Source organism: Pinus tabuliformis, chromosome 7 (assembly GCF_031772625.1).
Source record: "Pinus tabuliformis cultivar Carrire ecotype Pingquan chromosome 7, CPIR1, whole genome shotgun sequence".
Taxonomy (NCBI): domain Eukaryota; kingdom Viridiplantae; phylum Streptophyta; class Pinopsida; order Pinales; family Pinaceae; genus Pinus; species Pinus tabuliformis.
Genome location: NC_142293.1, coordinates 34,723,133 through 34,795,221, shown reverse-complemented (window position 1 = coordinate 34,795,221; position 72,089 = coordinate 34,723,133).

The window sequence follows — 72,089 nt, the reverse complement described above, 5'->3', positions numbered from 1 at the left end:
TGAGACCTCATTGTTTCACCACGGTTTAATTAAGTTGATCGTTCTGCATGAACTCCAGAGAGTAGGTAGGGACTGGACCACATTCATATTCATGTCTAGTTTCAAGAACGAGACCGGTCTTAGTCCTCAAGCTGCAAAAGATCTTCCAACAACAATTGGTCATCAGGCAGAAACAAGACCTAGGAGGTTTGCAAAGTTGAAGGCTAGGAAACAAGTAAGGGAATCCACCAAGCCACTGACTATCCAAGATACACCCCAACAGTCCCTTAAAGAGAAAACTCAGATCAAAGAAGGTGCACATGAATCAAACACAGGTGAAAGAGTCCAAAGAAGAAGGACTAGAAGCCAGGTAGCTAAAGAAAAAGGCAAGTCAGTGATTATTGAAGAAAGCCTTGTTTCAAAGGGAGACTTGAATGATTTAGTGCAAGCCATTGATATTGAAGAATCTCCCCTGGTTCAAGTAGATTTGATAGAGTCAGGAAAAGACAAGGCTAAGAGAGTCGAAGCCTCGAAAAAACTCAAGTTTGATGATCAGGTTGCTCAATTTGTCTTTAAGCCAAGAAGACCCATAACGAGGAATTTTAAACACATACAGGAGGTACTGCCAAGAGCAGATGAAACAGGGGAGGTAACACAGCCTCATGAAGGAAAAGATAAAGGCAAAGCAGTTACCCTTCAAGAAGAAGATAGTGTGGAAGAGTTGAAAAGGAAGTTGGAATTGGCAAACTTTGAAATTGCTAGATTGAAGAAAGCCTCCTGGAAACATGCAATCAAGGAGGCTTACTTTAACCAAATGCAAGCTCGGTGGGAGGAAAAAACATTTCAAATACCTGAGGTGGTTGATTGTAATGTTCAATTCCGTAGCTGGACTGTCCCTGCAATAAAGGAAGCACAATTCATCGGAAAGGTCAATACAAACCTGAGAGCTGGGATCAGAGTCATGAATAAACAAATTGAGGATTTAAAGATGTAGTTAAGCCAGCATAAAGAATCTCCTTAAGGAAGTCACACATCAAGTAAGGTTATGTTGCAAATTTTGATGGTTTTCCTTGTTATAATCTTTCTTGAAGAATCATACATTTCCACTCAGTTTTGAAAAGCTTTGGAGCAATTGAAAAGAATGATTTTTGGTATTAGGTTGTGTTTTGGTGATTACACAGCAGTTTCGTAGCGCGCTACGAAACTGCTGAAGATGATGCCTAACGCACAGCAGTTTCGTAGCGCGCTACGAAACTACTGTAGCTACATAATTAAAACCCAGTCAACCAATTTTGAGGGACCGAGGGGAAATTTTTGAAAAAGGAATCTCTTCAAAGGATCATGTAACAGGTGTCAACATTCAACAAAGGAAGAAACAGGTGGAAGAGACCTATATTCGAACTCTAAACTTTTTGTTATAAAGTGATCAGAGTTACTATAGTTCATGATATATCAGACAGCTTGGAGGAGGTCTTGTCTTCACACATGGAAAAGGTTGACAACACATCAAGGACGTGGCATCCTAATATATTTTTGTATAATCAAAGAAGAATGGCATGGTTCATTGGTTTCGAGTATCTTTGAGGAAAACCAAAAGCAGATAAACAGGGGCAGTTTCCTACTTTTCAGGAGCAATGGAGAAGATGTGACATTAAGGGCCAACAAGCAACTACAAACACCTATCACAGCCAAACTAAAAAATACCACTTGTCAAAGAACGAGAATTGATTGTAATTAAGGCTATTATTAGCATGATATGAAGTTAGACTCCTATTTGACTTAGATCTCTAAAAAGTCTAGTTAGCAGTTTGTTACATTTAATAGGTAGTTAAAATTTGAATAGGTGTCATAAGAAGTAGAATTCGAGTTCCCCTCATGTTGGAGGAGGAATCTCAACCTTGTAAAAGAATTCTATATATAGGAGAAAGAGCAATGTACCAGGAGTTGGAATTTTATAAATAAAAATCCTCTGATATTTTGCTTATGTAAAAGACTCTATTTTTTTTGGTAATATAGTACTGGCTTATGCTTCCCAAGAATCATAAAGAGTTCAATGTGATGAATTTCTTTTGTTGTCTTTTCATGTTATCTACAGTGTTATGAGTATGTGATTACTTAGAAATCACTAACAGTGCTCTAATTTCCTTCATATACTCATAAACTGCCTTCTACGTGTTTGGTGTGCTCTACATATGTTGAAATCTGAATGCCTTGACTTCTATGCAAAACCAACCCTACTGTTAATACTGAATCATATATGACTCCATAAGCCCAATGGATACTTGTTAGTTATGTTTCCACCATTTTCATTTTTATTTGTTTCACAAGGGTTAGCCATCTTGATCATAATCAAAAACCTTTAATCCCTTGAGAGAGCCCTCTCAGGTTGGGGAGGCTAAGCCTCAGCCTAAAGTAGGCTTGAAACAATTACTTGAAATCTTCCTGGTCTACAGCCTTCCAGGGCCTAATTTTGAGATAACAGAATGCAAGAAAGCCAAAAAACATGAAAATCTCTTTCACATTAATGATTTGAATGCAACTCAAAATGCTTCGAAAACTATGAAAATATAAACACTTTCACTTCCACTTTTCGAAACACGAAACTCAAAGCAAACACATCCTTATTCAAATGAGACAATCAATTTGTAATCTATTGTTTGTCAAATGGAGCTTAAGCAACGTTCATAATATCTACTAATGAAAACAAATTAAGACACAAGAATCAAAAGTGATCTGCAAATGGCGTCTAAACACATGAAAACTCTTTAACATAGGTAATTGATCTCTAATCTCTGATGAGAACACCAACGAGTCGACGAAGGTTGATCTAGAAGACCTAGAAACCCTAAAAGGCTAATCAAACTTCAAGCACACTCAAACCAATTTAAAAGGTGATTGTAATCAGACAATAAGAGAGTCAACCAAAATCACATTGGTAAATCACTGGGAGAAGGTTAGCAGAACTGAAAATAAGAAGACAAACCCTAAATTTCTTAAGCTTCAACAATCACCACACCTATTAAGAGGAAAGTAGTGATCATCGCTACTGTAATCAACAAACTTGCAATATCATCATGACTGTTAGGGTCAAAAACACAATGGTTGAGAAAAACAAAAAAGAAACTCAAAATCTTCAAGAACAACTCAAATCAACAACCTTCAAGAAACTACCAACAATGACACTGATTACAGACAAGCAATGAAGTCTAAAAACAAATGGTTGATCAAACTCGTCAAAAGACAAGGTGAAGAAAGGAAAGGAAAGGGTCATAGGCTCCCCAGTTGAGTTTCCATTTTCTTGACAAGGTTAATCCACTCTACGGATAGAGACAATCCCTGTAGCCCAATGAGTGGGTCTAGCAACTGAAGTGACAATCAACTAGACATCTTCCAAGGTTATAATTGAAAAGTAGAACGAGAGAGATGACCTACCTTGTTATGATGTTATTCAGATTTCCTTTGTTGCAAGCCTCAAACTACTTATGTCACAGACTTGTTCCTTCTTCCCTTAGCGCTTATGTACTTGTACAAGTGATCAAGGGACAACAAAGCATGCCAAAACCAATAGCAAATCCAATAACAACCTACTTAATTGATCAAGGAATGTCAAGCTAAATAAACACATGAACATGTATATTTTGGGAATATTATGATCGAGATGGACATTGGTGGCCACCCGCCTATCCCACTTGGAGCCCCACAACTATCTCTTTCAGTTTTCGGTTTCCTTAATTGTAGCACAATTTACTATTTTTGGCAATTTTTTCGGGTCCTGAACTTCTAGAGCCGTTTTGAGGCCCTAAACAACATTTTTTGGGAAAAATGGGACCAACATGGGTCTTTTCCCATTGTTTCTCACTCAAAAGTTGTATTCCTTGGATATATCTTTCTAATGATTTATTGTGCGCGTTAAATGGAGACCACATGCCAAAGTTACGACCCTGGGAAGTTGATGTAGCAGTTTACCCAAACGGGGCCCATAGTTTGGCGCTTCATCTCCTAGGGTTAGGTATTTGGATGTTTAGGGTTTTCCATTATTTCTCAACAATAAATAGGCCTTTGAGCCTGATTGTAACATTGTTCAGAGGCATGTAACCGCCACATCTCTTCTCAGAGATAAGCTACCATTGCCCGAGCTAGATTATTTCCATTTCTGTTTGAAAGCATATTTTAGTATTTTACATTAATGCAATGACGTATTATTTCTGCTGCATCTTTGTATTTATGTTTATTTATGTACTTTATTGTGTTCCTACATAAATCTGGATCAGTGGTATTAGAGTGGTCTGCTCTTTCTCTATTTTCTTTGCATGTCCCCAATGAGGTCGGGATATAAGGAGTTAGGGCTTGAACTGGTCGAACCTTTGCAAGACCAGCCTCACAAATCCCGACGACCTCCCATAAGAAATATGAGAGGGTAGGAGATCCTATCAAAATCTTGCTCGAAGAAGCCCTCGAGTGACAAAGGAACACGATGATTTACAACTTTGCCCAGATCCTGCAGCAGCTACCCAAGGGCGACACATCTTCTTCCAGCAACTACTCTGGAAGCGCCGCACCCTTTAAGGTACAAGTTAACATTGAAATCCCCATATTCGAGGCTCAGATAGATGCAAATGCTATAGATAAATGGTCAAATCTGCTAGAAGGGTATTTTTTTGTTCATGATTTTTCCAGTCGGGAAAAGATTACTTTCACTCTTCTCAAAGCCGCCCCCACATCAAGTACTCGTGGGAAACCTACTGCGAGAAAAAGGATGAAAGGACGACCTCACTATTTTCAGCTGCACCCACCTAGAATTCATTTCGGGATGCCATCAAGGAGTAGGACTACCTTGTCAGAAACTATGAGGATAAATACATAAAGTGGACCACGATGTGGCAGGGAAGGGACCAAGATGTGTTGGAGTTTACCAATATTTTTCATACCCTTCACACAAAGTTGGGTATCAAGGATTCGAAACAGCATTTGGTACTCAAATACCGTAGCTACCTACACAGGTACATCCAGGATGAGATGGAGTTCCTAGACATCTCCTCGTTTGGCACGGTGTACCAATACACTGTTAAGATCGAGCAAAATTTTAAACAGAAGAAGCAAGAATTTGGATCCGCGAATCTGAAGCAAGGGAAAGGCTTACCCAAACTACAGAACCAAGGACAAATCCAAGATGGTGTGACCCAATACAACTCGTCGAAGCCGCAAGAAAAGAACAACACCAGGAATTCAAAGTAAGACATAGGAAAGTGGTGTGAGTTCCATAAGAGCCCCACTCATAACACAAGTGAGTGTCGGGCCAAGCATTCACTGGCGGCCGAGTTGAAGGCTTCAGATTCAGATGCATGTTCCGACCCTAAGTCAGAACCCGAAAAGAGGAATGACATAGGGAAGCAGATCATTGATGTAGAGCCCAATGCCATTGTTGCCACCTCCAAGATCCAGAAGAATGAGCCCAAAGATCCAGAGGAGGGGGAGCGTCTTTTCCACTCACAAATGTGGGTGAAGGGTTTGCCGCTGCAATTCATTGTCGACAGTGGCAGTCAAAAGAACCTCATTTCAATAGATTTCGTGAAGCATCTGGGTCTACTGACCATAGCAAACCCACAACTGTACAACATCGGGTGGCTTCACTAAGGATGAGATATCTAAGTCCGCAAGCAATGTCGCTTTCCCTATAGTATCAAGCCCTTCACAGATGAGGTATTATGTGATGTTGCACCTCTTGATGTTTGTGATGTATTATTAGGCCAACCATACTTGAGGAAGCAACATGTTGTGTGTGAGTCAAGGCCTCGCCCTGTTATTATTTCTTTGGGTAATTCATTATATGGGATACCAGAGGTAGCCCCACCTACCACCACCTCTTTGATATTTGCTAAGAAATGCAGTAAAATCGCCTCCCATACTAGGAAATTCATTTTCTTTATGGTTCGCTCTCAAAGTAAGTGGAAGATCATAGCCACATCCATGGACCCTAGGAAGGGTTCCTCCACACAGTAGAAGCATGGGATGTGGTGATGAAAGAATACAGGAAAATCTTCTCCTCACCCACATGGGTACCGTTGCACTGTCAGCTCAAGCATTCATTCGATCTGACTCCTGGAGCACCTCTACCTAACAGGTCGATATATCACCGCTCCATTGTGGAAAATTCCAAGTACAAGCAATGACATGATCAACCTTGGGTGCCACACAAGTTTCAAGTGGGCGACAAAGTCTGGTTGCATTTGTGGAAAGAACACCTTATAAGAGCCCATCGGAAGCTCAAACCACTCCAATATGGTCCTTACAACATTACCAAGGTTGTGGGAAATAGTTCTTTGGAGCAAAGCATTCCCCCATTCCTTGGCTTGCACTGAGTGTTCAATGTGGACTGCCCTCAACCATGCTTCCCACCATTACTGGACACATCAGAGATTGCAGAACAGCTCACTAGGGACCAAGTTCAGCAAAAGTTTCCCCATCTCATGGAGACACTCAATGCAATGGGGACCATTGCATCCTAAGGGGGGAGGAATGATCCAAGCGGAAATTGGTAGCCACCCACCTATCTCACTTAGAGCCCCACAACTGTCTCTTTCAGTTTTTCAGTTTCCTTAATTGTAGCACAATTTACTACTTTTGGCTGTTTTTTTGAGTCCTGAACTTCCAGAGCCGTTTTGAGGCCCTAGGCAACGTTTTTTGGGGAAAAATGGAACCAACGTGGGTCTTTACGTGATGTTGGTCACTCAAAAGTTGTATTTCTCGGATAGATATTTCTAACGAGGTATTATGCACGTCAAACAGAGATCGCATGCCAAAGTTACGACCCCGGGAAGTTAACGTACCAATTTACCCAAACGGGGCCCATTGTTTCGTGCTTCATCTCCTAGAGTTAGGTTTCTGGATGTTTAGGGTTTTCCATTGTTTCTCAACAATAAATAGGCCTTCGAGCCTCATTGTAACATAGTTCAAAGGCATGTAGCCTCCACATCTCTTCTCAAAGATAAGCTACCATCACCCGAGCTAGTTTATTTCCATTTTTGTTTGGAAGCATATTTCAGTATTTTACATTAATGAAATGAAGTATTATTTCTATTGCATCTCTGTATTTATTTTTATTTCTGTACTTTATTTATTTCCTGCATAAATCTAGATTAGTGGTATCAGAGCAGTCTTCTCTTTCTCTGTTTTCTTTGCATGTCCCCAACAAGGTCGGGATATAAGGAGTTAGGGCTTGAACTGGTCAAACCTTTTCAAGACCAGCCTCGCAAATCCCAACGGCCTCCCATGGCAGATGAAAAGAAATATGAGAGGGCAGGACATCCTATCAAAATCTTGCTCGAAGAAGCCCTTGAGCGACTAAGAAACATGATGATGGATAACTTTACCCAGATTGTTCAGTGGCTACCCAAGCGTGACACATCTTCTTCCAGCAGCTACTCTGGAAGCACCACACCCTTTAAGGTACAAGTTAACTTTGATATCCCCATATTCGAGGGTTAGATAGATGTAGATGTTAGATAAATGGTTAAATCTACTAGAAGGTTATCTTTCTATTCATGATTTTTTCTAGCCGGGAAAAGATTACTTTCGCTCTTCTCAAAGCCGCCCCCCACGTCAAGGACTGGTGGGAAACGTACTATGAGTAGAAGGATGAAAGTATGGCCTCACTGTTTTCAGCCGCACCCACTTTGATTCCATTCTAGGATGCCATCAAGGAGTAGTACTACCCTGTTAAAAGCTATGAAGATAAATACATAAATTGGACCACGCTGCGGTAGGGAAGGGACCAAGACGTGCTAGAGTTTACCAATATTTTTCATACCCTTCGCACAAAGTTGGGTATCAAGGATTCTAAGCGGAATTTGGTACTCAAATACCGTGGCTGCCTACATAGGTACATCCAGGATGAGATGGAGTTCCTAGACATCTCCTCACTCAGCACGACGTACCGATACACTGTCAAGATAAAGAATAAGTTTAAATAGAAGAAGCGATACTTTTGATCTACGAATCTAAAGCAAGGGAAAGGCTTCCCCAAACTGCAAAACCAATTACAAAGCCAAGACGGTGTGACCCAAGACAACCCATCGAAGGTGCAAATTAAGAACAACACCACGAAATCAAAGAAGGACACATGAAAGTGGTGCAAGTTCCATAAGAGCTTCACTCATAAAACGAGTGTCGGGCCAACCAGCCGCTGGTGGCTGAGTTGAAGGCTTCAGATTCAGATGCATGTTCTGACCCTGATTCAAAACCCAACAAGACGAATGATAGAGGGAAGTAGATCATTAATGCAGAGCCCAATGCCATTGTTGCCACTGTCGAGATCAAAAGAATGAGGTCGAAGATCCAGAGGAGGCGGAGCATATTTTCCACTCACAAATGTGGGTAAAGGGTTCGCTACTGTAATTCATTGTCAACAGTGGCAGCCAAAAGAACCTCATTTCAACAGAGGTCATAAAGCGTCTGGGCCTACTAACCATACCAAACCCACAACCATACAACATCGGGTGGCTTCACCAAGGATGAGATCTCTAAGTCCACCAGTAGTGTAGCCTTCTATAGCATCAACCCCTTCACAGATGAGGTATTGTGTGATGTTGCACCTCTTGATGTTTGTGATGTATTATTAGGCCAACCATACTAGTGGAAGAGACATGATGTGTATGAGTCAAGGCCTCACGTTGTTATTATTTCTTTAGGTAATTCATTATACAGGATACCAGAGGTAGCCCCACCTACTGCCACCTCTTTGATCTCTACTAAAAAATGTAGCAAGATCGTCTCCTAGACTAGGAAATTCATTTTCTTTCTGGTTCACTCTCAAAGTAAGGGGAAGATTGTAGCCACATCCATGGCCCCTTTGAAGGGTTTCTCCATGCATCAGAAGAAGGGGGATGCGGTCATGAAAGAATACAGGAACATCTTCTCCTCACTCACAAGGGTACCATTGCACTGTCAAGTCAAGCATTCATTCGATCTGACTCCCGGAGCACGTCTACCCAACAGGCTGATATATCACCACTCTATTGTGGAAAATGCAAAGTACAAACAGTGACATGATCAACCTCAGGTGCCGCACCAGTTTCAAGTGAGTGACAAAGTCTGGTTGCTTCTACAGAAAGAACACCTTACAAGAGCCCATCGAAAGCTCAAACCACTCCAATATGGCCCTTACAACATTACCAAGTGTTGGGAACGGGTCCCCTGGCGTCAATTTTGGGGTTAAAAGCCCAAGTTTTGGAGCAGAAAGCCCGAATTTTTTATAATGGAATGTAAAGTCTCCACATTTTGAGGTTGCGGAGCGCAAAGATATCAAGTGTCAAAAATGGTTTTCACCCTTAGTTTAGATAGGTTTTGTCGGCTTGATGAGATTCGCCCTTGGTCCGCGAACCATGGGATTGTATAAAAAGAAGTGTTAGAAGAGTTTTAGTAGGGGGAGATAGTCATAGGGGGGAGTCATTGATGAGTCTGTGAAGAGCTAAGAGTGAGAGTCTTAGCGTAGGAAAGAGGCTCTGCAGCTTAGTGCGCAGAGGCCTAGGGTAGAAGTCTGCAGCTAAGTGCACGAACCTTGTAGCTGTGTGTGCAAGGCAGTTAGAGTCTGTACTGGAAATCTGAGTCATCAATAAAGAGAAGTATTCTGAAATCACTGTGTATTTTACTTTTGTCAATTGCATTCGTTTATGTTATGTTAAGCATTGGCTTTATGTTTTATTGCTAATTTGATGCGCGAATCTATATGTTTTCCTCTGTTATATGAATGCAAGTAGAGATACATGTTTACGCAAAGATAATATTAATTGCATGGTAGAGTCAGCAAACACTTAATTTGGGAAACTATACAGCAAAATAGTTACAAGGGCAGGTAAGTCCCTGAATCTCTTGTTAGGGTGACGCGAGGGACGATCGCAGACCTTTGCAGAGGTTCTGAAAGACTAATAAAGAAGTACTTTGATAAGCTCTAAAGGCTTATCAATCTGTGCGAAGGCAGAGTTAAAGTGTAAAACCGACATCACAACCATTTCAAGGTGCGAGAACTTGGTTCCTGCATCCCCCCATACTGCTTCGGGTGAGACTTCAATATGCACTCTTCGGGCTGATGCCGAAAGGGCCAGTAGTGTAGGGATTTTCTTGGATGACTAATGTTGAACTTGGGTCAAGGCCCATCAAGCCAACAAATGGTTCCATTTCTAAGACCAAGATCTGCATAACGAGATGTGTGATGTCGCATCATTGGAATCCAACTAAGAAAGAGATTGAAGACTGGTTGGATAGAAATATCCATGAATTCGCGACACAAAAAAACAGGAATCCGTGATTGATGAAAAAATAGCGGTTGGACAGATATCTATACACAGAGATGCACAAAATCTTCTTCTTTCCTTCCCAATTGAGTTATACGATTTGATCGCGAAGTTTGCAGACGGCCAAGGGAGGTGGAGGCTTGACGGTCCAATTGTTTGGACACCGGATTTAGTGCATAGATTTGAAGCCTCTAAAGATAAGATCATGCACACTGTCGATCATTGGCTCAATCATATCATAGGGAGGATTTCTGATAGAGTTTGCGGTTAATACTTCAGTCAGTTACAGCGAAGAAGAGCGGTGCTTTTTCAAATGGAAGTGAGGTCAGTATTTAAGGTCATTAAATACTTGGATTAAGATGCTATTGTGTGAAAAGTGGGTTATGTAGTTGCCTTGATGTTTGGAGCAACACAAAGTAGAAGAAATTTCAGGAATAGAGGAAGAAGAGGCCCTGAATATAGGCTGTTGATTGAACCCCCTCTGAGTGATGACAAGGAAGCAACACAGGCTTCTCCGCTAAGTGCTATTCAGTTGATAAGACAAGGGTTCCCACAAATACCTACACCACCTCCATCCTAACCTCATCCATCCACACCACCTCCACTGCTTACCCCCTCACCCACACCGCCACCTCCTCCACCACCATTCAACATGGCGAACTCTGTAAGGCTACCTGTGTTCAAGTGAGTAGGAAATGAAGATCTAGACCAATTTTGGTTCGTTGCAAAGGTTGTATGGGAAGCTCAGGGTATTATGGATAATCAAAAGAAGAAAGCAATGTTGGTTAGTGCTTTGCAGGATTGTGTGCGAAATTGGTACATTAAGTACTGCAATGATATTCTAACGTCTGCATTGGCCAATATCCAAACTACGCTGAATAAGGAATTTAGTAGACCTAAGTTTGAGGTGCAATCAATTGTGGGATTCAAGGAGATCATGATGAAGCTTGGAGAGATGCCCTGGGATTTGGATCAAATAACTAAGTGTACAATTCCTGAAGCCAACATGAATCTAACTGATGTGTAGCACCGCGAATGGTTTGTGGCCTCGCTCCTACCTCACCTAAGGGTTGCGCTATCACAACAAAAGATCGAGATCCAGGCGGAAGCTCTGGAAATTGTGATGAGATTTCACGAGACACTAATGCAGGATGCTAATCTAGGAGTTCAACAGATTCACACGCAGTTACATAAACTTTTCCTCGAAATGCAAAGTCTGAAGAAAGATAGAACAACTCGGCGAGAGGTGCACAAAGAAGTGTGGTTCCTAAAGTGCAAAAGCTAGGGGCATGACAAAGATCGATATCCTATTTTCACAAATTATGTTGCATTAGGGGGACCAATGCCTCTGAGGCCGAAAGCTATAGCAGGCCCAAGTACAGGACCCACACTGTGGTGTGCTATCTGTTAGGTAGCTAGGAAACATGCAAAAGACAATTTCCATTTGTTGCAGAAATTCGTACAGACACTGCAACATCTCTTCTGACACTTTTGTCAATATGTGGGTCATGATGAGCGCAATTGCCAAAGTTACAAATTAACGATGGACAGGACACCTACATACAGGGTGCAGGCATAAACTCGGCCTCTGGAACAAGGCATTGGAGGAGCACAAGGTGAGTATCAAAGGCACGAACGAGGCCGAGGTGGAGGAGGACCTGCTAGAGATCGAGGGAAAATTATTTGTTACAATTGTGGAGGACCAGGACACTACGCGAGAGACTTCCCAAATCTGACATGTCTTTCATGTTGCTATTGTACTCAGTTTGACCATGCAATGGAGGATTTCCCTATATTGTTGGCTAAGATTCATGAAAAGGGGGCATAGCCTCTGCAGCCGACTCAAAACCTACAGATGATGAGGGCTGAGCCTCACGAGGAAGATCCTAAGGTAAACATTATGCTGTGAAGTGGAAGGAAGACTAGTGAGGATAAGGGGAAGCAGCCTGCAGAAGGTGAGTGGGTCCGCAAATCACTAGAAAAGGAGACTGGGTTTGATCTGTAACACACAAAAGAAACATTTATGGAAGCGAAGAAAATTTTTGCTTAGGCCTCCACCTCAGGAAGTCAAGAGAAGCTGACAGAGGAAATGGACTTGTCCATGATTACCACAATCTTAGAGACCTGCATGAAACTGTTCCTTGATAGCAAGGCAGTGAAGGGACTGTAGGAACTTATCAATAGGTGCGCTGGCAAGGAAACCACTACTGACGAACCACACGTAGTTAGAAATCTTGGTAAGCATAAGGAAAGGACTTGACATGAGATGAGACTCACCGCGTAGATAGGGGAATACGAAATGGACCAATTTATCTTGGACCTAGGGTCTGACATGAATGTTTTGCCTAAAAAGACATGGGAGAAAATAGGAAGACCTGCGCTGCAGTGGTCTCCGATTCAGTTAAGCAAGGGAAATCAACAAAAGATCATCCCAATGGGGAGATTACAAGGAGTAACAATGGATATTGAAAGCGCAAGCGCATTGGATGATTTTGAAGTGATAGAGATTGTGGGTGACAACAATCCCTACCCCGCGCTTTTAGGGATCGACTGGGCCACTAGCATGAATTGGGTGATCATTATGAAGAAGTGGAAGATGATATTTGAGAAGAAATCACTCTGCGTAGTGGTGCCACTAGACCCGAAGGACCGCGCTATACTGAGTCGGTCCGTGATTATGAAAGTGACGACAATTTAGACCAGATTTACAACATAATGGCACGCGATCAGGATTGGGTGAATCCAACAGTAGATGGAGGTATCGCATGGGATCACGAGAGCTCCTACACATCAGATTTGAATGAAGAACTAGAGCTTGACTGCATGAAGTATTTACATTGCACTGTAATATGATGACCAAGTCGTTGTGCTGTGTATCATCAAAGGTAAGAAATTTGCCTCACTATGATGGGTTAACTGACGTTGATCACTTTTTGGATGCATTCAAAAGGGAAGTGCCCGAGAAGCATCGCTTACAAGGATTGGATTGGGCATTGCATGCTACACCCGCAAGATGGTGGGGTACACATAAGGACAATTTTGATGACTGGTGCGAATATAGAAGGATGATGAGGATACGCTTTGGCCACCCAAAGGTATGACTAACAGAAAAGTATGATGGGAGAAATGATATGCGCGATCATTTGGCCAAATGGACTAAAGTGTATGGAGCGAAGCCTCAGCCAGAGTGGGTCCATTTGTTTTGTCATACCTTGGATGTTATACTAATGAATTGGTACTTGGAGACAAAACTTCGTCATGGCACCGAAGAATGGGATGTTTTGCGCCAAGGATTTCTGATGACGTTCAATTTTGAGGATGGATTTGAATCTATCGATGAAGCGTTGCAGGAGGTTAATATAGCCATCTTTAGGATACTCTAGGATCCTCTAGACCTGATTCAGCCTAATTGGACTACCCAACTGAGCCACACACTGGAGTGTTACAATGTAACAATGGAAGAAGAAGACAAAGACCCGAGAAACATTAATATCTCAGAGACTGAAGGTTTGATCCAGGTGGATGTTGGTGGCCACCCACCTATCCCATTTGGACCCCCACAACTATCTTTTTCAGTTTTTCTGTTTCCTTAATTATAGCACAATTTACTATTTTTAGTAGTTTTTCGGGTCCTAAACTTCCGGAGCCGTTTTGAGACCCTAAAAGACGTTTTTTGGGAAATCCACCGCCAGTGATTTTTCTATCTAAAAATCATCTTTTCTGTCGTAGTCCTCGGAGAGATCTTTCCAACTGGCTATCATGCGCGTCAAACAGAGATAGTACGACCAATTCGCGACCAATTCGCGACCCCGGGAAGTTGATGTACCAACTTACCCAAAAACGGGGCCCACAATTTGGCGTTTCATCTTCTAGGGTTAGGTTTTGGAATGTGAAGGGTTTTCCATTGTTTCTCAACAATAAATAGGCCCTCGAGCCTCATTGTAACAGTTTTTTGGAGAACAGTTCTGAGGCATGTAGCCACCAAATCTCTTCTCAGAGATAAGCTACCATCGCCCTAGCTGGTTTATTTCCATTTCTGGTTGTAAGCATATTTCAGTATTTTCCATTAATGAAATGAAGTATTATTTCCACTGCATCTTTGTGTATATGGTTATCTTTGTAATTTGTTGCGTTCTTGTTTAAATCCAGATCAGTGGTATCAGAGCGGTCTGCTTTTTCTCTATTTTTCTTTGCATGTCCCCAACGAGGTCGGGATCTAAGGAGTTAGGGCTTGAACTGGTCGAACCTTTGCAAGACCAGCCTCACAAATCCCAATGCCCTCCCATGGCGGATGAGAAGAAAGACGAGGGGGCAGGAGATCCTATCAAAATCTTGCTCGAAGAAGTGCTCGAGCGGAAAAGGAACACGATGATGGATAGCTTTGCGCAGATCCTTCAGCGGCTACCCAGAGGCGATGCATCGGCTTCCAACAGCTACTCTGGAAACGCCACACCGTTTAAGGTACAAGTTAATTTTGAAATCCCCATCTTCGAGGGTCAAATAGACGCAGATGTCATAGATAAATGGTTAAATCTGCTAGATGAGTATTTTTATGTTCATGAATTTTCAAATCGGGAAAATATTGTTTTCTCTCTTCTCAAAGCAGCCCCCCATGTCAAGGACTGGTGGGAGACTACTGCGAGCAAAAGGATGAAAGTACAGGCTCACTATTTTCAGCCGCACCCACTTGGAATGACTTCCGGGATGCCATCAAGGAGCAGTACTACCCTATCGGAAGCTATGAGGACAAATACATCAAATGGACCACACTGCAGCAGGGACGAGACCAAGATGTGCCGGAGTTTACAAAAATTTTTCATACCCTTCGCACACAGTTTGGTATCAAAGATTCTGAGCTGCATCTAGTACTCAAATACCACGGCTGCCTACACAGATACATCTAGGAAGAGATGGAGTTCTTGAACATCTCCTTACTCGGCACAGCGTACCGATACGCTGTCAAAATCGAGCAAAAGTTCAAACAGAAGAAGCGAGACTTTGGATCTGCAAATCCAAAGCCCAAAGGACAAAGCCAAGGCGGGGTGACCCAAGACAACCCGTCGAAGCCACCAGAAAAGAACAACACCACGAAGCCGAAGAAGGACACAGGAAAGTGGTGTGAGTTCCACAAGAGTCCCACTCATAACACAAGTGAGTGTCGGACCAAGCAGTCGCTGGTGGCCGAGTTGAAGGCTTCCAAATCAAATGCATGTTCCGACTCTGAGTCAGAATCCGACAAGGGGAATGACAAAGGGAAGCAGATCATTGATGCAGATCCCAGCGCCACTGTTGCTACTGCCAAGATCTAGAAAAATGAGCTCGAAGATCCAGAGGAGGGGGAACTTCTTTTCCACTCATAGATGTGGGTGAAGGGTTCACCGCTGCAATTCATTGTCGACAGTGGCAGCCAAAAGAACCTCATTTCAGCAAAGGTCGTGAAGCGGTTGGGCCTACCAACTACACCACACCCACAGCCGTACAGTATCAGTTGGCTTCACGAAGGACGAGATCTCAAAGTTCGCCAGCAGTGCCGCCTTCCCTACAGCATCAAGCCCTTCAAAGACGAGGTATTGTGTATGTTACACCTCTGGATGTTTGTGATGTACTATTAGGCCAGCCATACTTGTGGAGTCGACATGCTGTGTATGAGTCAAGGCCTCGCGCTGTCATCATTTCTTTGGATAATTCATTATACAGGATACCGGAGGTAGCCCCACCTACCGCCACCTCTTTGATCACTGCTAAGAAAGGCAGCAAGCTCATCTCACAGACTAGGAAATGTATTTTCTGTCTGGTTCGCTCCCAAAGTAAGGGGAAGATCGTTGCTACATCCATGACCCCCGTGAAGGGTTCCTCCACACAGTAGCAGCAACAGAGGGATACAGTCGTGACAGAACACAGGAACAACTTCTCCTCACCCGGAGGGGTACCACACAAGTTTCAGGTGGGTGAAAAAGTTTGGTTACATTTGCAGAGGGAGCACCTTACCAGAACCCATCAGAAACTCAGACCACTTCGACATGGTCCTTACACCAGTAACAAGGCTACGGGAAACAATGCTTTGAAGCACAACATTCCTCCATTCCTTCGCTTGCACCATGTGTTCAATGTGGATCATCGCCGACCATGCTCCCCACCATTTCTGGACACATCAGAGATTGCAGAACAGCTCACTAGAGACCCAGCTCAGCAGAAGCTTCCTCATCTCACGGAGGAACTCAACGCAATGGGGACCATTGCTTCCTAAGGGGGGAGGAATGATCCAGGTGGATGTTGGTGGCCACCCACCTATCCCATTTGGACCCCCACAACTATCTTTTTCAGTTTTTCTGTTTCCTTAATTATAGCACAGTTTACTATTTTTAGTAGTTTTTCGGGTCCTAAACTTCTGGAGCCGGTTTGAGGCCCTAAACGACATTTTTTTGGGAAATCCACCGCCAGTGATTTTTCTATTGAAAAATTGTCTTTTCCGTCGCAGTCCTCGAAGAGATCTTTCCAACGGGCTATCATGCGCGTCAAACGGAGATAGTATGACCAATTCGCGACCCCGGGAATTTGATCTACCAACTTACCCAAAAACAGGACCCACAATTTGGCTTTTCATCTTCTAGGGTTAGGTTTTGGAATGTGAAGGGTTTTCCATTGTTTCTCAACAATAAATAGGCCCTCGAGCCTCATTGTAACACATTTTTTTGGAGAACAGTTCAGAGGCATGTAGCCACCACATCTCTTCTAATAGATAAGCTACCATCGCCCTAGCTGGTTTATTTCCATTTCTGGTTGTAAGCATATTTCAGTATTTTCCATTAATGAAATGAAGTATTATTTCTGCTGCATCTTTGTGTATATGGTTATCTTTGTAATTTGGGGCATTCCTGTTTAAATCCGGATCAAGGTCACCGCAAAGTTGAAGGACCATAACTAGAGAACCCCGACATAACATAGCCACTCAGAACTAGACACGTGAACATTGGCATGGAGGCAAAGCCGAAGTTTGCAAAGATTGGGGACTATTGGGATGACATGATAGTAGATAAGGTTGCCGAACTACTCCCCGAATTTGTTTCCCACGAATTTTTCCAATCTGAAAGGAATAATAGGAGGCCTGGGTGTCATGAAGATCACCCTAAAACAGGACATGAAACCTGTGAAACAAAGACCTTACCACCTCAATCCGACGTATAAGGAGAGGGTCTACTTTGAGTTAGATATGATGCTCGTGGCGGTATCATTGAACCAATCGAAGAATCTGATTGGGTGAGCCCAATAGTAATTCAGGAAAAGAAACAGAAGGAATAAATATGGATATGCATAGATATAAGGAAATTGAATGATGCCTGCATGCATGATCCCTTCCCAACTCTGTTCGCCGATGAGGTCCTAGATAATGTTGTTAGCCAAGAAGCATATTCACTCACTGATGGGTTCTCTGGGTACCACCAGATCAAGATCGCGTCGGAGGATCGAAGTAAGATGACCTTCACAACTGAATGGGGATGCTTCCAGTATATGGTGATGCCCTTTGGGCTGAAGAACGCATTGGCAATCTTTTTGTGCATAGTCATCGTGGTGTTCAAAGATTTCATTCATAAATTTCTGGAAGTATACTTTCATGATTGGACAATGTTTGGATTGGTAAAGCGCCATGTGGCAAGTCTGTTTTTTATGTTAGATACATGTGTTCGAAATAATACTGAGAGGGGGGGTGAATCAGTATTATCAAGTCAACTATTTTATTTTTCATGCCCAGATCATATATGCTACTTCAGTTAGAGAAAACCGCGTATATACGCAACTACAGTAAAGGAAACCTGCGTATAACTTACAGACTTGTAATTTAATTAATCTTCAGATGTTGATTTTAAATCTGTGTGTTAGAACCATAGAAACAATAACCAGGAACAGGAAAAATGTAGACAGTCACACACAAGAACACAAGATATAAGGTGGAAACCCAATGTGGGTGAAAACCACCTGCTACAATATGTCTCTATCTTTTTCAATTAGAAACTTCTTTTTACAATGATTTTGTACTGGTGCAGTCCTTTACTAGTACGCAGGCTGCAACCTGCAGAGAGCTACAACCCTCTCTCGTTCTCCAGCTTCTCCTGGAAGGGAGCTACAACCCCCTTAGCTCTTGCACTAGCCAAGATACTAGTACGTAGGTGCTGGCCTACAGAAGGCTACAACCTTCTCTTTCTTCCAGGGACCATGTTTCATAAATTTTCAGACTGGATCCATGAACATCAATCAATCATCAAGAATTTCTGCATCAAACAATCTCCTTTTCACCAATTAAAACTGAATCAAATCGACACTTCTCTGACAGCTGTACCCAGAACACAGTAACAGTAACCACACACCAAATTCTGAACCCAGAACACTGCAGCAATAAACAGAAGCAACTAGAACACAATTCAAGAGACGTACACTACTTCAATAACTAGAAACCTGCATGCATACTCTTCTGTGTTTGGACCAACCTGCGTATATGCTATTTTTACTCACAAAACCAGCGTGTATACGTGCTTGGGATTCACCGAACCTACATACAGATCTATTAATGGATAATTCACTCTTTCAAATATTCAGTCATTAGTTAACCCAGATTACCAGATTTATAGATCAAGCATGTGCCACATATAACGAATCAAAATCATACAAAGATACTATTATTCAAGCCTTAAGATTATGACTCATCAATAGAACTTATCCTTCTCCTTGCGCTCAGGTTCCTCCTTCATTCAGATCCAGATCTGCACCATAACCCAATCACCAGTATTCCAGATCTAGCACTTTATCAGATATTCAATAATTCAGATGATCCTTTGCCAAATGATCTCCTTCCTCTTTTATAGTCTTAGGCCTTTCACAATACCACGGTCCAAAACCATAACAAAACAATACCAAGGACCCAATACTTGGGATCAACACTTTTGACGAGATACCATGGCCCAAAACCATAGGTTCAATTACCAAGGACTAAATACCATGGAACAAAAGTAAGTTCTCCAACATTTACGCACTTCTCCTTGCGTGAAAGTGCATGTATATGCATACGCGCCTTTGGAACGTCTAACACACGTGTATATGCGTCTTCGTCTAGGTGAACCTGCGTATATATCTTTTCCTTCATTCTAAGAGCCTGAACTGAGATCTGTCACCAGAGTGAGTTGCCATCAAGGAAAACACATGTGCCACACCAGTGCCATAGTGCCAACCTGTGTCATAATGCCAACAATCTCCCCCTTTGGACTTGATGGAAACCCCAAGATGCTCAAAGTCATTCTCCCCCTTTGTCATCAAGGGCAAAGGGTTATGCTCCCCCTGAGTACATTGCTGAAATCTCTGCTTTGCTGTGCTGGCCATGCTCCCCCTGACTATAGGCAAGATCTGAAAAAAGATGTTCTTCATGAAGAACAATGATTTATACATCATAAAAGACTTTCCTATCACCAAAAGACTCTATACAACATCTATCACCCAACCAAGTGGGGATCATCCACCCAAACACATGGGGATACATCAGAAGATTACATATGACAACCAAAAACATTACAACATTCATCCCAGGCATAGTGGGGAAACCAACATAGGCCGTTACATGTCCTTGATAATAATATTAAAAGATAGAGATGAATTATCTAGAGCAAGACTATGAAAGTCACCAATAACTAATATCAGTAGCACTATGCAGATCAGCAACCATGTTCTCCTTCTGTTCTCCTTCTGCAGCTGATCCACCTGAACCCAAAATATCTTGTGTATTCAAACCAAGAGTTTCTAATGTAATGCCAACAATGCATTATTAGAAGATTATTAGCTCCCCCTGAACCTGTGCCAGATGGTCTCTTGACAGACCCATATCAGACTCTCTTCAACTAGAGTCTGTCCCCACTGATTTCCTTCAAACCACCATATACGCGATTGTATCTTCATAAATCAGCGTATGTACGCGGATCCCCCTCATTCAACTTGCGTACAACCACATTTCTCTGAAACAGACAACTTTGAACAGCAAGATGATGCATCAACTACCCCCAGCTTCTGTCTGAGGTATTCAAATGTCTCCCTGGGCAATGGTTTGGTGAGAATATCAGCAACTTTTTCCTTAGAGGAAACATACTCCAAATTGACCTTTTGTTCAAGCACTTGTTCCCGAAGAAAATGGTATTTGATAGGTATGTGCTTGGTTTTTGAATGCATGACAGGATTCTTTGAAATGCTGATTGCACTTGTATTATCACAAAAAATGGAAATAGGTGGAGTACAAGTGATTTGAAGATCTTGCAATGTTTGCATCATCCAAAGGAGTTGTGTGTAGCAAGATGCAGTAGCTACATACTCTGCTTCAGCTGTAGATAAGGCAATGGAACTTTGTTTCTTGCTGAACCATGATACTAATCTAGGACCCATGAAGAATGCACCACCACTAGTGCTTTTCCTGTCATCCACACTACCTGCCCAATCTGCATCTGTATATGCATGAAGTGTGATATTTGTATCTCTAGGATACCATAAACCATAGTTTTGAGTCCCTTGAAGGTATTTGAAAATTCTCTTGACTGCCTGAAGATGAGTTTCCTTTGGATTTGCCTGAAACCTTCCAACTATCCCTACTACATGCATAATGTCCGGTCGGGTACCTGTTAGATAGAGTAGACTACCAACCATGGATCTATAGGTAGGTTGATGTACAGCTGCTGATTCATCATTTGTGTTGAGACTGCATCCTGTAACCATAGGAGTACATACTGGTTTCGAATCCTCCATCCCATATTTCTTCAAGATCTGCTTGACGTACTTGGTTTGTGACAGAAAAATGCCATCTTTATTTTGTTGGACTTGTAAACCAAGAAAATATGTGAGCTCACTAAGCATGGAAATTTCAAACTCCTTTTGCATTACCAAGGAAAAATTTTGACTCATGTCTTCTTCATTGTTGCCAAAGATGATATCATCGACATAGACAACAAGTATTAACAACCTTTCATTGTCAACCTTTATATACAAATTGTTGTATGTTGATCCTTTTGCAAAACCTTGTTGATGAAGGTACTCATCCAACCGAAAATACCAAGCCCTTGGAGCTTGTTTAAGACCATAGAGAGCCTTTTTGAGTCTGCATACAAGATTTGGATCATTTCCAAGGATGAACCCATCTAGTTGTTCAATGTACATTTCTTCACTCAAGTCTCAGAAAGGCAGATTTTACATCCATTTGAAATACTTTGAACTTTTGAAAGCTAGAGAGAGCAAGGAACATTCTTATAGCTTCAAGTCTAGCCACTAGTGCAAAGGTTTCTTCAAAGTCTATGCCTTCTTGTTGCACATATCCTTTACAAACAAGTCTTGCCTTGTTTCTAACCACATCTCCATTTTCATTCAGCTTATTTTTGAAAATCCACTTTGTCCCTATGACATTCTTATCTTTTGGTCTAGGAACCAATTCCCAAGTGTTATTCCTTTCAATCTGCTCAAGTTCTTCGTTCATTGCCTTGACCCAGCATTCATCTGCATGCTTCTCGTACATTTTGTGGTTCGGTGGAGGAGAGCAATGCTAGATAGCTTGAAGCTTATGAAATGGTTCTCCTTGTTTGTACACCTGCCTCTTTCTGCCCCAAAATTTGAGATTCTGGATGATTCTTCTGAACGTATCTGGATGGAGTCTTTTCTTCTATTCTTATTTGTTCTTCTGGAGCCTCATGGGTTTCTTCATCATGAATCTGATTTGATGTTGAGGGATAGTCCTCATCATCTTCAAAATCTTCAGATCTTTCCTGCCTAGAGGTATTTCCTTCTTCATCAATCACTACATCAATACTTTCAATGATTTTTCCAAGTCTTTTATTGTAACACTTGTATGCTTTGCTATGGGGAGAGTAACCAAGGAGAATGCCTTCTTCTGCTCTAGGTTCAAACTTGCCAAGATTTTCATCAGTCCTTTTAATGTAGCACTTGCTTCCAAAAATTTTGAAATATTTCACCATGGGAATATTACCATACCAAAGTTCATGACGAGTCTGAGTGTTGTTTACCCAGACATTTGTCTTGTTAAGAATAGTTACTGCAGCAAATGCGGCTTCACCCCAGAAGGTTGCGGGAGTTCCAGATTCATCGAGCATAGCACGAGCCATTTGTTGAACTGTTCTGTTCATTCTTTCCACTACTCCATTTTGTTGAGGTGTCCTTGCAACAAAAAATCCCCTTCTTATGCCATGTTCTTCACAAAAATCGAAAAATTCACCTGAGGTAAATTCTCCTCCTCGATCAGATCTGAGACATTTGATTCGTCTATCTGATTCGTTTTCAACCAAGGCTTTGAATGATTTGAACTTTTCGAAAGCTTCATCTTTATACTTCATGAATCCTAACCAACACATCCTCAAAAAGTCGTCAATAAACAATATGAAGTACTCTTCACCTCGAGGTGACTTCTTCCTAGTTGGACCACATATATCAGTATGGACAAGTTCAAGTGGCCTGCTAGCTAATCCTTCTTTCTTAGGAAAATTAGTTGTGGTTTGCTTACCAAACTGACATGATTTGCATATTGTATTGTCTGGAATTCTAATGTCAATAAGATCACGAACCGCCTGATATTTGCTTGCTTTCCTTATCTGAGAGAAGCTAAGATGCCCCAATATTCTGTGCCATAGCTAGTGTTCATCATTCTTGCCTAAATAGCATTGATATTGTCCTTCTTTGAATATGTATAAATTATTTGGAGTTCTTGTGCCTTTGATCATTGTTTTTCTTGTATCAAGATCACGAACAATACATCCATTTGATCAAAATATTACCTCAGTTCCTTGATCTCACATCTGACTGACACTCAATAGATTATGCTTTAAGCCATCAACATACATAACATTTCCAGCTTTGACCTTTTCTTTCAACTGAACAGAACCTTTACCTTTTATGAACGCAGGGGTGTCATTTCCAAATGAGACCTTCTTTGCCTTTTCTAAGGCACCATATGATTGAAGCTTTTCTTTATCACCTGTCATATGTTTCGAACATCCACTGTCGATATGCCATTGATTTTCCTATCCTTCTGCATATAAGGCTATCCCACATCTTTCTGGTTGCGGTTCTTTCATTCTCCATGTTTTGGTACTTGAGACTTGTTCCTTCTGAGTTGTCTGCTGAAACCTGCTCTTCCATTCAGAATCTTCATGACCAAAGTTGTTACAAATAGAACGTTCTATTTCATTTTCAAGAGCAGAAAAGTTATTGTAGGTCCTTTTCACGATCCCAATCATACTTCTTTGTTTTTTAGCTTCTCTAGTCATGATTGTCTTATAGGCAACACATTGAGCTACTTTGTGACCAAAGTTATGACAAGAGAAACATTGGCCATTGAAGAAACTCCTGCGATTATCAAATCTACCAACCGAATGATTGTAGTTTCTATTGACATCCATTCTTGAGGCAAATTGAGAATGTTTTACCTGTGGCTGATTGTAGTTTCTGTTCATCCTTAAGGTAGATTGCCCCCGATTTACCTGGTAGTCTCTGTTCATTCTTGAGGTAAATTGTCCCTGATTTACCTGGTGATCTCCATTGAGCCTTTGTTGTCGATTGTCAATTTGTTCACTCCTCCTTGCTGCATCAAGATAACTTTTGGAGGTGGATGCTTGAGATGCTTCTTCATTATATCCCAGACCTGTCTTGATTAGTGGAGAACGTTGCACTTTGATAATCTCATCTAAAGTTTCAGATCCTTTAGCAAATCTGAGATTAAGGGCTTTTGTTTTCTCAATTTCTTTTCTAAGCCCCACAATTTCACATTCTAGCTTATCATTATATTTATCTTTTTCAGCAAGTTGGCACATTAGAGTATCTATAATCATATTCTTTTCCTCTAAACAAACTTTAAGTCTAGAAATTTCTTCATAAAGCCCTTCTTCATTTACAACATCCAAGAAATCATCATCTTCAAAAGCCATCAAAAGTCTATCATCATTACCTTGTTCATCTTCATCACTATTAGACAATCCATCACTGTCTTCATGCGTGTAATAGCTCTTCTTATTCTTCTTTATGTTCCATCTGACAGGTTCCTTACCTTTGTCTAGTTTATCTTTATGAGGGCATTTTGTAGCATAATGACCGACTCTTCCACAAGCAAAGCATTTGAAAGGCAGCTTACCTCTGAATCTTCCAGCACCCCGTTGAAGGTTCTTGACAAAATTTGATTCTTCCTCTTCTTCTGACATATGTCCTAACTCATAGTAATCTCCTTTGCCTAAAGCCTTGAATGCAGCTTCTCTCCTGTCTGATGGTCCTCTTTTCCTCATTTCGTAAGCAGTTAGAATTCTGTGCAGCTGTGACATGGTAAGGTTCTGTAGATTCTGTTTTTTTTCTATTGCAGAAACTTTTGATTCAAATTTAGAGGACAAAGATCTTAGAACCTTTCAACCACCACAACCTCTTTTATTTCTTCACCCAAGTTTTTCATACAATTAACAATCTCATTTATACGTAGGAAATAGTTATCCACACTTTCATCATTGTGCATTCTAAGATTTTCATACTAAATTCTGAGGGTTTGAAGTTTTTCTCGTTTTACCTATTCATCTCCTTCATAGCTCAGAACGATCTTGTCCCATATTTCTTTTGCAGTTTTATACTGCATAACCTTGGCGAATTCTATTTGAGATAGACTCCCTAATAGAGTATTGACAGCCTTTGCATTTGTTTCATACTGCTTCTTCTCAGCCGGATCTGTAGGGGTAGCTAAAGGAAATGTGTACCCTGTATCTATGATATCCCAGACTTCTGTAACAAGAGATTGAAGATAGGCTGTAATTCTTACCTTCCAATAGACGAAGTTGGTCCCATCAAAAATTGGTGGCCTGATCGATGCTTCTCTCTCGTAGTTGCTCATGATGTTAGATCTTCCTTCAAGCGATCAAGCTTCTTCTAAAGGACCTGCTCTGATTCCAATTGTTGGAAATAATACTGAGACGGGGGGTGAATCAGTATTATCAAGTCAACTATTTTCTTTTTCACACCCAGATCAGATACGCTACTACAGTTAGAGAAAAACGCATATATACGCAACTGCAGTAAAGGAAACCTGCGTATAACTTACAGAATTGTAATTTAATTAATCTTCAGATGTTGATTTTAAATATGTGTGTTAGAACCATATAAACAATAACCAGGAACAGGAAAAATGCAAACAGTCACACACAAGAACACAAGATATAAGGTGGAAACCCAATGTGGGTGAAAACCACTTGCTGAAATATGTCTCTATATTTTTCAATTAGAAACTTCTTTTTACAATGATTTTGTACTGGTGCAGTCCTTTACCAGTACGCAGGCTGCAACCTGCAGAGAGCTACAACCCTCTCTCATTCTCCAGCTTCTCCTGGAAGGGAGCTACAGCCCCCTTAGCTCTTGCACTAGCCAAGATACTAGTATGTAGGTGCTGGCCTACAGAAGGCTACAACCTTCTCTTTCTTCCGGGGACCACATTTCATAAATTTTCAGACTGGATCCATGAACATCAATCAATCATCAAGGATTTCTACATCAAACAATCTCCTTTTCACCAATTAAAACTAAATCAAATCGACACTTCTCTGACAGATGTACCCAGAACACAGTAACGGTAACCACACACCAAATTCTGAACCCAAAACACTGCAGCAATAAACAAAAGTAGCTAGAACACAATTCAAGAGACGTACGCTACTTCAATAACCAGAAAATACGTGCATACGCTTCTGTGTTTGTACCAACCTGCATATACGTTGTTTTTACTCACAAAACCAGCGTGTATATGCACCTTCGATTCACCGAACTTGCATACAGATCTATTAACGGATAATTCACTCTTTCAAATATTCAGTCATTAGTTAACCCAGATTACTAGATTTATAGATCAAGCATGCGCCACATATAACAGATCAAAATCATACAAAGATAATATTATTCAAGCCTTAAGATTATGATTCATCAATAGAACTTATCCTTCTCCTTGCGCTCAGGTTCCTCCTTCATTCAGATCCAGATCTGTACCATAACCCAATCACTAGTATTCCAGATCTAGCACTTTATCAGATATTCAATAGTTCAGATGATCCTTTGCCAAATGATCTCCTTCCTCTTTTATAGTCTTAGGCCTTTCACAATACCACGGTCCAAAACCATAACAAAACAATACCAAGGACCCAATACTTGGGATCAACACTTCTGACGAGATACCAGGGCCCAAAACCATAGGTTCAATTACCAAGGACTAAATAGCACGGACCAAAAGTAAGTTCTCCAACATGTACGCGCTTTCCCTTGCATGAAAGTGCGTGTATACACATACACGCCTTTGGAATGTCTAACCCGCATGTATATGCGTCTTCATCTAGGTGAACCTACGTATATATCTTTTCCTTCATTCTGAGAGCCTGAACTGAGATCTGTCACCAGAGTGAGTTGCCATCAAGGACAACACCTCTTCCACACCAGTGCCATAGCACTAACCTGTGTCATAATGCCAACAACATGTCGAAGGTACCAGATCACGCTCAATCTAAAGAAATGTTTGTTTTGTGTCCCTTTTGGGATCTTGCTGGGCCATGTGTTATGTAGACAAGGCTTGATTGTTGACCTAGCAAAGATCACGGTCGTAATCAATTTGGAGGCACCAAGGAGTGTGAAACAATTGCGCGCAACACTAGGGCATAGGGGATACTATAGGAAATTCATCAAGAGCTATGCCCAAATCACCGCGCCGATGGAGAAACTATTGAAGAAGGACGTCACATTCGTTGGAATAAAGAATGCCAAAAGAGCTTGGATGTGCTAAAGTAAAAAATGGTCACCACGCTGATCCTCGTTTTCCCAGATTTGAAAAAGGAGTTTCATGTGCATGTGGATGCGTCATGTATTGTGCAGGGAGCAATATTGAGATAGGCTGGTGAGGGGGACTTGGATCATCCTATAGTGTTCGCAAGTAGGAAGTTGTCCAAAGCGAAGAAAAATTATTCCACGACAGAGCACGAAGGATTAGCTATGGTGTACGCGCTGCAAAAGTTCAGACATTATTTGTTGGGTGGACACTTTAATATGTATACGGACCATTCCGCGTTGAAATACCTAGTCAACAAGCCTGTTCTAGGGTGGAAGATATGTAGGTGGCTATTGGTTTTCCAAGAATATGATTTTGAATTTATTGTGAAACCAGGACGCTTGAACGCTGGAACGGATCATCTGTCGTGCATTGAAAAAGGGGAGGAGCCTACTAATTTGGAGGAAGGGCTACCTAACGCGCAGCTCTTTGTAGTGCATGTCGCGAACAGTCACTTTGAAGATATTATCCACTTCCTGACGATAGTAATGACTTCAGAAGGTTATACAAGTAAACAGAAGAAATAATTGGTAGTGCGCACGGTAGATTTTTCTGCCATTGCAGGACACTTGTAGAAAATGGGATCAGTTGAAGTATTGCGATGCTATGTGCCAAAGTTTAAACAAAACAACATCCTCGCTGAGGCAAATAGTGGAGCTGCAGGAGGTCATTATGCGGGTAAAGCAACAACACAGAAGATTCTATGCACTCGGTTGTGGTGGCCGACCTTGCATAAGGATTCAAAAGCATATTGTAGGGCATGTGATGCATGCCAAAGGACTAGCAGACCCTCACGCAGGGATGAGTTGTCGTTGAATCCATAGATATTGTTACAACCCTTCGAGAAGTGGGCAATTGACATTGTAGGACCAATTCATCCTCGAGGAAAGAAGATGGGTGCGCGATACATCATCAATGTGACTGAGTACTTAACCAGATGGGTGGAGGCATAACTTGTGAAGGACTGTACAAGTGCGACAGCGGAAAAATTCATCCTTGAGTACGTGCTAACAAGGTTTGGTTGTCTAGAAATGTTAATGAGTGATCGTGGTACACATTTTCTTAATGAGACGATCAGCGTGATGATGGAGGAATTTCAGGTTTACCATCAGAAGAGCACGCCATATCACTCGCAAGCTAATGGCATAGTAGAAGCGTTTAATAAGATACTGGAAAACGTGCTAACAAAGGTTTGCAATGCTCAAAGAAATGACTGGAATGTGTGCGTACCCGCAATACTATGGGTTTATAGGAAGACTTACAAGAAGTTGACTGGACAAACATCGTTCAGACTGGTTTATGGCATAGAAGTTGTGATATCGATGGAGTACATTGTACCTAGTATGTGCATAGCGGCACTCAAAAGAATGGCAGATTATGGAGCCTTGGAAGAGAGGCTCATGCAGCTAATGGAACTTGAGGAGGATAGATTTATAGCTGGATTTCATCAACAAGTTCAAAAGGAGCGTGAAAAGGCATGGCACGATCGACACATCAAACTACGCACCTTTAAGGTAAATGATCTGGTTTTTTTATATGATAGCAAGTTTTATAAATTTCCAGGGAAATTTAGGATGCATTGGCTAGGGCCCTATGTCATCAAGGAGATTACAATGGTGGAGAAGTTCAGTTGGTAGAGTCAAATGGTGAACCATTCCCAGGACGGGTGAATGGCAGCCAATTGAAGCCATACACCAGCGATCCGGCTAGATGATTACATGATGGCAGCACAGTCTTAGCGCTACAGGCAGTTGGAAGGAGGCATAGGACTATAAACTACACTACCTAGGTTGGTGAGCTGCGTGATTAGGGAACTGCGTGGAATGTGGAAATGTCACAGTGTCAGCAGAAACGCGCAGGGAGTTGTGCTATCCAATAAGGGACCGCACAGGGCAGCCGAAAAGTGACCATTATGGTCAATGTTCATGACTTGACAGTGAGAAAACAGCCAAATGGAGTGGGGGGCGGCATTTAATTCAGAATTTAAGGGCAAGATCTATGAAAATTAGCCGCCAATCTAGCATTTATGAACAAATTTTGGGGCAACGGTCGGATCTGAATTCGAAAATGCCTATAAATTACATGTGGTTTCCCAGCAAAAAACACTTGGCATTTTGAGAATTGAGGTGTTAAGCTCTCAAGTGCGTATGAACCCTAAGATCTTTGAGAAATTGCTAACAGAGATGCAGGAGTTGTTGTCTAGCATTATTCCGGCACCCATGGAAATCGTGAGTTCTGGAGAAGCAATGGTAGTTGAAGGAACTCCCTCGGAGGTAGTAATGGTAGCTGAAGGAGTTGCCCCGGAGGTTGAAACCGTCGAAGTACCGGAAAAAGTGCCTAAATCACTAAGGACACCTAGGTTGAGGCCTACACCGACAAAGGAGGGTCCAAAATCAAAGAAAAATAAGCAGAAAGCGCAACAGCGGACGTGCGCATCACCCAGAAAGCACCCACAGACGGGAAAGCCCACCGCGTAAGAGAAGGGCAAGGTGATTGACCTAGAGCATAAATCCAATGTTGAAGAACTCCATGTGGGTGCAAATGACATTGATATGGGGGTGGAGGAAGTTGATGTGGAGGGGCCTGACCTCATTTCTAAACTGCCCGAGTACATTCCTCCACACAGAGGCAAGACAAAGGTTCCAAAGGATATTAATGAAAGTAAGGTCACACTACACACACCCTTACTACCGTACTAAATCATCTTTGAAGGACTACGCCTGGGGCGCATCCCCCTTTTAAAATTGGAGGACTGGGATTTGGATAATACGGAACACTCTCCCCATTTAGCGACAGATCAACTCATGCACCGTGTCTTCTACAAAGACTCTGGTGTGACCATGCTGGAGCCAAGGAAGTGGGAAAAAGGGGTGGATAAGGTGGTTCTATTAAACATATTGTGGGTACCGTGTTACAACTGCACACCCATAACCATGGTAGTGATCAAGCAGTTGTTATGCTTCGTGCATGATGGATGTCTATGGCTAGAAGAGACAACACCCATCACTGACATGCTGATCCATAGGATCACTCGGTTTTCGCACTCAAGAGAAAATCCAGCCATGGCGTTTGGCAGAAAGACAGGCGAGCGCGACCTCGCTGAAGCAATGAAGGAGAAATTCAAACTCACTAAGAAGCCACGCGGCTATGCCATCACAAGTATAAATAACCCTGTGGTCAAAGTAGCAATGCAAATCTTGGTAGGAAAGATTATGCGGAAGTGTCGTGCAAACGAAGTATCGGCACTGGTAGTATCCTTAGTGGCCCAGTGTGCTAAGGGTGTACAGTTTAACTGGGCGCACTACCTTCGCAATGAGTTCCTCACAAACCATAAAGAGGCACAAGATCATAGCAAAACATTTCACTGTGCATGGTTGCTACTGTCCATAGTGCTGGTCGCATGGGAGTTACCAGAGGATAGCCAATTTCCTCCGGTCGTGCCTGACCTACCAGAAGCAACAAAGTTTGCTTCACTATGAGCTATGAAGGACCCTCAAAGGGTCGAGAACAGCAAGATCTTTTGGATCTTAATGGAGATGAGTATCTTTATGGCCATCAACCGCAAACTACGGTTGTTGCCAACTATTTTTGATAAGCTGCAAGAGTATGTGGAGTTCAAGGCCGACTTTCACCATGAATCGATATGCGCATGAAAGGATCCTAAATAGAAATGGTATGAACTACCATACCTAGCCATACATGACACAATTACAGTGGTCCTCGACCACTGGTCGGCAAATTAGCGCACTTCCTCGAACTTGATAGTTGGGTCTAGCAACTTCGTAGCTCAACGAAAAAAGGAAAAGGCCAAGCTAAAGATGGAATAGTTGGCTGCGAAGAGAAAAAAGGAGGTTGAGGACAAGGCCAAGGCAAAGTGCGCCACCACGAAGCAGATGGGAGGACAGGCGAAAGAAGAGGAGCATGGCTCTGACAGGAGTCAGAAGTCTCCTTCCCCGGAGATGGAGGAGGAGGAACAACAGTCAAAATAGGGAGGAGCAGACCCAGAGACTGCTCTATTCCACATTAAGTACAATAGAGATCCAGAGAAGGTAGGGTTGTGAAAGAAGTCTAAGGCTAGCAAGATTTCCCTCGATCTGATCACCTTAACAAAAGGTGATTTGAATGATATTGGTGGTATGGTAAGGGATGTCACCGTGGAACTGCTACAACAATTCGAGCTACAATAGAAGCAGGCCTTGGGTGCCATCAGATGGGTCTGTGTGAGCTACAAATCTAGGCATCGCAGGTACAAACCAGCTTGGGATGAAGCAGTTTGGTGTCAACTAGTTTGGCGTCCGACACATCGGAAGCAGCAAGGATGGTGCGCACAATGGATCCCCGGGCAATAGTGCTTCTGGAGGGAGAGATAACCACAGAGACCGAAGCTGACAAGCCTACTGTTAGTGCCCTCAAAGGAGTTGGGCTCAATTTGGCCGCACTTCCCAGTGAGGTGCTTCACATTTTGCAGGATGGCGTGATCGCGAAACTTTGGGCCCACGAACAGCGCGCATTATAGGTAATCAGTGAGCAGAAATTCAACAATGCTTAGATGGATGTACAAAGAGATTCCGCTATTGACCTCATCAAAGCCATCACTAACAAAAATGAGAGCATGACCAAGGTATTCGCTGAGGCATGCAGGTCTATCCCAGAGCTAGACATTCCTGATGATGAGCCAATAGATGTGCGGATTCGAAAGCTCACTACCGGAGTGTGTGTTGCAAGAACAGAGTTGGCAAAGGTTCAGTTTGACTTGAACCTCAAGATTGCAGAACTACAGTTGAAGGCCCAGCCTTCAACTCCACTAGAAGTCAGAGAGAAGCACGAGATAGTTGTGAAAGACGTCGTGGCAACGATGGACAACACAGTAAAGGATTGCACTATGCTCTTCGAGCAGTCGCTCGAAGTAGTCACCAGCTTGCAAGAGGACCCCAATGTAAAGAGGCTGGAAATGGAGCGCGTGAGAGTTGCAGTAGCAATATGACACAGTTAAAGCGATGGTGCACACCGTCGCCATCACACAAAGTTTAGCAAAGTTTCAAAAGGAAAAGACGTTGAAAGAGCAGGTGGATGTAGCTCAACACAAGGAAGTAGTAATGAAGGCTTGCTTGAAGCCTTAGTTGTACGAGGCATATTTGATCAGGGCCACTATTGAAGGCAAGTTGACTAGTCTGCAAGTGACTCAGCAAAAGATACAGTCAGCTAGTGTAGGGCCAGCGATGGAGCAACTGCTCAAGGAGATGAAGCAGGTGGCAAAACAGTGCACTACCGAAGTTACAGTAGTCCAAGTGGACCTGGGAGGTCTTCGCGACAAGATCTTCATGCCAACCAAGTGACTTGAGGGCGAGTCACCATGTTTGTGTTGGGGGTCTGTTGGGAACAGGTCCCCTTAGGTAAATTTTGGGGTTAAAAACCCAAGTTTTGGGGCAAAAAGCCTATATTTTGTATAAAAAAATGTAAAGTCTCTGAATTTTGTGGTCGTGGAGTGCAAAGATATCAAGTGTCAAAATGTGTTTCCCCCCTTAGTTTAGATAGGTTGTGTCAGCTTGATGAGATCCACCCTTGGTCCGCGAACCATGGGATTGTATAAAAAGAAGTGTTAGAAGAGTTTTAGTAGGGGGAGATAGTCATGGGGGAGTCATTAATGAGTCTCTGAAGAGCTAAGAGCAAGATTATTAGCATAGGAAAGAGGCTCTGCAGCTAAGTGTGCAGAGGCCTAGGGTAGAAGTCTGCAACTGAGTGCGCGGACCCCTGCAGTTGTGTGTGCAAGGCAGCTAGAGTCTATACTAGAAATCTAAGTCATCAATAAAGAGAAGTATTCTGAAATCACTGTGTATTTTACTTCTGTCAATTGCATGAAATTATGTTATGTTAAGCACTAGGTTTATGTTTTATTTCTAATTTGATGCGTGAATCTATATGATTTCCTCTTTTATATGAACGCAAGTAGAGATATATGTTTACGCAAAGATCATCTTAATTGCATGGTAGAGTCAACAAACACTTAAGATAATTCGAGAAACTATACAGCAAAGTAGCTACAGGGGTGTGTAAGTGCCTGAATCGCTTGTTAGGGTTACACGAAGGATGATCGCAGACCTTCGTGGAGGTTCTGAAAGACTAATAAAGAAGTACTTCGATAAAACTGACATAACAACCATCTCAGGGTGTGGAAAATTAGTTCCTACATCCCCCCCATACTGCTTCAGGTGAGACTCCAATCCATGCTCCGCGGGCTGATGCCGAAAGGGCCAATAGTGTAGGGATTTGCTTGGCTGACTAATGTTGAACGTGGGTTAGGGCCCATCAAGCCAACACCAAGGTTGTGCGAAACAATGCTTTGGAGCATAGAATTCCCCCATTCCTTGGCTTGCACTGAGTGTTCAATGTGGACCACCCTCAACCATGCTTCCCACCATTACTGGACACATCAAAGATTGTAAAACAGCGCACTAGGGACCAAGTTCAATAGAAGTGTCCCCATTGTTGGGCTGTGAATATGACCACTTTTTAAACACTTATTTTATCCATTTTTACTCTTCTTTATCATGTCATTTATTATAATTTATTATATAAATCCATTTTATAATGATTTATGCTCTTATGGATGAATATTATTTCTTCTCCTTTATTTCGAATAAATTGATGATTATGTATGATTTTATCAATGATAGTTTTAATAAATTGGTTGTAACATTATTCACCATTTTTAGCTTCCAATACAATTTCCAGATTGAAGATTTGATCATTAAATATTCCGACTCAGAAATTCGCTAGAATAAGAAGTGACAGTTTTGCGGTTGAGATTCTGAGCAAATGAAGAAGAATATGGAAAATCTGGAACATGGGTTTTGTCCAGAACGGACCAAATTAACTTTTTAAAAGAACGGTTTGCCAAAATTTGACTTGTATTGAGAGAAACACAGGGTTCTTTGAGCACGATTTTCTCATATTTGTTGTGTGGCCATTTCCCAAATCTCAGCTGCAAAGCCAAATTCGCCTTGCTCTTGTTGAAAGATGAATGGAAACATATTTTCTTGTTGATCAATTGGTTGGAAACAATCCAATTTTGTAATATAAATCATGTTGTAATTATCTCTGTTGTAACTTCTCTCTGATCTCTCTCTATTTAAATGAAAACATAGGTCAAAGATGGGGGAGGGAGAATTGAGGATTCAGAATTGGAAATTCAAGAATGATGATGGGATAGGATAGAATAGGAGGAAAAAGAGATTGTTGCATTGCCATTGTAATCTTCAAAGCTTCAGCTGCTGTAATGATTTCACAGTTTGATGATGAATAAATAAAAGGGTTGTTGTTCATTCTTCTCATCTGAAGTAGCCCAGCAGCATCCGCTGGTGGCTAAGGGCCCAGCCTCTGGTGGATTACGCTGCTGCTGTATTATATCTTTACGATTCATGTGTGGTTTGATTTCTTTATTTTACTCTTCTCAGTAATCTGAAGTGCTTTACTATTTCACATATCGGCTCTGTTATACTTGATTGAATATTATTGTAACTTACAACGGGAATGCTATGTTACCATTCTAACCCTGCATCACATTATTGTTTATTTTGGCAAATCATATAGCATCGTTGTTCCTTACAGATTACAAGTTAACTGAACTTTATATTCTTGAATTGGTACTACCGTATGATTTATTCTTAAATCGTGACTACTGTTTATTTGGAAGTGTTGTTCTGTTATCATCGTTGTTCTTAAACAATTACTGTTCCATTACAATTGTTGTTATTTCATGGCTGTGATTCATGCATATTGTATCGAAGCTCAGATTACTGTCCCTTTTAATGATAAGTGTGTTGCGTGCTTGACTTGGGTTGTTGTACATTCAGATTTAATCTGCTGTTCTATGCTTTATCTTTGATAATCTGCTGTTCCATTTATGTTTTCTATTCAATTCAAAGGTTGTTACTTAATTCTTGAGGATTATAATTATTGCTACATTCATTTACGTAGGATAGAGTTTTTTTGTTCAATCCTATTTATAGAAGTAGATGATGTTCCACTTCTTGTCATTCCAAAATCATCATTTCTTTGGTGTGCAGAAGGTCTGAGACTGTAGTGAACTTTGACATATGCTGTCTAGTTCCCAGTTTGATGATCCTTCTTTTGAGTGCCTTTTTAATTGCATCAGTTTACAGAGGGAAGAGTTACTGTTACTGTACCCTCGACTGATAAATTGTTGTAGTTTTCTGAGTGAATGATTTAAGTTTTAGAGTGATAAGTTTCTTTTAATTGTAAGTATATTTTATTTGCAGCTTTCATTTACTTTTGGATTTTAAGTACTATACTGCAAAACATTACTCTTGAGTAAATAGCCATCTCAGACTGAGTACACTTTTGAAATAAAAAGTTGTCCCTGGGTTGACAATTAATGTGAAGATAATAAGGAGTTAAAAATACACCTTTTTATCGCTCGACATTTTGGTGTCATTGTCGGGGAGAGTGTAGCCATTTTTAAAGAGTAGTGTGCATCTGATGAGTGCCTATTAGTAAAGAGTTGGGTATTAAAAATGGAAGGTAAGAACCTGCGTACAGAGCACGTAGAAGCCTTGCTCCCCCGCCCGCTTTCCAACAGAACTGTTAAAGAACTTAGGGTAAATGTTTGAATTTTTGTGTGAATGACTAAAAAAAAAAAATAGAAATATTGAAAAACAAATCTCATGATTTCACTTAAGTGGTGATGTAAGCACCACCCATTTCACTAACCAATTGACAGGAACATTTGAAGAAGGAGCCTCAAAGAAACACATGAAAAACATCTTCTATTATGGTAAGAAATGACTCACATTTTTACTTTTGAATTTCCTATCAAAGATCTAGGAGGAGTGACACAAATGCACATAATTCCCCCATCTTCTCTACCAAATTTTCATGGTTTGACAAATGAAGATCCAGATACATTCTTATTTGAGTTCGAAATACTTTGTAGAGGATATGATTATTGTACTAATGATCAAAGGTTGAAAATGTTTCCTCTTACTCTAAAAGGAGCAGCTCTCCGATGGTTCATGAGCCTAGGTGGGAATTGCATCCAAACATGGGAGGACATGAAGAACATATTCTTGAAGAAGTACCAAGACTATGGCAAGGCCAATGAAGATATTCTCAATATGATACAAGGGGAAGATGAAAGCTTGGAGGACTATGTAGATCGATTTCAATGCAACCTTCAAAAATCAAAGCATAATTATTTGGAAAAAGAAATCTTAAAAACACTCCTACTCAAAGGAATCAAAGATGAAATTTTATAACTCTTAAATCTGATAAGAAAAGGTGATGTTTTTCAGTTGTCATATGATGATGTTTGTGAATCGTGCATAAGGTATTCAAGAGGAATCTCCAAGGCTGGTAAGAATTCTAGAGATGCTTGTTCTTTATTTTACAAATCTGCTACAAGAACGAGAGACATAAGAGCTGAAATCAATGTTTTATTTGAAAATTTTAAAGTTGATTTTATTAGCTCTCTAAATGCAAAATTGGATGTTTTGCAGGTTCATAAAAATCAAGAATTTGATGAAGTGTTTTTCACTCATGACCGAAAGGAGCATACCATAGATGGTTTTTCTTCCTTATCTAATTTGGAAGTGGCATATCAAAGAGATGGGAAAGGTGCAACAAGGTCACTAGGTATGGTTCAAAACACTTCCTCTTCATTCTATTACTTGCATAATCCATTATGGAATACTAATGTGTTAGGGCAGCCATGTCAATTTCAATATAACCACCAATCTTATCTATAAGTTTGGCATGGTTCACCTTATGATTGCATGACTACTCTCCCTCATATTGTAGCACAAACATATTCTCCATATTCTTTACCAGCTCTTCCACAACATCTTGCTTGCCCATCAAAACTATTCACACAACCCAATCAATCACATCATCAAAATGCTCCATTCCATACACAATTTCCTGTTGAACTAATTCCACACCCTCACCATAATAAACCAGTACAACATGCTTACAGTGTTGAACTGCAAAATTTACCCACCCTTCCCACCCATTCTATCTCACATGTGCCATTAGAGGAAACTTACAATGAGATTGAGAATGTTTCAAATTCAAAAATTGTAGAAGCTATGGAAGAAAATGAGGTTTCTTTTAGTATGCATCAACAAACCATTTTAAAAGTTCAAGAACTTCATGGTATGATGGCTATGGGAAATCAAGAAAGTAAAGAATATATTGAAGATTGGTTTCACTCCATCACTTGTTTGTAGCATCACTCCATACTTCAACAATTTTTGACACCATCTTTTCAAGGGAAGTTGGCTTCTCATACGCTAATATTCATTAATATGCATTTTTCAAATTTGGGTATGTGCATACATGAAGCCCTATTTCGAAAATGGTTCCATTGGAAGTACTCATATACGTAGTCATATTCATTTTTCAAATCAAAATAGGTTAGTGTAGAAAATAAAATAAATAAGGGAATAAATAAATGCATTTTGTTTTTTTTATGTAAAACTAGTTGTTTTTTGTTGCAACACTCTATCGAAACCAGCATCGGTGATAAATGTTTCAATTTATTTGTGTATTTAGATGAATTATAATGGAAATAATAGTTCTACAAACACTCATTTTCATTTTTCTGACCATTTTGAAAAAATGCTTGAATATCACATTTTTTGGCTTGTGGGCTTGACGAAATTTTTGAAAACACAGATGAGACAATCATGTTTTGAGGGACCAAATGGAAATATTTTTAAAACATGTTTCTATCCTAGGTATCTATTGATGTCTAATTTCCAACCCAATTTGAATCACTCAATTTGGATTTGAAACGAAAAAGTTAGAACCGAAACATTGACAGGGTGTCTAGCAAGCAACTCAGGAATAGAGTTGGGACAATCGGTTTTTGGAGGCCTAAATGACCCTATTTTGAAAACCTGTTTTTATCGTACATTCCCCTATGAATATAGTTTACAAGGAAATTGGAATCACTCATTTTTGATATCGTATGGGGAAGTTATGATCAAAATACTAACTATCTATTGTAAATCAGCACCCTTAAAACTCTGTTTTTTCGGCTGTTCCTTACAGTATTTTACCTATCAATTCTTATTGTGTTCAAAACATATTTCTATTGGAGATAAATAAATGAATCTAATTTCATTTCCAATATGAATCATTTGAATCCGACATCAAAAGAAGAATTTATGCTTGAAATATCAACTGTTGGTCTAAGTTGGGTAATCGAAAATGACTTTGTTATGCAGGTTGTTCTAACTAAAATTGACATATCATATCATTGAATCTTTAAAACCTGTTTCTACTGGACATAAAACTTTGAATTAGCTCTCATTTGGCTTTGGAATCACTCAATTTCGACGACAAACAAAGAAGTTGTGATTAAAACATTGCTGGTTAGTATGGTCGACCACTGCTCTCCCGCAAATGACAAATAACTTTTACTTTGTTATTTTCTTAGTGGATTTGTTATACAGAGTAACTACTATTGGCATTATGATGCATGTGTTGTACTTGATGGCAACCCACTCATAAAAGAACAACTCACTTATATACATATAGATGAATCTACAGAAGAGATATCAGATGTGACTGAATGCATGGGATGCAGGACAACTCAAAGGAATCAGATGACAGTTCTCAGTATGACAAGTTAGCTTTGCCATCAAGTCCAAAGGGTAGATTGTTGGCATTATGAGTCAAATGTTGTCCTTGATGGAAAATCACACAGATGACAGATCATATTGCAGCATATCAATAGCAAAGATTTGATGATTAGACTACAAAGAATGATGAAAGAAGAGTATATATGCAGGTTCAGAGTACATACGCAGGTTCACTATATACCAAGTAGGGTATACAAGCAGGTTATATGCAAGTTCACTATGTACCAAGTCACGTATATACGCAGGTTCGCTATATACCAAGTAGGGTATACATGCAGCTTCACTAATACAAAGGCGCGTATACACGCGAGATTGCCGACCAAAAGTTGTGTATGCGTATGCACGCACTTTCATGCATGGAAAAGCGCGTACATGTGGGAAAGCTTATTTTTGGGTCCATGGTATTTAGACCTATGGTTTTGGTCCTTAGTATTGCGTCCGAAGTGTTGAACCCAGGTATTGGGTCCTTAGTATTGGTTCTCAATGGTTTTGAACCATGGTATTGAGTAAGGCCTAAGACTATAAAAGGAGAAGAAGATCATTAGGCAAAGGCATTAAGAAAGTCTTGAATATCTGATGAAGGATGAGATTCAGTATGCAGGTTATGGGTTCATGATGCATTGCTTGATCTGAGCTAAGGAGGAATCTCACCGGTTGATGGAGAACAAGATCTAAGGATAGATCGGGATCAAATGGTTTGAAATGAACTATCTCTATATGGTTGATTATGCTTATTCTAGATCTGTATACTAACGCTTGTAATGTTCTGAACTGGGTATAACTTAAGTTTGAAATAGTTGCAAGTCATGATTGAATATTCATAGATCTGTACACGGGTTGGCTTTGGTGAAAGCGCGTATGTACGCGGGTTTGGTTCATCGTAGTAGCATATAAATTATGAAGTATGATATTTGAAGTTGCAGTTGGGTCTGATTGTTATTGCATAGTTCTGTTGTCTGCTCTGTGTTCTGGTGACTGTGTTGTTGATAGGGTTTCAGTGTTTCAGTGATTCAGAGATTGATGATGCTAGTATTGATTTTGTGCTTCAATGATATCGATGGGTCCAGTATGAAAATTGAACGAAACGTGGCCTTCAAATTATTGTGTTGTGCTTCAGGAGTATCCAGTCTGAAAATGTATGAAATGTGGTCCCAGGAGGATGAAAGGAGATTGTAGGCTGGTGCCTAAGTACTAGTACGTCAGCTAGTACAAGAGCAAAGGGGGTGGTAGCTTCCTTCCAGTAGCAGTTGGAGAACGAGTGAAGATTGGAGCATTCAGTAGGCAGGCACCTACGTACTAGTAAATGGATCAGCTAGTACAAGAGCTAAGGGGGTTGTAGCTCCCATCCAGGAGAGTCTGGAAAACGAGAGAGGGTTGTATCCCTTTGCAGGTTGCAGCCTGTGTACTGGTAGAATACTGCACCAGTACAGAACTATTGTAAAATGAAGTTTCTTATTAAAAGAAGATAGAGACGACTTGCAGCAGGTGGTTTTCAACCACATTGGGTTTCCACCTTATATCATGGTGTTCATGTGTGCTTCTTGTGTGTGATGATCTGTTCTGTTTTACTGCACTTTCTTACTGTTCATATGGATAATGAAGTTCTGATGCACTAACTAAAGATCAACATTTAATGGATTAACTGAATCATAAGTATTCTGGATATACGCTAGTTGCATTAGACACAGTTGCATATACACACGGGTTCCATTAACTGAAGTAGTGTAGATGTATCTAAGTATGGAAATGAAAAAGTTTTATTGATTTAATAATACTGATTCACCCCCCCTCTCTCAGTATTATTTCCAACAATTGGGATCAGAGCAGGTCCTTTGGTAGAAGCTTGATCACTTGAAGGAGATCCGTAGATCAATGGGAAAGAAGCTTAAGAAGAAAGTGCCTAAGAAGAAGAAGACATCTCTGAATAACTATGACATTGGAAGCATCGATTGGGGATTATGTGGAAGAAGCACTTTAGATTCAGAATCACTTCAGAATAAAGAAGAACAAGATCTATCAAGTATGAATTTGTTATCCTCTGGTGATACATTTATTTATCCATTTGAAGACGATGAAAGCGATAGCGGAACAATTGAATTTTCTCTTATGGGTGAGCAAGAAATATATCAAATAGAGGCAGAATTTAAAAGGCTAACAGACAAAATTAGAGATCAACAAGATCTATTGAACAAAAGGGAATGTGCCTTCAAGGAAGTAGCTACCAGACTAAAAGCTCAACTAGAGGAAGGTAACAAGGTAAGGAAGCTATTCAAGGAAAAATATCAAAAGTTGCAGGATGAAGTGACATCATTAAGAAATGAAGTACATGAAAGAAGCACAACAATTAAGAAACTCAAAGATAGATCCAGTTACTATGAACGGCTTGAAGCTACGATCCTCTCGCTAAAGGAATATCTTGAAGAATCAAAGAAGCAGAATAAAGAACTACTCCAAGCTCATGAAAAACAAGAAAATGAAGTTCTTGATCTAAGACATGAGTTGGAAGAAGGAAGAAATGTTGAAGAAAACATGAAGAAGCAGTATCTTGAAAAGGAAGAGCAACATCAGGTTGAGGTAAATATTCTAAAAGATAAATTAGAAGAAAAAGATAAGCTCTTACGATTTCAAGATAGTACTAAGATCTTGGATGATATTCTTAGTAGTCAAAGATCTCCTGCTATCAAAGCTGGTCTTGGTTTTCACGAATCTGTTGAAGAAGAATCTAGTTCACAAAGTAAGACAAGGGAATCTAATGATAAATCTGAAATGCTCAACAAGGAGATGAAAGGTCGACCCCATCAACAGCCAAGGAAAGAAAATCTTCAAAGAAAATCTTTTACTCCTTCGATGAATAATGTTGAAGGTTATGTATGTCATAATCTTGGACATGTTGCAGCCAGATGCAGAAGAAGAATGGTGCAAGATCATCACACAGAAAGATCATCACGTTCCAGGTACTTTAATGGATATTGTTTTCCTGCAATATGTTTGGTCACAAAGCTGTTGATTGCTACAGAAGGAATATAAAACATGTAAGATGTTATGCATGCAACAAGCTTGGACATATAGCAAAGGAATGCAGGAACAAGGTACGGGCACCACACCAAAAGGAGAAAACATCACCACACTTGAAGATATGGAAGAAGAAGGAAGTTCAGTCAGAAAGATGTGTCTTTGCACAATATACTAAGGCACAACACAACACAGACATTACAGACTCAAGGGGAACTGAAAGTGTAAAACTTCAGTGTCCCAAATCTAATACGCAAGTTTCATAAAGGGAAGTTGTGTATATACGCGAGTTAGACACTGCAAAGTCGCGTATAGGTTAGTCTGAGGAAAAGCAGTAGGGACAGGCTCAGAAAAAGGGTCTGATATGATTCAGTCCATTATTTGCTCTGTTTGATAATGGTTACAATCCACTAATGCTGTGTGGAAATGTCTTGATACTCATAAGATGTTTAGAAGTGTTTTTGACCCTAACTTGATGATGATAATGCCTTGATACTTCTTGTTGATATATGCATGATCAGATCTGACAATAGACAGGATGGCACAGGTTCAAGGGGAGCATATGTTTTGAATAATGCATTGTTGGCATTATGGTTAGTAGTCCTTGGTGATGATGTTTATATGGCTAAATGATATATCTTTCTATGATATGGTTATGATTTGTCCATCTCACATGATTCTTGGGCTTACATAGTTGAATTTCAGATCAGATTTGTGGGTGATTCTCTGATGATGCATATATGGTGCTTACATGGTGATACACAACTTCATTTCTTGATGATGAGTCATAAGGATCATATAATACAGTGATGATGCAAGATTCCTATAGTTCTTGGCGCTCACATGGATGAGGAGTGTGGTTGTCAATGATATCAAGAAGTCTTGTCAAAAGATCTTGAGCCCTATATACAATATGTTGGATACATGGAGTTTCATTGTTGGAGATATGATGATGATGAGTTCTTACATATATGATGATAGGTTGATACTCACATATGTTGATTGATTATTGTCAGATAAGGGATATTCCCGTGTAATGTTACATGGATGGTATATAAGATCATGCAGATCTTGATGATGATGAGATGACTATGGTGTTTTTCACATATGATATAATGTGAATGATTTTATGATGATGTTCAAAAGGATGAGTTGATATCTATATGCAGACATACCTTGTTACAGGACATTTACAGGTTGTTGATCTGGAAGTGGTTGTACGCGAGTTTTATGAAGAACACCCGCATATATACGCCTGTTTCTATGGATACAATCACGTATATGTTGGTTTGATTTGATTTCAAGTGAAACAGGTGCAGAAGGAGAACATGGTTGCTGATCTGAATGATGTTTGACAGATGCTGCTGATGACTCTCATAGAATTGTTTTAAATATTTCGTCTCTATGTCATGTATATCTTTTCTTATCAAGGTCATGTAACAACCTATGTTGGTTTCCCCATTATGCCTGGGATGAACAATGTAATGTTCTTATTTGTTATATGTAAACTTCTGGTATATCCCCACCTGGTTGGGAGATGGATGTATGTATGAGTCTTTGGTGCTAGGAAGGACACTTATGATGTATAGAGTCATGTTCTTTCTTGTAGAACATCTTTTTGCAGACCTTGCTTACAATCAGGGAGAGCATGAACAGCACACTTCAGCAAAAGCAAAGCTTTCAGCATGTACTCAGAGGGAGCACAGACAGATTGGTACATCTTGGCATATACAAAGGGGGAGCACATTCAAAGATTTCATCAGGTACTCAAAGGGAGCATGGATAGATTGGTACACCTTGGAATATACAAAGGGGGAGCTCATTCAGAGATTTTAGAAGGTAATCAGGGGGAGTATGGACAACGGAATGTTTATCAAGGAAAGAGAATATCTTGGTCCGCCCTTTGCCCTTGATGTCAAAGGGGGAGAGTGAATTGGTGTTGTTGCCATCAAGTCCAAAGGGGGAGATTGTTGGTATTATGATGCATGTGTTGTACTTGATGGCAACCCACTCGTAGAAGAACAACTCACTTATATACATATAGATGAATCTACAGAAGAGATATCAGATGTGACTGAATGCATGGGATGCAGGACAACTCAAAGGAATCAGATGACAGTTCTCAGTATGACAAGTTAGCTTTGCCATCAAGTCCAAAGGGGGAGATTGTTGGCATTATGAGACAAGTGTTGTCCTTGATGGAAAATCACACAGATGACGGATCATATCGCAGCAGATCAGTAGCAAATATTTGATGATCAGACTACAAAGAATGATGAAAGAAGAGTATATATGCAGGTTCAGAGTACATACGCAGGTTCACTATATACCAAGTAGGGTATACAAGCAGGTTATACGCAGGTTCACTATGTACCAAGTCGCGACTCGCGTATATAAGCAGGTTAGCTATATACCAAGTAGGGTATACATGCAAGTTATACACGCAGCTTCACTAATACAAAGGCGCGTATACACGCGGGATTGTCGACCAAAAGTCCCGTATGCGTATGCATGCACTTTCATGCACGGAAAAGCGCGTACATGTGGGAAAGCTTATTTTTGGGTCCGTGGTATTTAGACCTATGGTTTTGGTCCTTAGTATTGCGTCCGAAGTGTTGAACCCAGGTATTGGGTCCCTAGTATTGGTTCTAAATGGTTTTGGACCATGGTATTGAGTAAGGCCTAAGACTATAAAAGGAGAAGAAGATCTTTAGGCAAAGGCATTCAGAAAGTCTTGAATATCTAATGAAGGATGAGATTCAGTATGTAGGTTATGGGTTCATGATGCATTGCTTGATCTGAGCTAAGGAGGAATCTCATCGGTTGATGGAGAACAAGATCTAAGGATAGATCGGGATCAAATGGTTTGAAATGAACTATCTCTATATGGTTGATTATGCTTATTCTAGATCTGTATACTAACGCTTGTAATGTTCTGACCTGGATATAACTTAAGTTTGAAATAGCTGCAAGTCATGATTGAATATTTATAGATCTGTACACAGGTTGGCTTTGGTGAAAGCGCGTATGTACACGGGTTTGGTTCCTCGTAGTAGCGTGTACATTATGAAGTATGATATTTGAAGTTGCAGTTGGGTCTGATTGTTATTGCAGAGTTCTTTTGTCTGCTCTGTGTTCTAGTGACTGTGTTGTTGACAGGGTTTCAGTGTTTCAGTGATTCAGAGATTGATGATGCTAGTATTGATTTTGTGCTTCAATGATATTGATGGGTCCAGTATGAAAATTGAATGAAACGTGGCCTTCATATTATTATGTTGTGCTTCAGGAGTATCCAGTCTAAAAATGTATGAAATGTGGTCTCTGGAGGATGAAAGGAGATTGTAGGCCGGTGCCTAAGTACTAGTACATCAGCTAGTACAAGAGCAAAGGGGTTGGTAGCTTCCTTCCAGTAGTAGCTGGAGAACGAGTGAAGATTGGAGCATTCAGTAGGCAGACACCTACGTACTAGTAAATAGATCGGCTAGTACAAGAGCTAAGGGGGTTGTAGCTCCCATTCAAGAGAGTCTGGAAAAAGAGAGAGGGTTGTATCCCTCTGCAGGTTACAGCGTACGTACTGGTAGAAGACTGCACCAGTACAGAACTATTGTAAAATGAAGTTTCTTATTAAAAGAAGATAGAGATGACTTGCAGCAGGTGGTTTTCACCCACATTGGGTTTCCACCTTATATCATGGTGTTCATGTGTGCTTCTTGTGTGTGATGATCTGTTCTGTTTTACTGCACTTTCTTACTGTTCATATGGATAATGAAGTTCTGATGCACTAACTAAAGATCAACATTTAATGGATTAACTGAATCATAAGTATTCTGGATATACGCTAGTTGCATTAGACACAGTTGCATATACACGCGGGTTCCATTAACTGAAGTAGTGTATATGTATCTAAGTATGGAAATGAAAAAGTTTTATTGATTTAATAATACTGATTCACCCCCTCCCAGTATTATTTCCAACAACAACTTGTTGTTTTTTGCATAATTCTTGGATTAGGAAAGCCTGATCACCTCTCTTTCTCCATGATTTAATGTTTTATTGTAGGTAGACACTCGTTTTTTGCAGGTCTTGGGAAAATAAAGAAGGTCAATTTATGGACGAGTGATTTTTGAAAGAAATTTTATGAAACAAAGGAATTTCATCCAACTCATTACCCAACGGATTCATAATAGAACAAATGAGGAATTGATTTCAATTTGAAGATTCATGTCTTGTCGCTGCTGCCAAAACATTTTTCAAAGAGATCATTTTTTTACATGATATCATAGCTGTTGTAACTCAATTTATTTATTTACATATTGTTTTTAAATAAAATGTTGTTTCTTTTCTGATTTCTCTTATATTTTGTGTTTCAAGTGTTGCTTCATTCAAACTGTAACCCATCCTCAGCATCAATGCCGTGAACATCTATTTTTTTTTTTGCATGCTTGCATTTTATGACTGTCCATTTTGCTGTTCCTTTTCAAAATGGAACAACGCTTCTGCAATTTCACGTTTTGTTGTTCCTTTTCGAATGGAATAACACTTCTGCACTTTCACGTTTTGTTGTTCCTTTTAGAAATGGAACAGCACTTCTGCACTTTCATATTTTTTTGTTCCTTTTCGAAATGGAACAACACTTTTGCACTTTCACACTTTGCTGTTCCTTTTCGAAATGGAACAGCACTTCTGCACTTTCATGTTTTGCTGTTCCTTTTCGAAATGGAACAGCACTTCTGCACTTTCACGTTTTGTTGTTCCTTTTCGAATGGAACAACGCTTCTGCACTTTCACGCTTCGCTGTTCCTTTTCGAAATGGAACAACGCTTCTGCACTTTCACGCTTCGCTGTTCCTTTTCGAAATGGAACAGCGCTTCTGCACTTTCACACTTTGTTGTTCCTTTTCGAAATGGAACAGCGCTTCTGCACTTTCACGCTTTGTTGTTCCTTTTCGAAATGGAATAGCACTTCTGCACTTTCATGTTTTTGTTGTTCCTTTGTAAAAGGAACAATAGTTCTGCACTTTGCTGTTCCTTTTCAAAAAAGAAACAACACTTTCACATTTTTGCTGTTCCTTTTCAAAGGAACATCATTTTCACATTTCTTGTTGTTTCTCTTAGGGAACAACAACTTTTCACATGCATTTTTTTCGTTGTTCCCTACACGGAACAACACTTTTTCGTGTGTATTTTTGCTTTTTGGTGTGCATTTCTGTTGTTGTTCCCTACAAAGAACAACACTTTTTGAGTGTTTTTGTTGTTCCTTCAAAGGAGCAACACTTTGGGAGTATTTTCGAGAGCAACTCTTCCTTTCTCTTATGGGATTATTCCTAGTTCATCTCAACCACATTTTATTGATTCCCTTTCATGGCATAAAGTACACTACTTTTATGAGGACAAGAATTATGGATTCTATTGAAGCGAGTTAATATCATTCACGTTATGATCTTTAACAGGACAACTCCTTGATGATAGCTTATTTTCAAAAGGGACATAATTATTTATATACTACTTTGCTGCATTGTTTTCTGTTGTACATGATATTGATTGATCATCTTAATACCATGCTAGTTCCACCCTTCCTAGTTATAATCTTCTCTGTTTGTAATACATGAGATTATGGGTATATTTTTTTTCTATTGACATGTTCAACTTCTTCCACCATCCCTGCTCTTAAGGAGTACTGAGCCTCCCTCTTTTTATCATAAAAGTATGTAATAACAACAAAATTTTGTTCGCAGATGGAGGATAGGGGGTCTCATTATGAGCCAGCCTACCATGTTCATAAAGCTGTAACAAAGTGACATTCCCATTATGGCCACCACACTAGGGTTATGATCCATTGGATAGCCAAATTATCCTTGGAACAGGAGGTCTCATCACAAGCTGGCCTGATCACTTTTGCTACATCCCAGTGAATGGTAGTGTGGTTATCTGGTTACCACACCAGCACACTGATCTCTTCTGTAGAACAACACTGGAACTCTCCATTTATAAATTGAGGATCCTAGCTCATATGGGTTAAAAAGCAACCCTGCAGAGGCTATGGACGTCTGCTGGCAGTAGAGGCTCTGCTTATGGTATTGAAGTTATATTTTATCGTCAATTATCACTATAATACCCTTTTCTTATTCTTTCTTTTTATCGGAGAAGTTATTTCCTTAATTTTTTCCCTATTTTGAACCTTTACGCATGAGAAATTATTTTTTGATCAATCGCATCCTTTTCAGCTAGAATACCATCAGTAGAGCATCTTTTTGGCATATTGTTGTTCTTTTTCTTTTTCGCATAACTTATCATCAATCCAAAGCGTCCTATCTTTTATTCATAACTATCTTTACACACTCTGTTCTCATTATAACCATAACTCTCACCGTCCTATCATTGATATATGTACTCTACTTACTGCTATATTGTTCATTCCCTTGCCTTGCCATTAGCACAACACCTCTCATATGCTTTATGGTCATGGAATTCCTTTTCCAATTGGAGGGGAAATGTATGCATTATGGGATAGCATACGATATGATTACTACACTCTGCCATAACTTGTTGATTTGACAAATTTGCATGTATACAAAAGTTTTTCTGATTGAAATTTTTGCATGCATTTTATCTGTTGCTATTCAAAACTCACACTATGGATTCAAGAACATTGTATGCAAAATAGTGATTTGTTTACAGGAGAACAACAAGTATGGGCAGAATTCTATTCGCAGCATGACCACACTATGCAAATAACAGAAGAGGCTCGAGAAACTCGCGAACGTGAACAACTGTTCAGACATGATGTGCTTGCCTGAATTCCACCTTTTGCATCACTTTCAACACCAACTCTGCCTACATCAGCTTCAACAAATGCCAGTCCATATATGGCATTCCACATTTTTCTTTTTGGAGGTAAAACTTGAGGTAAAATAGCATAATTTTCTGATTTATTACGAATTTAGGAGAATTTAATGAAAATCCATTTTGAGAATTATTTATCATCCTTCATTCCACATCTTTACCACTTCCCCTTTTTTTTCAGCGGCATATTATCTTTTAGTTTGGGGGAGTATTGCTTTCATTCATTTCTTTCCTATGACCATGTCATTCATATTCTTTATCATCCATTGATATTCTTATTCATTCTCAACACCTCCCTTATTCCATGTTGTTTTACACCAAGCATAGCATTCAACAGATGGTAACAACCTCCTCAATTTTTTTCTAGCATCACATGAGGGCATGCTAATTCTTTAGAGGGGGGGGGAATTGCTACACATGATGGATATAGGAATTGCTACACATGATGGATGTTTTCTATTTTCTTTCTCATTTAAGGCATACAATTTCAGTGCAAAAATTGATTTCCATAATATTTTTAAAACTATGAACTCAATTCTTGTGATTTCTGGAAAACACAGAGGTATCATTAAAATATAAAAACCCAGACAATTTCAAGTTATATTAGTTAGTAATATTTCGGAAATCATGCACTATCACCTATAGCCATTTTGTTTATATCTCATGATCCGTGCATCAAAACAATCTGATTTTTGGATCATAGAAGCATTAATATAGTAGAAATCTACTTGCCACATTTCAACAAAATCTGTTTTGTATTTTTGGGAAAATGGTTAATGAAGGTTGCTGTCACTCATATCATATTTTGCTGCAACTTCATTGTTATGCCTTCATCAAGATTGCTAAAATTGAATATTCATTAATTAAGGAAGAATTCATTTGTTCTATCCATTTCATAAGCTGAGATGAAGAAATTTTTTATTGCTTGGTTAACACATGGGTTTTGTCTTTGGGTTGCATGAGGACATGCAATATATTCAGCGTTTTGTTGCATGAGGACATGCAATATATTCGGTGTGGGGGTATGTTGGGCCGTGAATACAACCACTTTTTAAACACTTATTTTATCCATTTTTATTCTTCTTTATCATGTCATTTATTATAATTTATTATATAAATCCATTTTATAATGATTTATGCTCTTATGGATGAATATTATTTCTTCTCCTTTATTTCTAATAAATTGATGATTATGTATGATTTTATCAATGATAGTTTTAATAAATTGGTTGTAATATTATTCACCATTTTTAACCTCCAATACAATTTCCAGATTGAAGATTTGATCATTAAATATTCCGACTCAGAAATTCGCTGGAATAAGAAGTGACAGTTTTTCGGTTGAGATTTTGAGCAAATGAAGAAGAATCTGGAAAATCCGGAACATGGGTTTTGTCCAGAATGGACCAAATTAACTTTATTGAAGAATGATTTGCCCAAATTCGACTTGTATTGAGAGAAAAACAGGGTTCTTTGAGCACAATTTTCTCAGATTTGTTGTGTGGTCGTTTCCCAAATCTCAACTGCAAAGCCAAATTCGCCTTGCTCTTGTTGAAAGATGAATGGAAATATATTTTCTTTTTGATCAATTGGTTGGAAATAATCCAATTTTGTAATATAAATCATGTTGTAATTATCTCTGTTGTAACTTCTCTCTGATCTCTCTCTATTTAAATGAAAACAAAGATCAGAGATGGGGGAGGGAGAATTAAGGATTCATAATTGGAAATTCAAGAATGATGATGGGATAGGATAGAATAGGAGGAAAAAGAGATTGTTGCATTTCCATTTTAATCTTCAAAGCTTCAGCTGTTGTAATGATTTCACAGTTTGATGATGAATAAATAAAAGGGTTGATGTTTATTCTTCTCATCTAAAGTAGCCCAGCAGCATCCGCTGGTGGCTAAGGGCCCAGCCTCTGGTGGATTATGCTATTGTTGTATTATATCTTTACGATTCATGTGTGGTTTGATTTCTTTATTTTACTCTTCTCAGTAATCTGAAGTGCTTTACTGTTTCACATATCGGCTCTGTTATACTTGATTGAATATTATTGTAACTTACAACGGGAATGCTATGTTACCATTCTAACCCTGCATCACATTATTGTTTATTTTGGCAAATCATATAGCATCGTTGTTCCTTACAGATTACAAGTTAACTGCACTTTATATTCTTGAATTGGTACTACCGTATGATTTATTCTTAAATCGTGACTACTGTTTATTTGGAAGTGTTGTTCTGTTATCATCGTTGTTCTTAAACAATTACTGTTCCATTACAATTGTTGTTGTTTCATGGCTGTGATTCATGCATATTGTATCGAAGCTCAGATTATTGTCCCTTTTAATGATAAGTGTGTTGCATGCTTGACTTGGGTTGCTGTACATTCAGATTTAATCTGTTGTTCTATGCTTTATCTTTGATAATCTGCTATTCCATTTCTGTTTGCTATCCAATTCAAACGTTGTTACTTAATTCTTGAAGATTATAATTATTGTTGCATTCATTTACGTAGGATAGAGTTTTGCTGTTCAATCCTATTTATATAAGTAGATGATGTTCCACTTCTTGTCATTCGAAAATCATCATTGCTTTGGTGTGCAGAAGGTCTGACACTGTAGTGAACATTGACATATGCTGTCTAGTTCCCAGTTTGATGATCCTTCTTTTGAGTGCCTTTTTAATTGCATCAGTTTACAGAGGGAAGAGTTACTGTTACTGTACCCTCGACTGATAAATTGTTGTAGTTTTCTGAGTGAATGATTTAAGTTTCAGAGTGATAAGTTTCTTTTAATTGTAAGTAGATTTTATTTCCAGCTTTCATTTACTTTTGGATTTTAAGTACTATACTGCAAAACATTACTCTCGAGTAAATAGCCACCTCAGACTGAGTACACTCTTGAAATAAAAAGTCATCCCTGGGTTGACAATTAATGTGAAGATAATTAGGAGTTAAAAAGACACCTTTTTATCGCACAACACCCATCTCGTGGAGGCACTCAACGCAATGGGGACCATTGCTTCCTAAGCGGGGAGGAATGATCCAGGTGGACATTGGTTGCCACCTGCCTATCCCACTTGTACCCTCACAACTATCTCTTTCAGTTTTTTAGTTTCCTTAATTGTAGCACAATTTACTATTTTTGGCAGTTTTTTTAGGTCCTGAACTTCCAGAGCCATTTTGAGACCCTAAACAACGTTTTTTTTTGGAAAATTGGGACCAACATGGGTTATAGATCAATGTTGAACACTCAAAAGTTGTAGTCCTCAGATAGATATTTCTAACGAGGTATTGTGCGCGTCAAATGAAAGTCGCATGCCAAAGTTACGACCCTGGGAAGTTGATGTACCAATTTACCCAAACGAGGCCCATAGTTTGGCGCTTCATCCTCTAGGGTTAAGTTTTTGGATGTTTAGGGTTTTCCATTGTTTCTCAACAATAAACAGGCCTTCAAGCCTCATTGTAACACAGTTCAGAGGCATGTAGCTGCCACATCTCTTCTCAGATATAAGCTACCATCGTCGGAGCTAGTTTATTTCCATTTCTGTTTGTAAGCATATTTCAGTATTTTACATTAATGAAATGAAGTATTATTTCTATTTCATCTCTATATTTATGTTTATTTATGTACTTTATTGTGTTCCTGCATAAATCCGGATCAGATGAGCCAGGATTTGTATATTATTTATGGAATAAAGGGAAGCTTACAACCATAGCCTTGATGTTGAAAGGCTCTCCTTGAGTGCTAATCCAAGTCCAAGCCAATAAACTCTCCAAACACTCCTTCTTCAAGTCTAATGAATAACCTCTAGGCACAAGCTCAGCATAGGGGTGCAAATGGACATAGACCAACCATTTGGGAACGGAAGGAGAGGAATTTATAGGCTGCAAGAGGGAGTTAGGACTCCTCCAAAGATAGGATTAGGTCCATATCTCAAGGAGGTAGCTCATAGAGACAAGACAAAAGGGTCATGTTAGGAGGATTCGACCTCATCTATAAGAAACCACCTCCAGCTCGCTACTCTCGAAGCTTCTAAATCACGAAGCTTCTCATCCTCTTTGGGAAAATTTCCTTTTTGGATCATCGCGGGTATGCAAGGGAACATAGCAATGCCATCTCTGGCCATACCTAGTGAAACAGGTGACCATCATTGTTTTGAACTTCATAAAAGCGATGACCCTCATTTTAGGGTTTTAAGAGCTATTTCTTCAAGGAAAGCTCAAGACATTTTCCAAACAAAGTTTAAGGAGGGATCTAAGGTATATACATGGATAAGTATACTATATAATGGTCATGTTTCAGACACTTTGGGGTATGTCAGAGGGAAGTGTAAGATGCATGAAAAAATATTGTGTAACAGATGCCCCCTAAAGCATGAATGCCACTAGATTTCTCCACCTACACCATGAGGAATTTGCCTATCTCCTAGTCTCTAGGCTTTGTCGTACATCCCACCATACAACGGTTGAAGATCCCTAGGCCTAATCGAGACTCCGCCCTCAGGATTTACTGTATATCCTTCCATCTGTTGTCCAAGGAATCCTAGAACTAGTCGAGGGCACACGCCTCTAGGATATACCATATATCCCGCCATTCACAGATTGAGGATTCCTAGGCCCACCGAGGTAACACAAAATTCGGCTTTACCGCAACCCACATTCTAGTTCAGGGGTTACTGTACCAAGGCTTTATTGTAATCCACAGTTTGATTTAGGTATCACTAGGCCATGCGTTCTTTCTTTTAGAGACCACCTCTCTCAATTTCGAATCCATTCGGCAATCTAGCTCAACCAAAACATGACAACCCATCACACCATGGCTATCCAAAAATGGAAAGGCAAGGATGAAAAACATTGTCACACGTGGAAAAAATCATGCCAATGACAACAAGAGAACCAAGAACACACATGCATAACCATGCACGCCAAAAATATTAAGGAAATCATACATGCAACTCGATACTTGCAAATAATCTCGTTGCAGTCGCTTGATCCAACTCTTCCTTGCTTTATCTTTTCTTCCTCTTTCCTTCTTTTATTTTCTTGATCCAATGTTGAAGTGCTGCAAGAAAAATCTAATTGTCCAAGAGTGTGATAGAGAGATAATAGAGAGAGAGAGCTCCAAAACTAAACTGACAAAAGGTACCAACTAATCCTCATAAGCCTTTTTATTAATGAGGCCTCTATTTTATTCAACTTCCATTATTTTTCCTTTTTTTTCCTCCTCACATGTAACCTGTGACCTTTCACCTTGATTTTCTCCTAATTTCCATTATTTTCATAAATAAAATGACAATTAATGCCTCATGCCATTCCAAAAATTTTTCCATTGCCTTGCCAAATTCCTTAGCCATAGTAAACCAAATGAACACCCACACTAAGATGTTTTTCCCAACATTCGGCTTGGAATATGTGTCCCATAACCGTGGTTATTATTTTTCCTTTATTAACTTTATTACATGGAATTTTGACCAAGTTTGTTACAAAACCCTCCCCCTTGGGGGGACACCATCCTCAGTGTTCAATGACACCTACAACCCACAAGACTGTTGTAAAGAAAAGCATACTGCCCATGGAGCTTTATAACTTAGCTCGATGCAATATTTACAATGATCAACCTGCTAAGAAGCAAACCAACATGATGCATAACAACATAATAACCATAAAAACATGACACCCATACCACTTATTGGAGCTTTATTGCACAGCTCATGGCAGTATTTACATCCATATACAAATGTACATATACCAAAACACCACACCAAAATATATGCCAAAAACATTCACTCACCCAACAAATAGAGAAGGATACATAGCCTGCATCTGATCCGCAATCTCCCATGTAGCTTCATCGGGCCCAAAGTGCTTCCACTACCCTTTATCCTGCTCGATTGCTAGGTTATAGAGCATGAGCATATTTTTCCAAAATATAAACTAAGGTTCCAACTAGAATTCTCCATCTGGCTCCACCTGCAATACAGACCAGTCAATGACATGATCAACATATTTAACATACTTCTTAAGCAATGACACATGTAAAACATCATGGACTTTCATTTTCGAAGGTAGTGCAAGTCAATAGGATACTTTTCCAATCCTCTTAACAATCTTGAAAGGTCCACAAAACCGAGATGCCAGCTTGGCACATGAACTAATCCTCAAGGAGCTCTTCTTTGGCTTGATGCGCAAGTACACATGTTCCCCAACCTGAAACTCCTTAAACAACCTATTCTGATTTGCATAAGTTTTCTGCATGTCCTATGTTTCCTTTAGATTCTTCTTGATAACATGGATTTCTTGTTCCATCTCTACCAACATATTTGGTCCAATCAAAACCTTCTCCACTCGATCGCTCTAACTAATGGGAGTATTATAACTCTGCCCATACAATGTCTCGAATGGACTCATCCTAGAATATTCATGATAACTGTTATTATAAAAAAACTCAACCAACGGAAGGTACTCCTCTTGTCTCCTTTGTTGATGCATCACATAGATCCTCAACATGTCCTCCAATATCTGTCCATTTGTTTGCAGATGATAAATTGTGTTGAATGCCAACTCCATGCACAAACCTGCAAACATCTCCTTCCAGAACTTGGAAGTGAACTTAGCATCTATGACTGATGCAATATTCCTTGGAACACCATGAAACCTCACTACATCTTTGATGAATACTTGTGCCACATCACTAGTTGAATACGTAGACTTCACTGGAATGAAGTGAGCTACCTTTGTCAACCTGTCCACCACAACCATGATGGAATCATGTTTTCTATATGTCCTCGGAAAACCTGATATGGATTTAAACAAGAATGCGATAAATTACAGATATAACCATAAATACAGAGATTCATCATAAATAACAATTCATTTCATTAATATCAAATACTAAAATATGCTTACAAACAGAATGGAAATAAGACTAGCTCGGGCGATGGTAGCTTATCTCTAAGAAGAGATGTGGTGGGTACATGCCTCTGAAATATGTTACGATGAGGCTTGAAGGCCTATTTATTATTGAGAAATAATTAAAAACCCTAAACATCCAAAAACCTAACCCTAGGAGATGAAATGCCAAACTATGGGCCCCATTGGGTTAAGTTGGTACATCAACTTCCCGGGGTTGTAACTTTGGCATATGATATTTGTTTGATGCACACAGTACCTCATTAGAAATATCTATCAAAGGATTACAACTATTAAGATTGAATATTGAGTTGAAAACTTGTATTAGCCACCTATGATTTTCCCAAAAAATGTCATTTAGGGACTCAAAACGACTACAAAAGTTTAGGACCCGAAAAAATTGCCAAAAATAGTAAATTGTGCTACAATTAAGGAAACTAAAAAACTCAAAGACACAATGGTGTGGGCCCAAGTGGAATAGGTTGGTGGCTGCCATTATCCACCTGGATCATTCCTCCCCCCTTAGGAAGCAATGGTCCCCATTGCGTTGAGTTCCTCCATGAGATGAGGAAACTTCTATTGAACTTGGTCCTTGGTGAAGGAGTTGGCCTGCTTTGACAACTCAATATAGTTGGATCCTTTGTTTTCAGGTGTTCTTGATCTATGTGTCCATGATTCGATCAATTGTGGTTTATTCCATGCAGTATGCGTTTAACTTTGTTGGTGTGAGTTGTTCTGCAATGTCGGATGCATCCAATAATGGTGGAAAGTAGGGCCAAAGGCTTTCCACATTGAATGATGGGTGAAAACCAAGGAATTGTGGAACACTGAGATTGAAGGCATTGTCCCCTAGTGCCTTGGTGATGGTTTATGGCCCAATTAGAGTTAGCGAAGCTTGCGGTGGGGCCAAACGAGGCGCTCCTTCTGCAAATGTAGCCAAACTTTTTCGTCCACCTGGAATTTGTGTGGCACCCCATGCTGATCATATCGATGCTTGTACTTAGCATTGGCTCGGTCCAAGATGTCATGGACCTATTGGCAGATGTGATCAATGTGCTTAATGAAGTTGTTTGCCTTGTCAGCTTCGGATTGGACATGAGTTGAATGTGCCTGAGTAGCTTCAAATGGTATGGCCACATCAATGGGACATAGTGGTTGGAATCCAAAGTGTTGAAAATGCAACAAGATGATGGAGCTTAGTGGAAAGGATTCGCCTTCACTAAGTGGGCCCGCAGGCTATTTTTGGTGCAAAGTCTATTTTTAGACATATGGATCATGGTCTATGAGTTGCAGGATGTTGTTTATGGATGATTGGTCATGTTGGGAAAAATAGATGGACTTCTATTTTTGGTTCATAGCGGAGTGATTGTAGGAATTTACAGGGTAAGTTCCACAGAAAGAATACCAAAAGGACACCGCTCACAACCAGATCTCAAATCAATACACCAGTATTTTTGACGTGGTTAAAACCCTCAGAGTGCAAGGAGGGAAACAGTCCACGGCCTGTCCCAACGTGGGTACTACAGGCAATTTATTAATCAAAGAATGAAAATTTACATAAGCTTCTCTCATGCACGGATTACCCGAACAATGACCCTCCATGCGCTTTAAATAGAACTCATGGACCAATCGGGTGTCAAGCCACGGATCAAGTGTCGGTAATACCGAGGTGAGAATGAACCGTCGGATCACTACATATCGTGACCGTCGGAGGGTAAGTTACAAAATGTACAACGGTAAAGAAACACACTTTACCTAACTCTAACCTAACTCTATACTAGACCAAGTTGAACTTAACTATATCCTATGTGTCGGAATATCCTAACATCCCCCCTTAAGAACAACTTGGGATAGGATTGAAGGATTTACAAATATGACACAATAGGAGAAGGAAGGAGGCACTAGAGCCTATCCCCCCTTAGTGACAACTTCCTGAACTCCAAGCATATATCGAAGTTTAGTGAACTTCGCCTCTGTGAGAGCCTTTGTGAAGATGTCTGCAACCTGATCATCTGTTGGACAATATTGCACTTCAAGAACATGGTCATGAATGAGCTTTCTGATGAAGTGCATGTGTAGTTCAATGTGTTTGCTGCGCTGATGCTGGACTGGATCTTTGCATAGCTGAATGGCACTTTGATTATCACACCAAAGTGTGGTTGGATGCTGCTGCTCAAAGCCAAACTCTGATAGGATCTGACGAAGCCACAAGGCTTCCTTACTAGCTTCCACGGCACCACGATACTCTGCTTCTGCTGACGAAAGAGAAATTGCAGCCTGTTTCTTACAAGCCCATGTAATAGGTCCTGAACCAAGAGTGAAGACATAACCGGCAGTAGACTTCCGATCATCAGGGTCACCAGCCCAATCAGAATCAGTGAAACCAACTAACAGAGGAGCTGCTTTGGCACTGTAATGAATCCCAAACTGTACTGTACCTCGAACATAACGAAGTATTCTTTTAGCTGCTTTCCAATGACTTTCACGGGGGTTTTGCATAAAACGAGCAACAAGGCCAACAGCAAAGGAAAGATCAGGACGAGTATGGGTTAAATACAAGAGTTTTCCGACAAGTTGACGGTATAAGGTAGCATCAACTTCAGGAGAAGTACAAGAGACTGAAAGTTTGACTCCAGACTGAAAGGGAGAAGGGGATGGCTTACAGTCTTCCATGTGAAAATGACGAAGAATATCACAAGCATACTTGGACTGGGAAAGGAAAATACCCTCTTGGGATTGCAAGACTTGAAGACCGAGAAAATAGTGTAAGTGGCCTAAGTTTGTCATTTCAAATTTCTTTTTAAGGCTTGACTTCACATGGTTTATAAGGTTGGGATCACTACCAGTAAGAATAAGATCATCAACATAAAGAACAAGGATGATAAGAGAGTTGCCCACTTTCTTGGTGTAGACAGTGTTGTTTCATGAGGAGTCTCAAGTTCTGCAATGTGGAATCTAAGATCAGGAGAAACAGACATCCCTATCAAACCACGTGCTTGATCTTGTCTATTTTCCCATTTTTCTGCCTTGTCTTCATCTTTTGGTTTCTTCTCTTGGTCTGTGGCTATTCTGTAGAGACCTTTACTTCTAAGTAAATCTCCCATGTAGGCTACCCATTGGAAGTAGTTAGTGCTGTCAAGAATGACTTGGCATGGACTTTCCATTTTAAAAAAAACTGAAGCTGAAGATGCTAAAAGTAAGTGTTCCAATGGATAGATCTCGAAAAAATAGGCGGTTTTAAAAAAAACGGCTCTGAAAAAGGCTTCCGGATGAAGAAGTTATGGCTTTTTGAAAAAAAAATGTTGACGTTGCCGGCAAAGTGCGCGAATGTGCGGGAATGAAAAAAAAATCCGCCCCCACAAAATGGAGACTTGAACCCAAGACCTCTACTCTCTTAAAATAGCTTTGAACCAATTGATCTATACAAAAAATTTGAGAGAGAGAGAGAGAGAGAGAGAGAGAGGGGGGGGGGGGCTTGGTTTGCGTGCTTGCCTTGAGAAAGCTCTTTTTCCCTACAAAACACAAAACACAAAACCCAACACGAATATGCAAAGAAAAACGAACCTTACGGCTCGAAGTTAGCTTTAGCCAAAAAAAAACTAGAAATTTAAAAAAAAATCTCAAAGTTAGCTTTAGCCGAAAATCTAAATATTTTTCTCAATGTTTCTGATTTTCCGAGATCACACTAAGGTGCAGGGAAAAGAGCATACGCATGAGAAAAATCCTTCCTTTCTATTTCTGATTTGCCCAGATCGCACAGAGTCGCAGGGCAAAGAGCATACGCAGAAATGAAAGGTATAGATCCGGTTAAAAAAAGGCTAAATAAACTGAGACCGAAATAAGCAGAGAGAAAATAACAGTAAACTGCAAAAAAACACTGTATACCTCCCGATCTGAAAAATGACGCAGCTAAGGCTACCGGAAACCTTTTCGCGTGAAACGAAAGGGGTTCCTCACTGGAACAGATGCTCCGAACGCAACAGAGCAGTCCTCTCGGCCCGAAAGCAGTCAGAAACAGCAGATCTAGGAAACGACAGCCGCATGCAGTTCTACCAGTTTCAGATTTGGATCACCAACGGACGCGGCCCTCAAATAGCTCTGATACCATGTAGGAATTTACAGGGTAAGTTCCACAGAAAGAATACCAAAAGGACACCGCTCACAACCAGATCTCAAATCAATACACCAGTATTTTTGACGTGGTTAAAACCCTCAGAGTGCAAGGAGGGAAACAGTCCACGGCCTGTCCCAACGTGGGTACTACAGGCAATTTATTAATCAAAGAATGAAAATTTACATAAGCTTCTCTCATGCACGGATTACCCGAACAATGACCCTCCATGCGCTTTAAATAGAACTCATGGACCAATCGGGTGTCAAGCCACGGATCAAGTGTCGGTAATACCGAGGTGAGAGTGAACCGTCGGATCACTACATATCGTGACCGTCGGATTGTAAGTTACAAAATGTACAACGGTAAAGAAACACACTTTACCTAACTCTAACCTAACTCTATACTAGACCAAGTTGAACTTAACTATATCCTATGTGTCGGAATATCCTAACAGTGATTAGAGTCTATTTTTAGACTGCCAGGCTAAAAATAGAAACAGTCAAATATTATTAGCCCTTAGTAATATTTGGACTATAAACATTATCTTATCCTCTTGGAGCACTTCAATTCAAGCTACGGGTGTGGCACATGCAGCTGACAGAAGGAATCACGTGGTTTCTTATGTGTTAGTTGAGCTATTGCATGGAGGACTTCAGTTAGAACTCATGCATGTGAGTTCTGTGGAGTTGGATGTGGAGTTGATGGAGTTGTGTTCAGTTTGACTTAGTTGAACTAGTTGTATTTAGTCTAACTAAAGAATAAACTAGTGATGAGTTGTGTGAATTGATTGTTAATTAATTCACTAATTATTAACTCATAAAGCAACTAAAGAATACATCAGTTAACTCAGTGCATGGACAGTTCAACAGAGACAGGTGTTAGAGGTAAGTGAAAGGGTGAGTTGTGACTATCAGTTGTGCATGAGATTTGCACATGCATGGGATTGAGTTATGCCAATGAGGACTGCGTAGTGTGGGCCAATATCAAGGCAATTATAGCTTGTGCTCACGTGATTTCTCTTGCAGAATGTGCAGTGGAGGCAGGCAAAGCAGTGGAGGAGATTTGAACCTGTGACTTGTTCGAATCTGAGCTAGTTTTGTGTGTAACAGGTGGAGATAGTATTGAGTACGTGTGAGGAGTATTGTACTATGTATTGTTACATGTTCTCAATCAATATAATATACAGATAGTTGGGGGTTTGTAGTTGTATGCTTTCCCCGTGATATATTGTGTTGATATGTGTGATTGATGCTTCAATGTGCGCATGTGATTGTTTCTTAATGCTGCTAAATTGATGATCAACGTAGAGGAGGTTATGTATTATGCATGTATTCCACAATAGTGTATAATCGAGATAATCTCTGTGAATAAGTGTTTATTATTCAAAATTTCTACATGGTATCAGAGCTCGTTGATTTGTAGAAAAATTTCTACAGGATATCAAAGCAGGATTGATCATCAAATCTATTATTCAGAAAGTGTTTATATTTTATTTCTTTAGGCAGATTCTGTAATCGGGCTAGGTAGCCTCTGGATTCATCCTTCTTTTGGAAGGTGAGATATCCGATAAAAGCCCATACAGTCAATCTATGTACGAGAAATACTTTGTTCTCACGAATTTTAGATCAGAAGCGGTTGAGTTTTGAGCTGGTGGAATTTGAATTTGCAACAGTGTTTTCTTGGTGTCAAAGTTAAAATGACTTTCAACGGATTGCGATTGGAGTATGCTCTTGAAGGCAGCTCAAATTATATTGCATGGAAAGACAGGATGGAGGCGGTGTTAGATGACAATGGGTTGAAGGAGTTCATAGAGGCTGAGGTCCCAAAGCCTACTAATACTGCGCAAGTTGATGCTTGGCAAAAGAAGACAACAAAGTGTCGAAGGATTCTATTGGAGGGCGTGAAGGATCACATTTTGTCCAGCCTGCATGGAAAGGCTTCTCCATACTTGATGTGTAAAGCGTTGATAGATCTATTCCAAAGCAAGAGCGACCAGAGGAAGTTGGCGCTCAAGGATAAACTCAAAAACATTAAGTGTGAGAATGGAGACAGTATGCCTAGGTATCTCACGAAGTTCACCCAGTGTCGGGATGAGCTGGGAAGTGTGGGGGTGACTGTTGATGATGAGGACTTGGTGATCTTGGCTCTCCTTAGTCTTCCAAATAGTTGTCATTCCTATCAGGACTCTGTCAATGGTCAGGAGAAATTTCCAGGATGGAAGAGACTTTGGTCGGATCTTGTGCAAGAGGAGATCAGACGGAGCACCAGAGACAGTTCTTCATCCATGCATGATGAGGAGAACTGTGCCTTAGCGAGTAAGGTGAAGAAGGGGAAGGAGAAGGTTTCTCTTTCTGAATCTAGTTCTTCCAATGATGGGAAGAAGGTTGACAAATCGAAAGTGAGATGCTTTTGTTGTCATGAGGTGGGCCATTATGCTGCAAATTGTCCACGGAGGAAATCCAAGAAGGGATTCGGGGAAGGATTTGAAGGTGAGGCACTTGCTTCATAGTTCGAGTTGGATTTCACACTCTTCGCATGCATGGTTTCATCCATGGTGGGAAGTGGTTGGTTTCTTGACAGTGGAGCTTCTTTCCACATGACCAGTGACAAGAGTTTGTTCAGTACTTTGGAGGAGAATGATCTCCAGATACTCATAGCGATGGGTAATGATGAGAAGTATAGTGTCTCAGGTGTAGGCACGGTTATTTTTCAGAGGGAGCATGGAGCTCGCCTTACCTTGACCGATGTCAAGTATGTACTAGGACTGAAGAGAAACTTGGTGTTGATCGCAATGTTGGAAGACAGAGGTTATGATGTATTCTTCAGTAAGGGAAAGGTTTTCCTTGGACACATCATCACTAGATAGGTGAAGCAGATTGGTTCACAGGTCAAGAACCTGTATGCTCTTGAGGTTCAAGATGCATGCAACGCCTTGAGCAGTGAGGCAACTGATGGAGACTTGATGGTTGAGAGGGAGCGTATATTACCTCTCAACATGCAGATCCAGAGAAGTCTCAGACGATTGTGGAGGAGCCATGATTGGTGCAACATCTTCAGGAGGTTATGGAGCAGCCACAAAAAGTGAAGTTGAGAGGAGATCGAGTAGAGACATCTACTCATGCAGAGACCTCCAGTCGGGGGAAACTTCGATCCAGGTGGGCTGAGGGATTGCATGCAGCCATACCTCCAGTTAGGAGGTGGGCTGATGTGAATTAATTGTCCCAAGGAGGAGGGGTAGGATCCTTGAGGTACCCAACCTCTTGGATGAGACCTTGCTACAGGAGCCTCGATGTGGAGTAGCAGGAACTGACTGATTGGGTAGAGACAGATGCAGATGGAGCGGCAGAGAGAGTGACAGTGTAGGAAATCCCAGGACAACGCATAGCTATCAGACTACAACAATGTGAGAGGCACAAGTTTTTTGCACAGTGCTAGGTGGCACAGAGAGGTGTGCAATGGTGCGAGATTCATGGAGATGTTGCAGTAGCCCAGATGTCAGAGAGGGAGCACTTGTCAGCAGCAGGTAGAGCTTCAACATCAGAGTATGTTCCTAGCCCAACAGAGTGGTCAGTTGGGAGTGTTTCTGTTCCAAGTGTTGTTGGATCAAGTGGACGGGAAAATGTGTTGCATGCAGAACATTCTAGAGTTGCAGGATATGGGTTGCTGATAATCCATATCTTGTTGAGAGGGAGTGTTGAAAATGCAACAAGATGATGGAGCTTAGTGGAAAGGAGTCGCCTTCACTAAGTGGGCCCGCAGGCTATTTTTGGCGCAAAGTCTATTTTTAGACTATGTCTATTTTTAGACATATGGATCATGGTCTATGAGTTGCAGGATGTTGTTTATGGATGATTGGTCATGTTGGGAAAAATAGATGGACTTCTATTTTTGGTTCACAGCAGAGTGATCAGAGTCTATTTTTAGACTACCGGGCTAAAAATAGAAACAGTCAAATATTATTAGCCCTTAGTAATATTTGGACTATAAACATTATCTTATCCTCTTGGAGCACTTCAGTTCGAGCTACGGATGTGGCACGTGCAGCTGACAGAAGGAATCACGTGGTTTCTTATGTGTTAGTTGAGCTATTGCATGGAGGACTTCAGTTAGAACTCATGCATGTGAGTTCTGTGGAGTTGGATGTGGAGTTGATGGAGTTGTGTTCAGTTTGACTTAATTGAACTAGTTGTATTTAGTCTAACTAAAGAATACACTAGTGATGAGTTGTGTGAATTGATTTTTAATTAATTCACTAATTATTAACTCATGAAGCAACTAAAGAATACATCAGTTAACTTAGTGCATGGACAGTTCAACAGAGACAAGTGTTAGAGGTAAGTGAAAGGGTGAGTTGTGACTATCAGTTGTGCATGAGATTTGCACATGCATGGGATTGAGTTATGCCAATGAGGACTGCGTAGTGTGGGCAAATATCAAGGAAATCGTAGCCTGTGCTCACGTGATTTCTCTTGTAGAATGTGCAGTGGAGGTAGGCAAAGCAGCGAAGGAGATTTGAACCTGTGACTTGTTCAAATCTGAGCTAGTTTTGTGTGTAACAGGTGGAGATAGTACTGAGTACTTGTGAGGAGTATTGTAATATGTATTGTTACATGTTATCAATCAATATAATATACAGATAGGTGGGGGTTTTCAGCTGTATGCTTTCCCCGTGATATACTGTGTTGATATGTGTGATTGATGCTTCAATGTGCGCATGTGATTGTTTCTTAATGCTTCTAAATTGATGATCAACGTAGAGGAGGTTATGTATTATGCATGTATTCCGAAATAGTGTATAATCGGGATAATCTCTGTGAATAAGTGTTTATTATTCAAAATTTCTACACCAAGCCCACCTGAAAAGGGTTATGGCCAGTTAAGCTGTGGAGAGCCTGGTTATAGTTGTGCCTAGACATAGGGGAGGCTCTCATCCCATGTGCATGGATGCTTTGAGTTGTACATGTGCAGAATGTGTACGATCATCACATTGACGACCTCTATTTGGCCATCAGTTTTGGGATGGAAAGTTGTGCACTTAGTAAGCTTGATGTCTAGCATTGACCAGAGACTGGACCAAAGTGAACTCAAGAACCTGCTGTCCCAATTTGAGATGATAAACTGTGGGATCCAAAAGTGCACCCACACTCATTCAAAGAAGAGCTTAGCAGTGGCTTCTGCTGTGATATTCTTCTTGCATGCCGCCATTATGCCATCTTCGAGAATCTATCAACGACCACAAAAACACAGTCATTTCCATGCTTAGTATAAGGAAGGCCTGACATGTAATCCATGGAGATGGATTCCCAAGGTCGACTAGCGGTAGGAAGCGAGCATAGAGACCTTGCTTCTTGATGGTCGGTTTGGAAATGGCATAGGTAGTGCAAGATCTAATGTACTTCCTGACATCCTATCAAATATTTTGCCAGTAGAAATACTTTTGCAGTACTGCCACTATTTTCTTGACCCTGAAATGTCCATCGACCCGACTGTAGTGCGCTTCCCAAATCATCTTGGCACGCTCGCTTAAAGGAACACAAAGGTGTCCCAGGTGGCATAAAATTACATCTTGGAGGTGAAATTTTGGCACTTGCTGACCCTCCAAGAGAGTTTGGGTATGTGCAGCCGAATTCTGGTTTGCTTTTATAGAGAAGTAGTCAATCAGAAGTCTCGTGCCCATAATAGTTGAGCACGGTGGTTAACGCCATGATGGGGGGTCGGCTAAGGCAATCTGCAACATTATTTGTGGTTCCTTTCTTGTACTTGATATTCAAATGGAACTATTGTAGGTATGTGGACCACTTCCAAAGGCGATTGTTCTCCAACTTCCCTTGCGTCTGTATGAACTGCAAGGGTCGGTGGTCTGTGTGGATGATCGTTTCCTTCCCTAAAATGTAATTCTTGCATTGTCGATAGGCTTGAATAATGGAATACATGCCTTTGTCATAAGTGGGATACTTCTGGACTGTGTCTGAAAGTGTCTCACTATGATATGCCATTGGATGCCCCTATTGAGTAAGGATTGCCCCAATAGCATAGTCAGAAGCATCTGTCTCGATCTAAAATGGTTGTTGCAAGTCTGGTAATGTGAGCATTGGTGCAGAACAGAGGCGATGTTTCAACTCTGCAAATGCCTTTTGTTGAGATTCTGGCCAAAAAAAATTACTTTTGCTCCTCCCTTAGTGACTTGACTCAAGGGCCAAGTGATATGAGAGAACCCCAACACGAACCTGTGGTAGAAATTGGCAAGACCCAAAAAGTTGTGGAGCTCTATCAAATTGGTTGGGGCTAGCCAACCCCGAATGACTTGGATCTTTTCTGGATCCACATGCACCCCCTATTCATCAATAATGTATCCTAGATATTGAACCCGTGTCATGTCAAAAGTGCATTTCTCCAAATTGGCACATAGATTGTGTTACTGCAGTGTTTGGAGAACCTGTCGAATGTGGTGGAGGTGCTCTTCCCAACTCTAGCTGAATATCAGGATGTCATCCAAGTATACCACTACAAATGATTTGGTGAATCGCCGCAATATTGCATCCATTAGCCTCATGAAGGGCGCAAGAGAATTTGTCAACTCGAAAGGCATAACCAGCCATTCTGAAAGGCCCTCCTTAGTTGTGAAGGCAGTCTTCCACACATCAGAGGGTTCGATTGGTACCTAGTGATATCCAGATTTCAAGTCAATCTTGATAAAATAATTTCCCCCCTTGAGTTGATCTAGAATTTCATCAATCCATGGGATCGGGTACCTATTCCAGACAGTGATTGTGTTCAACGCCAATAGTCAATACAAAGTCTCCAAGTCCCATCCTTCTTCTGTACCAACAAGATCAAGCTCCCACAGGGCGATGAACTCATCTTGATGTGACCTTTCTGCAGTAGCTCCTAAATCTGCCTCTTGATTTCATCGTTTTGTAGAAAAAATCATCGATAGTTGGGTCCATTGGGCAACAACTCACCTAGAGTTAGATCGATGGAGTACTTGACTTGACAGTGCAGAGGCACCACTGCAGGGGAGGTGAAGATGTCCTCGTACTCCTCCATGGCCTTGTCAATGTGTTTTTGTCGTGCAAAGGGACTCTGTCTGGAGTTCATGGCCACTATCTTCTTCTTTCCCTAAGGGCGTATCATCAGGAAAACAAATTTCCTAGTTTTTGAAATGAGCTTATTGCGTTGTTTTGCAGTAACAAAAGAGATGGTAGTAGACTGTGTTACCTCCGGTATCCTGTACAACTCATTTCCTAAGGTAACAATAACAACACGAGGCCTTGAGTCATACAATGTCACTTCCACAAGTATGGTTGGCCTAATAATACATCACAAACATCAAGAGGAGAAACATCACATAATACTCCATCTGTGAAGGGCTTGATGTTGTATAGAAGGTGACACTATTGGCTGACACGAAGATCCCATCCTTGGTGAAGCCACCTGATGGTGTATGGTTGTGGGTGTGTTGTGGTCAGTAACCCTAGCTGCTTCATGACCTCTGCTAAAATGAGGTCATTTTGGCTCCTGCTGTCAATAATGAACTGCAGCAAGGAACCCTTTACCCACATCTGGGAGTGGAAGAGGCGCTCCTCCTCTAGATCTTTAGGTTCCTCCTTCTATATCTTCATGGTGGAAAGAATGGCATTGGGCTCTGCATCGATAATATGCTTCAATTTTTCATTCGCCTTTATCGAGTTCTAACTCAGAGTTGGAACATGCATATTATTTCGAAGCCTTCAGCTCGGCCACGAATGGCTGCTTGGCCTGACACTCACTTGTGTTGTGACTGGAACTCTTATGGAGCTCACACCACTTTCCCATGTCCTTTGCACTGTTGTTCTTTTCTTGTGGCTTTGGCGAGTTGTCCTAGGCCACCCCACCTTAGCTTTGTCCTTTGTTCTGCAATTTGGGGGAACCTTTCCTTTGCTTCAGATTCGCAGATCCAAAGTCTCACTTTTTTTGTTTAAGCTTATGCTCGATCTTGACATTGTATTTGTACGACGTACCAAGTGAGGAGATGTCCAAGAACTCCATCTCATCCTGTATGTACCTATGTAGGCATTCACAGTACTTGAGTACCAAATGTTTCTCAGAATCCTTGATACCAAACTTTGTGAAAAGGGTATGAAAAACGTTAGTAAACTCTAGCACGTCTTGGTCCCTTCCATGCCGTAGCATGGTCCACTTTATGTATTTATCCTCATAGCTCCCGACAGGGCAGTACTGCTCCTTGATGGTGTCCCAGAACAAATTCCAAGTGGGTGTGGCTAAAAATAGTGTGGGTGTACTTTCATCCTTTTGCTCACAATAGGTTTCCCACTATTTCTTCGTGTGAGGGGTGGCATTGAGAAGAGAAAAAATAATATTTTCCCACTGGAAAAATCATGAACAGAAAAATATACTTCTAGAAGAATTAACCATTTATCTACAACATCTACATCTATTTGGCCCTCAAATATGGGAATGTCAAAATTTACTTGCACCTTAAAAGGAGTGGCACCTCCAGAGTGGCTATTGGATGTGGATGCCACAACGGTGGGAAACCATTGAATCATTTGAGCAAAGTTATCCATCATTGCTTTCTTTTGTTTCTCAAGGACCTCCTCAAGCAATATTTGATAGGATCTCATGCTCCCTCATCTTTCTTTTCTTCCCCCATGGACGGTTGTTGGGGTTTGCGAGGCTAATCTTGCAAAGTTTCAACCAGATCGAACCCTAACTCTTTATACCCCGACCTCATTGGGGATATGCAAAGAAAAAGAGAGAAAGAGAAGACTGCTCTGATACCGCTGATCCATATTTAAATAGGAATGCAACAAATTACATATATAACCATAAATACAGAGATGCAACAAATATAACACTTCATTTCTTTAATATCAAATACTGAAATATGCTTACAAACAGAATGGAAATAGGACTATCTCGGGTGATGGAAACTTATATCTGAGAAGAGATATGGCAGCTACATGCCTCTGAACTATGCTACAATGAGTCTTGAAGTCCTATTTATTATTGAGAAACAATGGAAAACCCTAAACATCCAAAAACCTAACCCTAGGAGATGAAACACCAAACTATGGGCCTCATTGGGGTAAGTTGGTACATTAACTTCTCGGAGTCATAACTTTGGCATACGATCTCCATTTGACACACACGATACCTCATTAGAAATATCTATTTAAGGATTACAACTCGCAACAACAAATACCAAGTTAAAAACTCATTTTCCACTGATGGTTTTCCCAAAAAACATCGTTTAGGGCGTCAAAACGGCTCTGGAAGATCAAGGCCTGAAAAACTACCAAAAATAGTAAACTGCGCTACAATTAACGAAACTGAAAAAACAAAAGAAACAATGGTGGGTTCCAAGTGAAATAGGCAGGTGGCCACCAATATCCACCTGGATCAAAACCTATGATGAAATCCATGGAAATGACCTACCACTTCCACTCTGGAATTGGAATCGGTTGTAGCAGTCCACCTGGATGCTTACCCTCTACCTTCACTTGCTAACAATCCAAACATCTAGCCATAAACTCTGCTACATCCTTCTTCAAATTTGGCCAATGATAAAACTTCTTCAATATTGTCAATGTCTTTCGATATCCTGAGTGACCTGAATACGGTTTTGCATTAAATTTTTGTAAGATAGTCTTCTTGATCTCACTATCATTTGGCACATATATCTTGTCCCTAAATCTGACCAAACCATCTATGGTAAGATGATAATCCACATCCTAACCACATGTAACCTGTTGTAATCTATGCATAAGATCCATGTACCTGTCATCCTGCTGACCTACTTGTAAGATTTGACCTTGTAAGTTTGTCCCATAAGAACTCATAGTTGTTATATGATTCACCTGTATCCTTCTACTAAGAGCATCTGCAACCCTGTTCTCTTTACCCTTGATGTACCTAATCTCAAAATTGAACTCACTGATCGTGGCCAACCATCCAGATTTCTTGGCATTTAGATTTAGTTGGTCAAATGGATACCTCAATCCACTGTGATCACTCATCAAGATGTACTGCCTGTCAAGAAGATAATGTCTACACATCTTTAAAGCACGAATGGTCGTTGCCAACTCAAGATCGTGTGTCGAATAATGATGCTCATGCTCATTCAGTTTCTATGACTTGTAGCATACTACATGTCTTTCATGCATTAATACTCCACCAAGTCCTCTCTTGCAAGCATTTTTACACACCACAAACTCTTTGTCTAGATCTACAATCTTTAACACTAGAGTGTTTGTCAACAACTGCTTCAATTGCTCAAAACTTGTTGCACATTCTTTCGACCATTCAAATTTGTTACCTTGCCTCTGTAGTGACGTAATAGGATATTCAATGCAAAAGATTCCTGATGAACCTTCTATAATAACCTGTTAGACCCATAAATGATCTTACCTCATCCACATTTCTAGGAGTTTCCCACTCCATGATAGCCCTTAACTTCTTTGGATCCACTATTATGCATTCCTTGGAGACAACGTGTCCCGAGTAATGTACCTATATTTGAAATCAACTGCGTTTATTGAGCTCAACATACAATTGATGCTCACTCAATATTGTTGCTAAGTGCTCGAAATGCTCTTCCTCATCTTTAGAATATATCAAGATGTCGTCAATGAATACAATAACAAACTTGTTCAGATAGGGATGCAACACACTATTCATCAAACACATAAAGGTAGTTGGAGCATTAGTCAAACCAAATGGAACTACAACAAACTCATAATGTTTGTACCTTGTTCAGAAAGCAGTCTTGTATATGTCCTCTTCCTTGATGTGCACCTTATGATATCCTGATCTCAAATAAAACTTTGAGAACACTACTTATATCTTCAACTGATCAAACAAGTCATTAATCCACAATAACAGATAATTGTTCTTTGATAGTCACTTTGTTCAACTGCCTGTAATCAATGCATATCCTATGAGTACCATCCTTCTTCTTCACAAACAATATTGATGCACCCCAAGGTGATACACTTGGTCTAATGTATCCCTTGCCAAGCATTTCCTTCAAATATAACTTCATCTCTACTAACTCTAGTGTGCTCATCATGTACGGTGCCTACGATGTTGGTGTTTCCCTTGGTACCAACTCAATGGAAAATTCCACATCTCTATGAGGCGCAACTCTAAAATATCTGCTAGAAACACATCCTGAAACTATTGCAAGATCGAGTACATCCTCAGTATCTCTGCATCCTCAACATCCTTACCTTTATCACTAGAAATGTGCACTAAAATTAACACGCACCCTTTTCTGTAATTGTGCTTTGCTTGCATAGTTTTCACCATTATGATTGATGTGTCCTTCTTCTTACCCTTGAAGGTTCTATGTTCTCCATTGTCATCCAAGCACTCAATGGCCTTGTCATAAAAACTGACTCTGGTCCTATGAAGATAAAAGCAGTCCATACCTAAAAGCATACTATATGATCCCAATGGAAATACATTAAATTGTGTTGAGATAGGAATACCATTCAAATCGAATTCACAAGATCTTACCTAGTGATAAACTCTCTTCTGTGTACTTGTAGCCAACTACACTAACCAGGATTTTGCATGCACTTCTTTATTCAAACCACACTTATCCACTAGGTCAGGACTAACATAATTATAATTAGATCCAGGTTCAATCAAAATGGAAACAAAATTATCATAAAGCTTACCATCCATCTTGGTATCAGTGGCCTGGTGCTTTGCCTTCTTATTATCTAGTGCTACATAAATATGTGAAATTCTCTTCCCAACATCCCAAATTGTCTGTGCTTGTTGTGCATTGTAAATCTGAGGCCTACCACCCTAATTCTACGATAAATACCTCTTAATGTGATCCTTAACACATGTCCAACACTTCAACCATCTATACCATCACCTTTATTTTGTTCCCCCCATGTTGTGACCCATTAAACTTCTTGTAAGGTGCGACATTTTATTTCTCACCTGCATCCTGAGGCCTTGTTCTTTTCAACTTCCATTTACCTTTAGATTTGTCTTTCTCTTTCCAACCTTGTTGAGATTATGTCTTTCACTTTGACTACTCGTAACAATGCTTCAATATCCCAATATATTCCTCAAGCGACCGAGACTCATCATGCTCAATCTGATCTCTAAATGCTAATGGAAATCCACTGACAAATCTATGAACTTTGGCGTTCCCATCTTTAAGATACAGTACAAACCTCAATAGCACCAGGAACTTAGTCATGTACTCCTCATCTATCATTGATCCCATCTTTATCTCATAGAACTCCTTGGCTTTGTTGTTGTAGTACCTCTCTTACAAGTACTTCTTCCTAAAAAGTCTCTTGAATTTATGCCAACTCAACTATTTTATTGTGATGTGTCTGACCCGTTTCACATCTTCCCACTAGATGTCTTCTTTCCCTTTAAGGTTGAAG